Source organism: Sinohyriopsis cumingii, chromosome 5 (assembly GCF_028554795.1).
Source record: "Sinohyriopsis cumingii isolate HCF-2022 chromosome 5, ASM2855479v2, whole genome shotgun sequence".
Lineage (NCBI taxonomy): Eukaryota > Metazoa > Mollusca > Bivalvia > Unionida > Unionidae > Sinohyriopsis > Sinohyriopsis cumingii.
In genome coordinates this window covers 141,876,550-141,948,638 of record NC_142965.1, presented here as the reverse complement: position 1 = coordinate 141,948,638, position 72,089 = coordinate 141,876,550, and the positions used below count along the sequence as shown (strand labels likewise).

At 35.6% G+C, this 72,089-nt stretch overlaps 2 protein-coding genes across 2 annotated transcripts; both read left to right on the top strand.

Annotated features, from left to right (window-relative positions):
• The first annotated feature begins 20,059 nt into the window (after positions 1-20,059).
• On the top strand, positions 20,060-36,777 carry LOC149800373 (von Willebrand factor D and EGF domain-containing protein-like). The gene is made up of 13 exons (XM_089960020.1): positions 20,060-20,158; positions 22,324-22,382; positions 23,373-23,579; positions 23,850-24,011; positions 25,887-26,058; positions 26,404-26,518; positions 29,882-29,968; positions 30,561-30,947; positions 31,522-31,604; positions 31,959-32,022; positions 33,128-33,301; positions 35,343-35,554; positions 36,502-36,777. The coding sequence occupies exons 2-13, from the start codon at positions 22,331-22,333 to the stop codon at positions 36,644-36,646; spliced, it is 1,860 nt and encodes a 619-aa protein (XP_089816146.1). The 5' UTR covers positions 20,060-20,158; positions 22,324-22,330; the 3' UTR covers positions 36,647-36,777.
• LOC149800372 (von Willebrand factor D and EGF domain-containing protein-like) lies at positions 36,642-49,511 on the top strand. Its single transcript, XM_089960021.1, has 8 exons — positions 36,642-36,838; positions 39,678-39,827; positions 40,375-40,546; positions 43,098-43,288; positions 43,820-44,092; positions 44,878-44,986; positions 46,887-47,028; positions 47,861-49,511. Exons 1-8 carry the CDS (start codon positions 36,794-36,796, stop codon positions 47,922-47,924), a joined length of 1,146 nt encoding a protein of 381 aa, XP_089816147.1. The 5' UTR covers positions 36,642-36,793; the 3' UTR covers positions 47,925-49,511.
• Positions 49,512-72,089: the final 22,578 nt, after the last annotated feature.

Genomic DNA, 72,089 nt, shown 5'->3' with positions numbered 1-72,089 from the left:
AATGCAGAAAAAAACATACTTTCAGCAACATCTCAAATAATCAGCAATCGTTTACTTCCTGCGCATCCTTTGCACAGTTACCAATGAGCAGAGGAAATATCAACAACTTTACTTTTTTGTTCGACTTGAATCCTGTGTAATATATGTATACAATGAAGGCATGAGGCCGGTGACTGTACTAGTTTTTTACATTATTAGTACAATTGACACTCCTATATAGAGATAATTTTATTTTTTGAAATTCTTGCAGATAATGACTAGTTACGAATTACTGCGATACAAGTTGTTCAAGGGAAATAACCTGAATAACTTCATATATTCACATTTCCTTTATTAACAGCGTTATGTCCCTTGTATTTATGGGTCAGTGCATTTGTAAGAAAATATGATCGAGTTTTTCGGATGTAAATACTGCACGACCTTGGGAGTATATCCATCCGACAAAACGATTTCATGTCTACCCATACAAATGCAGTAACCTTTTTATCATATACTTATTTCCTTATTCTACCTAATGCTTAATTGTATTAATAAAATACACTAGAAGGAACGATGTAACTGAATGTGTGCCGTATTGCAAACTACATACACAAGCGCAGATTCTTCATTACACCAAAACAACATTATTACTGCGCACATAACAGCGCCCAGGTAAATTTGAATTTAGTCGCTCTTTCGAAAGAAAATGGCGTGCCAAGTTAAAATTGAAATTTGAAGTCATAGTGTGAATGAATGCGGAAGCAAAAACCTTTCTATTTGATCTGGGATGAATTGGTTTTTTTTATTTTTTATTTTATTTTACGAAATTTCGTGATTATGGACTGGATTTATACGTGACAATTCCACATGAAATACATCGGATTGAAGAAGTGAGGGAGAAGCTTGTTTACATCTGTAAATGTGTTTCTGTTTCTGTCACTGAATTTATAAAATCCTAATGTTGGAAAAATATGAAGTTTTTCAGTTGCAATTATCAAAAAGACGCTATGGAATTTAATGCTTATTTCAATTTGAGTGCAGCAAGGAAGATATGATTGCACTTATTTTCGAAATTACAGTACAATTTCGAAATGTGTAATGAAGATTGAGAACCAATGACATGGCCCGTGTAATTCGGATTCGCCGAAATAAGAAAGTATATTTGGAGGAAATTCAGGATGTAAAACTGTAGGTATATTTTTTGCCATTCTTATTACCAACTAAAGAATACAGTTTATCCCTTGTCAGTTGTATGCTATTTGTAAGGACCCTTTCTGACGTCAACGGTACAGCTAACCTGAATCCGAAACATTGTATCAAAACAGCTAACGCAGAATGTACCAAAGCGGCTGAAATGTGGCAGTCCACGAAACATCAAGTTTACTTCATTCAGAAACTAATTTAAACAACCAAAACGTAAAGCGCCTACTACGCGAGCGTACATGATTTATTTACAAATCAAAAGTGCTTGCGTCTGTGTAAATTGTTTGTTTACAATAGAAAGTATTTCCTTTATGCTCACAAATGCAATACAAATGTGTGCAATGTCGTGAAATATTGAACGATTCTGACAATGTGAAGTTAAAAGGGAAGAAAATGAGCATATAATAATGTTAAATATTATAGTGTTTCTTGAAGTACTTCAATATATTTAATGAAAGAACAAGTTCGCCAGCCAGACATATATACCTGGAGTTTCAGACATTAATAGTGTGTCATTAAAGAGAAACAGATAGACAAATACATTTATGAATGGAATTACTGGGTATCAATATTCTCATTAATTAAATGACCACTCCAAGAAGAAAAAAACTGATTCATATAGCTGCTTGTAGGTAAGTGCATCTTCGGGACACTATCATTTATTGGAAAATCTCTAAAATTTATTGTGACAAGAAATCGAAGGGAATTAGAAAATAATAAATACCATGAGTGGTGCGGGAGACGCTTGAGAAAATTATTTAATGACCTATATACGAAAATCGTAATTGAACCGCTTTTTGATAACATGCAACACCTCTCCGTTGGCCAAAACGGTTAGAGCGTCCGCCGCGGTTGCTAGAGGTCGCGAACCCCGAGTCAAACTAAATACTTATAAGAATGGTACTATCAGCAACCACACTTGATGCTAAGCATTAAGAGGTCATTATTAAGACTGGTCACCCAGGTGACAGGATAAAGTGACTGGGTGATACATGATGCTATATGTCTACGGTAGGATGTCCCATTGCTAGGCATCGCAATAAACTGCCACATTAGGTACATTGTTGTTGTTGTTATTGCTGTTGCCATTATTCAGCACAAGATAGTTTATGCATGTCGGCCACTATGGGATTCATCTGGAATAATCTATATGTTTGGACCTGTAATAAAACATCTAGGATCATAAGGGATTTAATTGACAATTTTAAATTTTTCACTCTTCATTCTAGGGAAATACGTTCTTTGTTAAATTGTACAGAACTTGTGACTTATACTATTATATTACTTATTTTAAGACCATAGAAGCGTAACATTATAATCCGTAGAAAATGAAATGATACTAATATGAGTTAAATTTCGTTTAAAAATGTATACGAATATCTTTTTCGATGGGAAAGTGTGGCCGTATGTTTGTGCATTACATGATAGCTATACGTCATTGTTGTACCTTTACATTCAGTACCTGGTGATTGGAAAGGCGTATAGTGCAGAGATATTTGAGACATATATGAAGAAACACAGGATATCGGTTAGTTAGATACGAAGTTGGTTATGAAGAGGATTTAAAGCTAATGTCAAGGTTTCAGAAGATAATTTAGTGAATCCTAGATTGAGAGTATATATATATATATATATATATATATATATATATATATATATATATATATATATATATATATATATATCGAGACAGAACATCAATGCATATTGTATTGATGTATCGGAGTTATTTGCATTTAATAAGCTCGGCTATATATTTGAATACTGACTGCAGATAATTCATACGGCAGACAGTCTGAGTGGTCGAGCGCACAGGTGCTCGACGCGAGCTCGATGTTGAGAAGAAAAAAAAATCTAAAGGAAAAAATCATACAAAGTGATTTTTTTTATTTTTGGACAAGTGCGTGCACATGTCAAAACCGGTGAAAAGAGCTACATGTACCATGTTTTAACTCTATGGTGCATCCCTTCTTGAATCACAGAACAGTTGTAGATGCAGAAGTAAGTTTTTACTTACCATTAACTTGATTCAACTTTAGGAATCCTGTTCCATGCAAGAATTAGACATTGTCGTCTTTACTGCACATGCACTGTATACATGAGACTCTTTTCAAAATAGAAAAACTATGCGGCACACACGTCAACGCTGAAATATCATTGGCTCAGAAGGTTATACTTATTTTCACATGAGCTCAGACTTGTCTCACAGTAAAACTAGCGCGTTTCGGAGCCCGTAACTTCAGTTTGGTACATCAAAGAAAAGTCAATAATGGCTTGATGAATATAAAAAATATCTCAGGAGTAAAACAAGCCCTATAGTATGGTCGTGTGCCTTTAAACACAGAAATAGCAGAAGGAAATCGAGGTCATGGGTGGAACGAAGTATTTGGAAATTCCATAGCTTCTCTCTTACATATTATGATTGAGCGGGTTCTATGTCAAAACGGATCATGGAGGTAATCTAAGGTATATTTGTCACTCTGATGATTTTTTTCCTTTAGATTATTGTTTTTTTTTTTTCTTCTTCTCAACATCAAGCTCGCGTCGAGCACCTGTGGTCGAGTGGTGTAGAATGAAAAGAAAAATGATATGTTTGGTTCTTAAACAAACCTAATTTTTATGATGCTAATGTATTGTAGCGATATAGAGTCTGCTAAATGAAACTCAACGGCCACGAAAGGGGAGAATCACAATCTCAAGATCTTCCTAACCCGTATGTCCATTATGTCCACTCATCAGCTTCGTGATCATCATCATTATTATTATTATTTGTATTAGTATTATACTCTATACCATGATTATTATATAAATCACCAGCATTATATCATTCATCGTTAGTCTTCATATCATCATTACCACCAGTATCTGTATAAAATTATAATTATTATGATAAGTTTTTTTTTTTATAACTCTTCATAATTTTAACATACATTGCCAATTCCAACTGTTGTTTTTAAACTCCAGGGCATGTGTAAACTGCACTCATTTTTTTCCTCAACAGTAAAACTAAACTTTTCTTAGCTCTGAAAAATTCTTGAAACTCTCTGGGAAATCACTGTTTTCTAAGATATGTATAACAAACATTTGTATTCCTTAGATACGTTGGTGAAACACGGACGCTAATATTAACTTTGAATGTTTAAGCAAGATTATGTTTTACTGATCTTCACATAGCAGGAATGCCGAAAACTAAATTGCACGTGTGCCATGCATCTGACCATCATAGGCATTGTTACTAGACATTAGCAAAATTATGTGGGCATGCTTAATATAAAGTGAAATCATTAGTATTGATATCATTATCAACGGCCAAGTTGAAACATACGTATCTTGTCTTATATTGTGAATTTATTTATATAAAGTCATCAAATTAATTGCTACAAGACCATGACGTAACAGTTTATTTGCTAATATTACGTTTAGGCTCTTACAAAATGCAACAAGAAATGAGTGAAGACAACAAGGTTTGTAAAATGTAACAAATAATTTATTTCCTTAGAGAAACATGGCAAACATGAGAAAAAGAAATTATGGTTTTACGAATCAAATCCAAAAACAATCCAAGAATAATCCAAGAATTAAAAAATTAAGTTTTAGTAATTAAAAGTCCTAATGAAAATGAGTTCTAATCCCGAAAAAATACAAAATGGAAGGTGATGACGTATGTTGTGGTCAGCGTCGTACTTATGTGTCAATAGTCCTTTGTTGAATCACCGAATATAATATTCCAGTGTATACATTATATGTAAATTCGATAACTGTCCTTTTCCAATAATTAATTTACAGGGAAAAGCATTTCCAGAGGAAACAAAAATCTCTTGGACTCCAAAACAACATAATTAGCCCAAAAAAACTAGTCACAACATAAAACACTTGGACGTTTCCAGTGTTAATGTTCAGAATTACTATTATTGCTCAAGACATCAATATTAAGTCTAAGAAAAACGCAACAAAATTGCCCGGATGTGATCAATGCAGTGGAAAAGCATATTTTTGATACATGTTATTTGTCACGCAGTCCATGTATGGCCTCTGTTTTACTTTATGAATTCTTACTCTGAGAAAGAAAAAAAGAAGGAAACAAGTACTTCAACTCTCGCTGATTTCTAAATCAAGGTCAGGAACTAGGTTAACATTAGATACAAAGTTATATTATTAATTGTTTACGAGAAACATTCAGGTCAAACTGAACTAAATTGCTGGACAACGTCGAATCAAGTAATAAAATTTACGTTACAATAGCATGTCTGGAATTTAAAACAAATAAACCTAATAAACAAACATTTAAATTGTCAGATATAAATTAAATCAAATATACATAATACTATTTAGTTCATACATTTTGCAGTACTTAAAATAATTCAGACATGCGTTCAAATCAGTGCGAATCACACAAGCACACCTGTTCTATGAGTTACGCACAGATTATAAAAGGCTTGCTTTGCTCAGTTGAAACTATAATGGGCGATCGCCAAAGAAAAGTAAACTGCGATAGCATTTCGGCCTTCAGTTAGAAGATTATCTGAGTATATGGAATTTATTATTAGTATTATTATTAAGTAGATCAGTCTAAGTCATCATATTTCCCGTGTTTGCCTAAGCTGGATTGTTAGTTATTATGGACACGGTTTAGAGTGGACACTATACATTAAAATTATTCAATATAGATAAATTACGTTCTACAATTGTGTCCATGACACAATTCTTGACACTTCGTAAAGAAAATAAAAACTGCGATACCTTTTTTCATGATCAGACTTGGTCTCATCTGCGCGGTCAGTATATTAGCTCCCGAATGACGTCATCATCAGCTGTATTTGTGGTATGTTTGCAGATTTACCGTTAATGTTATATGGTGTTTGAAGTTGGCATACGTTCGTCGAATCTCAAGATATTATTATCAAATATACATACCAAAACAACGCAAATTATGCTTGTAATGCATTTATTTGTAATTAATAAGTTGATTTTGCCTCTGCGTGCCTCTGAAAATGTACAATTTTGATGGTAGCATATAGGAAAAAACTGCCAGGTTGCCCATCATCCAGGTAAAAGGGACGCAGTATTGTTTGTTTGTGACCTTATCGGGAAGCAATTTGTCTACGACGACGCTTATTGCATAAACATCATCATCACCATTATCTTCACCATTTTCGTCGTCTTCATCATCAGTCGTTTTCATATAAGTTTAATTAACTTATTCTTCTTTATTGCCCTGTACACATTGTTTGGTACTTTTACATAGTTCTTTTCATGATTAACGTAGATTAACCTAGTTATTGATGGTATATTTTAATTTGGGTGTTAACCAAGTCGATGGACTTTTGTACATTTTTCTTGTGTCTGTCGATACTACCCATTCTCGTCACCATTCCAATTGGTGGAGACAATTATACGATCACTTGGTGTATGATCTGCTGGTCCATTATAGTTTTTTTATTTATTTTTTTTTTTGGAACTGTTCACGTGATTATTTATATTCAGGCAGCAGATACATTTTAAAATTAATAGAGGCCAATTAAAGTGTCCCATATATGTTATTGTTTTCTGTCGGAATCAATTTCCATCACATACATATATCCTACATTAAGATCTTTTTTTTTTCTTTCTTGAAATCAATAAGAAATGAATATAATACGGACATGTCTAATTCTGTACATTTATAGAATGGATTTTGCCAAAAGATCACATTACTCTGTGCCCTTTGTATGTCCATAAATTCATCACTGTAAAATGTTAATGTGGTTATAAAATACAATATAAATTAAATTAAATTAAAAGTTTTACAAGATTTTTACTAGTGGTATACCAAAACATCGTTCAGTGCATACAGTTTTATATCGCCAAAAGCATTTCTCGGCTTAACTAATATACTACATTAATTTAAGACTATTGGTTGTCTACTGCATTTGATTACCAGATTGAACCCGTACTCCATTTAAATACGATGCAAAGTTTGTTTGTGTAAATCTATATTTTATAAATAAAGATGTGAATTTTTCATACTGTTCAATATTACATCCTAAACATTCTTCCAAAAAGACATCAAACTTTCTTGTGGAGGAAAGTTGTTTGTATATTTACTCTTTATTCATATTCGCAAAGAATACATTCCTGATTTACTTGTCTAATCTGCTTATATCCTGATTTAACTTCTAATCAGCATACTTTCTGATGTAACTGTCTATTCAGCTTAATTCTTCTACTGTAACTGCGACGCTCAGAAGCATCAATGTTGTATACAAAAAGCGCAAGATGCATAATCATGATCTAAGTAATGAACAACTTGAAACAACAGCACAACTTGAAACAACAGCACAAAAGATATAAAGTGTGTGTTTTCATTCAAATCCATGCACACTAGTTCCCAAACTCCGTTAATACAAATGGAGATAAAGTTGCTCAATCTAAAAATACCAAAACAACGGGGGGGGGGGGGGAGGAGGAATGGAGGAGGATAGAGAAAAGCACAAAACCAAACCAAAACAAACACATGTATATGCATGTTATTTTTGTCTAGTGTACAAAATCTTTGAAACCTTCTCAAAACGTTCTTCTAAATAAATAGGATCGAGATAGAAAACGAATTCAACGTATCGGACATGGATAACCCTATCACCTAACATGAAAACATGGGTAACATAAAGAGCAATGCTTAACAAAATCACTACATAAAGGAGATAAGCTGACCGGCTGAATAGAACAAGTCGCAAATTGTAAAAGAAAACAAACAATTGGGGATCAAGAGGTAAAAGAAACCCACAAATCAGCGTTCCTGGAACGAGAGGAGTATACATCTAGGTTCATTAAGAAAGAAAAAAAAAAGAACTCAGTCATAACACAATATACAATTCATTTTTTGATATGTTTTACTCATCTCCATACATATATATTGATTTTGTATATAAAAAAGGGTGCACAGTTTTTGCGAACTGTAAAAAGCACCTTAATTTGGGGAAGAGAACAATTATTAGATTTTTAATGTCTGTGTCATGACAGGAAGTGATTCTTAATTAAGCCTTCGCTTATTTAACAGTCAGACATAATGGAAGGAAAAGGTTAACTTCGATCTTTGTATCGAAAACGTCAGAGTTGAGATTGTTGAAAATAAGTTATTTGGATATATAGACGTCAGGCTGACCACACGTTTGGCGCCTGTTTATAGAAGGCAGTATATATTTTTAATCATGATTGGTCACGCTAAATATGGTGCGTGTTTCCCACACGAAATTTCTTGAATTTAATATTCCCCATCACAAGACTTAGTCTCCGTTTTCCTGCAAGAGGAAGAAATATAGGACACTCTGAGTTTGAATTTGGAAGAAGGCCTTTGCGTCAAACTCATGTAATTTGGTGACACCAATATAATTATTTGCATGAAATTATTTGTTTAAATCCGTAGATTAATATTCTTCATATGAGTATAATTGTTTTTGAGTTCATCTATCTGAATTCGTACAATGATCTTGTTTATATATGTTTGACGAATTATTTGAATCTGTCGTCTTGGTTGTTATAGGATTCAGGTATCTTAAGAATTTCATGCATTACTTTAGTTGATATGAGTTGCGAGAATCTGTGTGAATCGTCCGATCATAGATGGCTTAACATATGATAAAGACTTGAGTACATATTGACTGAAATGAACGTTCTTAACCATGAAGTGAGATTCCATGTATACTAAAGACTTGAATGTGTGTATTCCCTGAAAATAACGTAGTTAAACCATTAAATGAATTTCATTCATTCATTAGTTTAATTGAGACGAGAACGAAACTGGTATGTCTCGTGTGATGTTAATGTGAGTCAGTCATTAAATATCCGTTAGGAAGTACATTAATCTTACGAAACTAGGTGTATTGTGGTCTGCCATGTTTGGCTTGACCACATAGCCTTTGTTATCTGGGTGAATTCCGATAGGACGATATCTAACATAACGAGAGGGAAATAATGACCTATTCTCAACAGTCAGAATATTTAGTTGCTTTTCTTTATTTTGAAAGGGGAAATAGCTCCACTGACTTATCCACGTACCTACTTATCCAAGTATCTACGTACCTACGTACTTACCTATTCATCTACCCACACAAAGTTCAGGGCCGACAGTGGGCGAGACAATATAGAGTTTGGAGAAGAAAAAAGCAAAAGGACCAAGAAGAACAGCTACAGTGAAGTTGGAGTGAACAGGAAATAAGCGGGCTATCAAGTAGTAAAAGGCAATAACTTCAATTGTTCACTCTATTCTATGATGAACCAATTGTATCATTTAAAACATATTGGCTATTTATATAAGTATATTTGTGTTTGAAATTTGGTGAATGACTTATTTCAAAAGAAAAGTGTATCTTCCTAGTGTAACGTATTATTACAGTTGTTATTGTAATTGATTAAATTTTCGCATTTCATATATGGGGGCTGCCTCGTGTCATTAAGTTTTATAAATCTGCTCAGATCTCTATTTATTCCTTCTATAATATTCACACTTTATGCTAATATTTACTCTGTCAAGTCTACAACACCGAGGGCAATCACCCTCTAGACAACGATAACCAAATAAAGCGGACACCTTGAAGAAAGTTACAATCTGTCAATCAACCCCACTACAATATAACTAAAACACAAGCGAATACCGGGACAGGGAAAACAAACATATCAATACTACTACGTATTATATTTCACGATTAGACCAAAACCAGGTGACACATCATCTAGTCCTAATCAGTGTAAATATGCTTGGATGGGACTAAGGGGGTGCCAGTATAAAAGGTATCAGTCGTAACAGCTTGACGCCACTAAAGAACATCAAGTTTTCGCCCTTAGACCTTGTTATAATTTATCAACGAAAAAGACAGCGACAAAGTCGAGAAAGATATAATTTAAATGCTTTTAGGTGCAACGTACCAGTAATGTACTATCTACAACACAGGAATTTAAGATCACTTTTGAAGCTGTGCCAACAACACCCATTACTCATTGATGGCTTCGATACCATATGCAATTATTCTCGAAACAATACCTCATTAACAAAACATTTAAATTAACTTTATTTGGCATAATGTTTCATCTGACGTATTCAGGGAGAATTAAGTTAAGGCTAGCATTTTCTCAACAGAAACCCAGTCACTGCTGAGTTCCCACTCCAAACCCGACTTCACATAGAATGATGCAGGAGCTAAATATTCAATAGGAAACAAACGATTTGGGACCACCAAACTTGGAACTGTCTATCTTCTCGTTTTTTACACCTCTCACTGATGGCAATTGTTTGAGAGAGGGTAATATATATATATATATATATATATATATATATATATATATATATATATATATATATATATATATATGTATTTATGTATGTTGTGAGATAGAGACAGACATACTCTGATTTCTTTGTAGGATGTATATTTCGTAGACGATATAGGTTTCATTAAATGCTCTGCAGAAACTCAGAGTAATAAAATATCACATTAACTTGGGGTGTATAATTAAATACAGCATGCAGACAGCCAAACATTTTACTCCATTAAGATCCTTCTGATACAAACTGACTTCTTGACCTGGCTCAACTGCTGCGTGTCAGCTAGCGTATAATAAAACATTCCAACAACTTGCTGACCAAAGAAGTTAGGTTGTTGTTTACTTGCCTAACATGTTTGCTCCACACTCTACACAGAAGGCAAAATAAGAGCGTGATGGAACACATGTGATAATTATTGCACTATAAACAAATGCAGCTTAAATCATATATAAATTTAATATAATGAAATATCGATTCCTTTTTCTTCATTTATTCACATACATACATACATACATGCATACATGCATACATACATACATAGTTAATGCTTCAAATAATTTTAAAGGTCATTATTTCCAAAGTGGTATAACATATAGTAAGGCCCATTGAAATAGCGGAAGCCTGAGCATTCTTATTGAAAAGATGATTTTTTAAAATTCATTTCACTTGTCTAGACCTTTTGGAAATCCTGAAAGATAAATCTTTACATCAAACCAGAAATTTGGAGGCATGTACTAAAATGCATGATGCACTTCATTGCCAGGAAACCTCATTTCATAACTATATTTGTACGAAAGGAATAAGCAAAGCGGAATGTGAACAGTGTTGTAAACCTGATATGGACTAAGTTGTTTGACTCACCAAGTGCCATCACAACATTTATCCGAGGCCGAAAGAGAACAATATACTAGAACTGAAATAAAACATGACAAATTAGACCCACTGAAGGTTTAGTGATTATGCTGGAGATTCAAACGTCGTTAACAATGGTTATCACGGGTTCAGCGTTATAAAGCATTTATATTTCACCCCCAGTGAAGATCCATCTCTAGATGCACTGTTGGCCACGGCGTAAAGCGAGATAAATACCTATAAACAGAGGCACACCACACAGGCCTATTTAACTCCACAACTTAAAATTAGGTCAAACATAGGGTTAGCTCTGTAATCGACACAAGAATCCGCTCTTCTACTATTTCATAAAACCCCATATCTCCTCTTTTAATTTTCACCTAGTGATTGTTACAAAACTACGGTGGCTACATTTGCTATAGTATTTCAACGTGACTTTTCATATTTGAAATGTTTGATCCTAACCATTCAGCAGGATAACTAGATTTCGTAATTTTCTGTCCTGGATGTAAAGCAAAGGAATGGGGTGCTGAAGGCAAAAGGTAGCATTATGCGAAGAAAAGTGAATCATTCAATGAAACCTTCACTCCATCTAAACTGACACAGATAACATGATCATACTTGAACTGTTTGAATTCAAATTTGATTTCCACCTGGTACAGAACATCACATTCGAAAAGATTAACGAGGACCTGTATAATACACACAAATTTTTATTCGTGATTTATTATTTGTCGGAAACAGGGCTAGTATGAGATGGCAAATAAATGCATGTCAACAGTGCAGCTTTGGTAGCTAAATCGTTATGAAGATTACCAAATATGATTGCAGATTCATTGTTGCCACCGTACCCTAGTCGCAAAAGAGAAGAATAACAGCTAGGGTCAAAAGATTACAACGACATTTTCTTCACGAGAAGAAAATAAATTGCGTATAATATATAACGTAAAAATACAATAATTAAAAGAAGTATCCAAACACCGCTGTCCAATCTTACTCCTAATTGTTTGATCGCAATCCCCAAAATATCAAACATCCGCCTAAGACCAATATGAACAGGTATGTAGATTTGCATATTTATCAACCAAGGTCGCGTTATTTCGACGATATAAGTATATGTGTGCATGTGTGCACGTATGTATCTGTCTGTGCTGTTACCACCCTCTGGTCTTAAACTAAGTAACAATAAGAGCGAAATTCGACAGCTTTAGTAAATTCAGTAAATAATTTAATTCCCCAGAACACAAAGCGAAAATTTAAAAAGAACTTACAGAAATGTGAATCACTTCCCAAATAGTCCTAAACGTTATATCACAAGTCCATATGTATAGGGTATTCCTGTTGTGTTCTGAATGAATCAATACTTTTTAAGTACTAACTTACAATGAACTGGCGATGTGTTAATAAGCTTTATGGACCACAATGATATAAACCATGTTTTTAAATGAATTCACAATAATCCGAAAACGGTGATTAAGTTCCAAATTATTTATTAGCACCTTCTAATTCCAATGATTAATTGAAACAAATCCTCTCAGACCACTCCTGAACACATATCAAATTTTTTCCATTAAAGAATGGTGTTGAAACAGGAATAACAAATTTAAATACAATAAACCTTAACATAAAACCCTGAGACGTAACCTGTTGAATAGAATGAGGGTCGTCTTAATGGAATTTTCCATCCAAGTAATCAAAGTTTCTTTCTAGAAATTTCTAAGGTCAGAATCAATGCTGTATTGAGAACTTAAAGCTACTAAACATTTTACTCTAGATGATATTAAGCATCTACTCTCAATAATGCAGTAAGATCCATCACAATCATTATATGTATAATAATAATAATAATAATAATAATAATAACAATAATAACAATAATAATAATAATAATAAAATAATAATAATAATAATAATAATAATAATAATAATAATAATAATAAAACTAATAATAACAACATGGCCAGGACACAGCACAAATTGCTAATAAAATATATTCATAACCCCTCTCCTAGTAATGAAACAAGAATGATTTATCTTATAAATCTTTCTTTTGCATATTAGTCAATTATCATACTACACCAGTTAAAATTACACAAAGATATATTTTAGGAATCTCACATGGTACACTCAAGAAGCAATGTAGTACTTCTTATACAAGTAAACTTGTACCTGCAATTATTCTATCATTTCATTTGATGTGCCAAATGTCAATGTTGTATTCCTGCAATATCAAACCTTTCCTTCACAGTCTCTAATTTTTGCTTTTCATTTAGTTAATGAAAGTAAGGGTGTTCACTGAATACAATAATATAAGAAGGAAGCAAAATACAACTTAGATCTTTGTATAAAACAATATTAATGCCAAATATTTCTTCCTCATTGTTGAATAAATTCTCTATTCTTTTAACCTTTTTTGAAAATATCACTCTGAATAATTCACACTATGTTTGCCTTCTTGAATCAATACTCACAATCCAAAATCACTCGATCAATACACATTTGAAATGATTGACTTTAATTGACTTTAGTTGGAGGTGAAAGAACTGATGCATTTAAGAACGACCGTTAACTGACTGTTCACAAACCTCCTAACATTTTTTTGAATCACGAAAACCTGGTTTTCTTACAAATTGGTTTGAGGTTACAAAATTCATGAAAAGCTGGACCAAACATTCCGGTAATATATGGCTATTCCTATCGCATCGGCTGTTGTTTACAATGGGAATTCAGCGACAGTCTAGACCTTAACTTCCATAGGTTTAAATTGGCCGTATCCAAATATTCCGTAGATTGGTTACAGCACCGTAGTTTCACCTCGATTATATGTCGTCTAAATCCGAATTCTGGGGAAAGGTAAAGCTAAACATTAAAGTGTTCCCTCAACGTACTTATATGGCAACGTTATTTCTGTTTTCGGATCGCAGGAGTGTTAATGAAATAATATTAGTTACTTACTTTCTCTTCAACTGTATAAGGACCATAATACTTACCTGATGTATAGGCAGGAGAGACAGAACTCTATCACCAGACTGAACATTCTGTGTCATTTGCATTTATGTCGTACCTTAATTTCACTTTGGACTGATTAGAGTGAAGATTTCCTATTTCTAAAATCAGACACATAGTAAAGAAGATCAATCTCTGTGTTTTCGAGTGAAAGAAAATTCTCTTTAAATAGCTCAAACAGTTCACGGATGGTATGTTCTAACCTTAGTTCAAACGGACTAAATCCTAGCGGTTCTTGGGCTGATTCCCGAACAACAGGCTGTAATAAATGAATACCTTCATCCAAATGTTATTTTTGTATCATAACATTATAACCTATTTATATTTTACAAAGTTTGGTGACATCTTTTCCAAGCCCCTAGACATTAAAGCAAAAGACTTAAACTTTTGGTTATTGAGATGAAACGTAACTTCCAGATATGAAATTTGATGCTTGGTCGGATTGGTTAGCTTGGGGAAGACCAAACATTAGAAAATATGATTTTACCGTTCTTTTAGTTTTTGTATTTTCCAAATGAATTGCCTCTGGAAATCTTTCGGACGCACACTTAATGGTCAACATCTTTACTTATCTGGCTTAGTCTTAAGAAATGGATCTACATAGTTTACCTTTAATCTGCTAAATTTTTCGTTTCCTGCAGAAATAAGTTGCAGATAAACTGGACGGACGATTGAACAGATTGATAAATCAACGAACGATTGTATTCAATTACCATATACAGATTCATTTACGAACATGTTTAGGAAGGTATACATATTAGGATTTGCAACAATATAACAAATGTATATATAATGTATTTAGAAGAATCACTTTCAGTTCGCAGCCAATGCCAATACAAATGATTAAATATCTTGTGATTAGTCATATTCATCCCTAAGTGACCAGTCGAGGATGTTTCATGGGTTATAATAAGAATTTCCTGCCATATTACCTACGACAAATAGGTTGTTACCTCATTGACCAGTCGTCACCAGCGGGTACCTAAGGTGGTCTCCATATTCTCAATAGGACGTCATTTTAAAAATAAAAATACAAAACAGGCATTTGTGTAGCTCCGTTTTGCTAATCGCCCTCTTAAACAAATAGGGTATCTCAGTATCAAATTTATGTTCAAGAACGAGTGATTGTCATTCGTGACCGTGATTATAGAAAAGGATAAGTAGCAAAAGAAACGATCATTGTGATAGATATCTCTTGGCAGATCAACACCAGAAGCATATGTGCCTTTCTCAAAAGCCTAAGCAAACAATGTGTCAGCAAAAGGTAATATTTTGATCAACATCAATTGCAATAGCTCTTTTTGTCATAGTTCTAGTAACTGCACAAAGCCGGGAATAAATCAGGGATTTCATTTTCAATAGGATCAACCTTTTGATCCGAGAAAGTTAAGTCAGTTTAAACTGTATTAAGTTCATCATGATCTCCAGCGACTAGCCCATACTAACAAATACCATCGATGGGTAACGATTCCATAGTACCAGCTGTAATGGGTTCTGACACTAAATCTGGCGACAACTTTACTCATTGGAGGAAGACTAAGAAAGTTTCGCCCTGTTCTGCAAATAAGAACACTTTACTAGAGGAAGACTTGTTGGATAAAAGTAAAGATCTTGATAAGAAAAAGACTGAGTAGCTCCTGTGTCCCTTAATATTATAATCCATATAGGATTGGAAGAATCGCCAACAATTGATACAAAACCTTTCGACATGAGTAGTTCATAAATCTCCTTAATAAAATCGTTACTTTGGTTTATTTGACCCAACACATATGTTGATTGAATTACATGATTTTGAACCTGCCTTTTTAGAATTATGAACATTTGGAATAGACCCGTCTTTATTCTGTCGCTTATCTCAAATCAGAAATAGCATGCTCTTTATCATGATATAAGTGCACGTAGGAAGAGAGAAGTACGACTGACCAGTTGCATCAAACGTTTGATTCCTGATTCGACACTACTCTTATTAGACTGGGAAGGTATTACTGTACAACTGCTCAGAGGAAAACTTTAGACAAAAAATAATTTGTTTGAGTCGAAGAATAATAATTTCAGTATACATTTTCTAAAGATTTGACCGTTCGGTCTTGACGTTACAACGTGCGAAATTCTTGAACTCTTCAACTAATATGAATTATATTCATCTGGGACATTTATAATATTTAGCAATTTTCTCAAAATCAGAAACATATTGATTTACTTCATATTCCTAATACAAGGTAGTAATCTAAACTTTTTGGTAACATCAAAATGTGATATTGTGTGTAAAGAACACCAAATCTAATTATTTTATTTCAGTCGCATTTTACCTTTTTCATTTCTTTTTTGCTCTGATTCTGCATTTGTCTCTCATCTCTTTATATCTGTTTACCCATTTACTCTTGCCGATTTTGAATTTCCATAATTTGCTATGGAACCTGAAACGTTCTGGTCTTCCTAATTTTAATTTTACAGAGAGATAGGTACTTAAAAATCGAACCGAAATCACTTTTATCCAAATTAAAATTGTCCACCAAATATTGGACCGAATTCCATTGTATGTATCGATTAGTTAAAGAAACCTTCGTTTCAGAAAGATTATGTTTACTGGCCAGCTTTATCAATTCGACTTTTTAAGGACAGTAATATTTTCTCGGTTCGATCTAAAATGAACATCACAACTTAAGATGGCATTGCAAAAATTTTTTTTTCACTAATATTTCTCAAATATGTGAAATTAAAATACCACACACTAAAATAATGCCATTAAAGTGAAATTAAAATTAATCAATAAATTGAAGTTTCTGAAATATTTGAAAAGAAATCATATTCAGGACCAACCTCAAATTTTAGTTACAAATATATGGTCTTAAATTAGGTAACAGATACAAACGAAACGTAACATGTTTAAGAAAATTCAACGAAAAATTTATGTCGATAGAATACAGTAAGGACACTTCAGAAAACATCCGTTTCTTGTGACTTAGATGCCAAATAGTCCTCAAAGATCTGTCACAAGTCCAAAAAGTATTGTCTATTCCAAATGAATTCCAGTTTTGATAAAGCTGATGTAGTAATGGTCCGGAATGTAGCGATGTACTCAACGTCTTGATGTATCACAGTGGTGTAAATCAAAATGTCTAAAAATAAACTCAATAAACCCCAAAAAGTAATAAAGATCGAAATGATTAACTTGCACTCTGTAATGCCAATGACTAATATACATAAATCCCTCAAACGAAAACTGAAAACAGTTATAACTGATCCATCTAATGTCTGGTGTTAAAAGAAGAAATTAATAATTCTGATATAATCAACCTCACTATAAAATAGTAAGACGCAATTTGGGAACCAGAATGAGCTCATGTGAATTCAAGCGTGCGAATGAAGATTGTATATTGAACCCAAACCTAGGTAACATTTTACCTGACCTGGCATATTACATACATACAAGTATAAACATACATATATGTATGTATATATATATATATATATATATATATATATATATATATATATATATACCTTCCGAAATATGTTCGTAAATGAATTTATTTGAACATTTGAATATAATCGTGTGTTACACCATTTTTTATTTATCAGTGTGTCCAATGGTCCGTCCGTTCGTTCCTCACGAAGTTTACTCGCAACCGGATTTCAGTAAATACTGATTGAGGAGGGCGGTTAAATTGGCTATTTTAAACCCTATCTGCATTGACACTTTACCACCACCATTACCTCCTGCAACACACGAATATGGGAACAAAACAAGAAAGAAATGAGCTTTCCTGGCTGCATAAGATTTGTTTTCGTGCTTGTATTTGCATAAGAAGGTTTATAGGTAACCATGTGGGAACAAAAAAGTACGACGTGGCATATTATGATTCCCTTGACGCTGAAGATTTAAAGTAAATACAGATTCTGACAGTAGGGAGTCTTGCTATATGTTTGAATTCCTTGGTTGTTAAAGATCGACATGAGAAACAAATCAAGTGCATATAATCTATGTTCTATGTTGCTGGCAAATGTGATAAGAATATTTATGAAGATATACTTGCACATAGCAGTGGGACAGGTGCAATGCAACGTGCAATGACTATTGACTAAAGAAGAATTGGAAACAAAGACATCAATAAAGTTCCAATTAAACAAGATCTCATCAAAGTAATCGAAAGACAGTTACAAAGATAAATATGTCTCTAAAAGAAAGCACATCCTTCGTAGTAGTGCAAATTTAGACGTTCGCAACCTTTCATCGACGCAACATACTACGAAGTCATTTTTGTATGATACCTACGTATATAAGCCGATCATTTAAAACAATAAACATTTAAGATTTCTGGAGTCACACTGCACACCTAATTTAAAACATTATACTTACATGTTCTTACACATTGTGAAAACCTCAACAATTTACTTAGAATTGGAAAGCGGTCTGAGAAAAACGCTGGCCACAGTAGGGGAATGTTAGCGAATTTAATGCAATCTTTTGCTTGGATTACAACCTTATACATTTAACACCTGTTACGTTTATTTGAATTTACAACTGGACTAAACCAAATAACACACTGGCACGCACATCTACAATTGATCGTCTTCAATGGATTAGTAGAGTATTTGCACCTTTGTTTCAGTTGTCTTTTCTCTTTTGTGCAGATTTTTAGCAAAGAATGTCGAGATCAACATGTTTTATACAATTTGAAGAGAATAATATCAATAAATGTTTTTTCAAACATAATTCTCTATGTTTTAGGTTTTAGGCTCTAGGAAATTTATTTGAAATTACAAAGGTTATCCATGTAGATAATGAGGCTACGGTGTCATGTTCTTTTTGTACAGTAGTACATGATGTTGTTGTAAATAAAGACTAATAAATGTAGTATGAATATAGTTAAGCACAGTAAAGGCAGAATACATTTTGAATATTTCGCCAATCAGATGGTACTTGGAAAGTCATCCGAGGATAATGCTAACCGCGATTGAAAAATGTTACTTCAGGGAATGTCTCTTGTTACCTACATTGAAAGTGTATACCATCAGTAATCGTGAAAGCGACACACAAAAATGTATACTTGTCATCTGCACCTATGAAACTTCGTTTTTAATTTTCCCTTTTGCTGGCATTTTACACGTATCACGAAGAAAAGACTGATTACTTCATGCAGTTGGATTGCCTACTTTATTTTCCGCATAACGACACAAATTACCATATTCAAGCAATATGCAATGTTCCTAACAGATGTGTGTTAAATATCATTGCAAGCTAAATATTGTCATGTTCATATCAAATGCGCAAAATCATATCCATGAACATAACGTTTCCTCCAAAATACTGATATTGAGCAGATGGCAACAATACAAATTGCATTTGACTCAATTCAACAATGCAATTTTTAATAATATTTCAAAGATTTTGTAAGATGTTCAAACGTGTGTTTGGTTGGCTATATAGCTAATAAGTGAAAATAGCACAAGTCTTGATAAAGTCGAACGCTGAGAAATATGAATTATAGCAAAGACAAAAATATTTTAATACTATATTCGTAAAGTGTAAATCTGTGAGTGAAGAAGTAACATATATTTTATGCATATGATACGGTGCACTGTGCAGGAATGTATGAATACATATAAGGGCTATTTTAGTCCTGGAGTGTTGCCAGCTGTTTCCGAGAAGACATATCAACCATGTGCTAGGAGGGCGTGTCTTATTTTCATTGGTGTGGCAAGTTAGAGACGTCAACCAAGAAATTATATTACCTATTTTAGCCTTGATTTGAGCTCTGTATTCGCCTCCACTGGCAATGTTCCGACTCTGTGCCTGCCGAACGCACTTCGTCAAAGGTAAGTATTTTCTGTCTTCATGGTGAGCAAGAATCAATGCGTATATAATATGCATACTTACCTGCCTTATGTGTCGCTGCTGTTATGTGGGGTTTATTATGCTTCTCCTTATTCAATTCAATTTCATCTCCGGATGACGCTGAGATCCCAAATTTCAGTTTTGGTTGACATTGTAGCCACCATTGTAGAACTTAATAAGAAACAGTTAAGTAAAAGCATATACTACAATAGAATCTGAAAAAGATTTGAGATTGGTTGTTTTCCATGGTCATGGGCTATAAAACGCTCTTCTTGAAAACGATTTATCATTCCAGCGATGAATATTATCCAAGTGATCGATTGCACCATGCCAGGTTCCATATCCTTACTATAACAACTATTGCTGCAGTTATTAACATAACAACAAGTACGATTTGTGAAGGAATTATATTCTTTCTTGTTTATTTACTTTGCTTCCATCAAGAGGAGCTAGTAGTATTAGCTGACGGTCTGATACACCCCAGCTTTGGTTTAAATTCCATACACATATATTACTATACATGAGACTCGAAATCGAGAGCAAACCTTAACTGATTAATTGTCATACACAGTTCTTAAGCAGTTTTCAAGACAACAAAAAATAGAAAACTTTAATTCATTAACGAACGTTAGGTATTTAAGAAACATAAATCATCTTCACGCCAGAAATTAATCGAAATTGGGGGTTGTTTAATTTCTATATATTTCATTACATGATGTGCATAGATGAATATTTAATGTATGAACATCCAAATAGCAGACACAGAAACTTCGGAAGAACTTGAGAAAATATATTGATACTCTTCCTTTATTCAGTTGTCAACCTGTACTGTGTATTAACATGTTAAACATTTATCGAAATGCTTGTGTGTGTGAGATCTGGATTTTTTACGTAAAAGTAAACATTGTTCAGTCATATCGTTACGATGTCTGCAGTGTGACAGTTTATAATGACGTTTATCATTGGGGCAGCATGCAACAGAGATGTAGCATCGTGTCCCACCCAGTAACATTATCCTGACACCCGGTCGACCAGTCTATGCATTAAACTTGTAATCTTGATTGTCAATCGAAGCAGCTGTTAGTACCATTCCAATAAGTCTTTTGTATGACTCGGCCTTGTTCGAACATGCTATCTTCCGCATCCGAGGCGGACTCTCTAACCAATATGGCCACCGAATCGTAGCCTCTGGAAATGTACTTATTGTCATCATCTATCTTTCATAAGTGTTATGCAGTATCATTTAGAATAGCGACCAATTAGGAAACTGCCACCTGGTGTCAATGATTGTCAAAATACAAACTATATTCTGCATAATAAATATCTTGCCCGGGTTTGACATCCAACAGTAAGGTTTCCTGTCTAATAGTGTAAACTTAATCATCCCACTTTAGTTACATATTTTAGTTTACAATTTATACAACTAGTATCATGCACATAGCAAAACATGTATTATCAGGTTATTTCGGAGGGCTGCAAGTTTCATTTGAGCTGGAATATTTTATTTTGTTTTATCTCATTATATTTTTTTAAAGTATGTAATGGGTATAAAGTGTTTTTGTTTTTCTCTAATTCAGCTTTTGACAGGTGGAATTTGTTTAATTAAAAAGCTTCAGACCTCTGCCACAGAACATTGAATAGTTGGTCCCTAATATAATTGCAGTTAGCCATCGTACCTAGCGCGTAATGTTCAGAAATATCGCGGTATATGGTGAACAATTTTTCATGGTGCTCAGCTCTAGTATATATAATGATAATACTTGACAGATTGTTTCAAGTATTATCAACGAGACATATTTATATCACATTACATATCAATATCATTTTCCAAAATATTTTATAAGACCATCAAAATTGTCTTTTCTAATCGAAACGTCTTTACATAAAATTTTTTCACTGGGAGATAGATTTTGTACCATGTTTCATACCTTTATGTTTATATAGCAGCTTGTTTACTACGTAAGCATTTTATTTCACAAAGTAGTTATGGTATCGTCGTTTACGTAATTTTGATAGTTTTAATTTTGAAAGTGGCTTAGAAGTCAGATATATCCATTGAATTAGATAAATGTGGTAGGATATGTTTACGCATCGAGTTTTCCTCCTTGAAAGAAAGTAGAAAAGTAACCTAGTGATTTAATTTTAGAATCAAGATGATAATATTGCTGGCGACGGTTGCATCAACTCTAGTGCGCATGATTTACGGTAAGTCTAAACTATTATAGCAAACACTGTTGGTAAAGAATAATGTCGATTCTATTTATACAAATCATTTACCCGTGACCGAAGAACGTTTCATTTTGTTCGAACGTTTTGTATATATCTACATGTAGTGCCACTTTTCCTAAAACTTATAAGACCGCAAAATGTTCCCGACTATGTCAATTTGTAATTGTATAACAAAAAGATCGCTTCGTTGTGTTAAAAATGAAAAAACCCACACTATTCTTTCAATTCTTTAGTCGCAAAAGAACAACAATGTAATTCTGTGATTGAGCATATTTTATTAGAGATCACAATAATAGAGCACTGGTAATTTATTGCATGCACAAGATTATACATTATGTATATCTGAGCTTGTTGTTCATATAAATCATGGGGCCCCGAGTGGCCGAGTGGTCTAAAGCGCTCGCCGTTACGGACCACTGCCATCTCACCTCTGTCTGCGTGGGTTCGAGTCCAAGGCTCGGCTAGCGTGGGTACGTGGGAAAGCCTGCCAGTAGCTTCTCGTGGGTCGGTGGTTCTTCCCTGGGTTTTTCAGGGTTCTTCCTCCACCATTAATACTGGCCGCCATGTATAGCCTATCGTGTGCTGAAAAATGGCGTTAAACACTACAACAACAACAACAACAACATATAAATCATTGTAGCAAGTATCAGGTAATATTATTCTTTCAAATCTTCTCAGTACACACGAACGTAGTTCTCAATATACTTACTTGCATTTCAAACATCGTTTGAAATCGCTCAAGGATCAATTGAAATAGTTACCTTCGAAGTCAAAGTTTTTGAACCCTTCAGTTTCATTAGATTCAAAGAATAACATCTATACAATGAGAAATTTCAAAAGGAAATAATATGCCTACGTGGATAAAAAGGACAAAGACAGTTCAGAATACTTTGTTAGTCGTAGTTGGTTGGCAGACTGATAACGTATTACATGACCTATTTTAACACGCGATTGTTATCTTTGAAGGTCAGGACTGCAGTGTAAATTACGAAACCCTCCCGCAGCTTGGACGAAGGGCTCGTAACTATGCTGTGGTCGAAAATGAACCGATCCTGTTTGATGAGAACCTGGACCATAGCAAGTGGTATAGTGTTGGTAAAAACAACATACCAACAAATTATTCAAGTTTATTCATAGGAAATTGCGGCACGTATTACCCAATTTGGATGAACGGTAAGGTTTCGACGAACATAATGATCTTCATTGACATTAGTTTAGTAAACATTGTGCTTGAAGTTTAGATTTTTTGTCACGCTATTTAACCAATGTCTTTTATCATTTGCCTTTTCAAGGAGACATTCAAGCTTTTCGTGAATCAATAAACGCGAATATACTTTAGAAGGAACTGCATTATAAATGAAGGAAATCTGTATGTAACGCTGCATTTAATAGTGTCTCTATTTTTTGGGTCGTTCTCTAAAAACAATATAAATTTAATTATAGGGTCCATTCCAAACGAAGATGGCGGAGTTGTGACTCGTACTGCCTGCATTGTTTCATTTTCTTCTTCTTGTTCCGTAAAGAAAACAATACAAGTACGCAACTGTGCAACGCACATGATTTACAAATTAGAGCCAACAACCCGTACGAGTGCTTACTGCTTCGGTAAGTGTTATTTGTCACATGTATGTCTTCAAAGTATATTCAATTTCACACACAACTGTTCTCAAAGTTGATTGAAATTGATAAAAAAGGGTTGCAATTTCATTGACAATATAACCAAACAATGACAATTTCACTTGAAAATCTGCCTGCCATCTTTTATCATGGACATCATGAGCGCCAACCAAGGCTGTTAGTACCATTTTTGGAATGGTATGACTCGACCATGGATCGAACCCACAATCGCCCGCATCTGAAGTAGACGCTGTAAATACTAGTCCACCGAAGTTGTTTCTGAGACCACCAAAAGTGTATAGAAAATAATATAATTTACATTTGTAATGAGTTTACCTCTTAATATACACTAGTCTGTCTTGTGTTCAACATGAATATTTCCTTAGGCATTGGTTGCTGAGGTATTTAAATGATGAATGTAAATAAAATTGGAGGAATATAACTGTGCAATTTATAAAATATTAAACATGGCGACGCTACATTCTTACCAGTATCATATAGTTGCATCAAATGTTAATATAATTATACAAATAGTTAACGTTTGAATATGACAACTATACAATATGCACGCCAGGGAAGAAGAATATTTATCTCAATTTGCAAGAAAAAAGCATTTGATGAATGAGCGCTGTGGTTTTATTTATTCGTCTTGTACATAGTATACTTGATGTAAATCCTGGGTAGTAAAACAATGCTCTAAAAGAGCATGCGTATTAACACCCGTACAAAATTTCAAGCAGAGTATAAATACGCGACCATGAAGGTACACACGTAGCCTAGTTTTCGAGATCAATTCTGAAATTGAACCTCTTGGTAAATCAGTGATGATAAGGTTCGCTTAAATATCTGTCTGATATGTGCATTTGTATGCTCATTCCTAGAGACGAAAACCTCAAAGGGTTCGATTTTCAGCCAAGAAACCATATCCATATGGTTAATGGTGACGACATGGTTCAATGTCATCAGTATGTAGGAGTGTGTCTTTTCGTATCAAGTAAATGTGCATATTGGGGTTACAAGATGATTTAATTGTATAAGCTAAGTTTCCAGATGTTTAGCATTTGAGGTGGAGAAAGTTGCCAGTGTCAGTTGAATGTACATATTAGTACTTTTAAGCCCCGTAACGGGTTAAAGATTTTTTATATCAAAAGCTTACAAATTTTGGGCTACGTCATTGTTTGCATACAATTGCATAACATGCATTTTGTTACAGGTCAAAAGACATAGCATGGTGTAATTTACAAACAAATGCACTCATAGTGATGATATAGAAAACATGTTTACCTAGAAATAAAGGGCGAGCCCTGTTATTTTACCTACATGACGATCCACCTTTGTATTAGGTAGAAGGTTACATAAACATTTTACAGCCGCAGACATTACTTTATTTTAAAGGCAGGATCATAATACATAAGCCATAACGCTGTCTCTACTATATATGTTAGCATGGTCATCATCTTAACGATAGTGTTTGACCCGAATAAGATGTTTAATGTATTTTAATAAATTATCTCAATCGGCTGTTTAAAACAATTTCGAATGGATCCAGCTATTATACTGCTGAGAAATATCCTGGTTTGTATTATTCCACATTATTGGACCATACAACTGATACATGCAAAAATATTAAATGAACGTAAAATGATGTTCAGATATTTACGTACGAAATCATCATTAACAAAATGAAGGACATATTGTAATTTGTTTTCATATAAATTCTATAATGTAGAAATTATAAGAATTATTTTAGAAACCAATTTTTCTTATATTTATATTGCTGTATCCTTATATAAAAGGCTATAATTCTTTTTAAAACTATAAACAAATAATCGTGAGGGCTAATCAAATTCTTTTTTTTTCCAGATATAACACCTGCCCCAAGCTTCAAGTCTGCGTTTGCTGGAGTAAAGCATGAACTTGTCTTCATTAACGAGACCACTGCGTTTGGTCGCTTACCAATTCAGAAGCCGAAACTAGTGTTTTCTTGTGATTTCAACAAGAGCAGTGATGAATCTATGTTGTACACCATTACATGGTAAATATATATCAGCGTTCATAAATGCATCGAAATGCGGATTGGTAAATATATACATATACGTGAAGACATCTTTAGATGTACGTGTATTCACTCAAATCATCAGCTAGTTAGGACACTTGTAGATTTGGTATTCAAAATTATATTTCCTGTAATTTCATAGCGAGAACTGTTAAACCTTTAACGCGGCTACATAATCAACCACACCTGCATGTATTCATACATAGATACAAACATACGTGTGTGCCTGCGTGCAAATGTGTATATATTTGTAGATACGTAAAGAAATAATCAGTAAATATATATATAGAGGTACACCTGTCATTGTTATTTGCTCATTGACAGGTATGTCAACGATGCAGTTCTGGAAACAAAAGGTCCAGTAAACTATTCCAGCATCAGGAACACAGATCTAAAAGAAGGCGAACTAGTCAATAAGGGCTTTAAACTGGGTACAACAGTAAGTGAAATGCGACTGAGGAAATTAGAAAATGGAATTCCACTTTGACTCGGACTAACTAAATATACAGAAAAAAGGACAGGAATGACGATTCGGAAAATCATAATTATAGCGCATTCGTACAGGACAATATGAACAAGTTTTTCTGAGTAATAATGCACGACCTTGGGGGTACAAATGCAGTAGCTTTTTACCATATGCTCATTTCATTTTCCTACCTAAGGTTTGCTGGCATAGAGGAACACACTACAAAAAAACAAAGTATTATGTATTTCAAAAATAAATACACTACTGTAGATTCATCAATACACAGTAACAATATTAATGCGCACATATCACTGCCCAAGACTGTTGAACTTCGTCGTGCGCTCTAGTTTAAATTTTTACATTCGGTCTATAATGGACGGATTTCGTTTTTCTGTTTATACAACTCTATTCTGCTTTTCTGCTTTTCAACGACTGCATTATTTGGGTCAGTGCATCCTTGCAAGGAAATGTGATTTCATTTGGAAGTGTAATCGAAATTACAGTACATGCGAATATAACGTTCATTATTTTGCGTGTTTGAAAGTTTCCTTTGCGACACGGCTAACTTGACCATATCGTTAACTTTAACATTTCTACTTTCAAATTAACAAAACAGCTTGTTTAATTGATTCGCAAACAAATCTAATCAACCAAAAGCTAAAGCGTCTGCGATATGAATGTATAGCGTTTGTGTACAAAGTAGTTCCTAATACAAAATACGTAGTGAATATAAATTCCACTCATTGCTACTATAAGACTTTATTTTTAATAAAACTGAGATAAACTAAGTCCTTCCGTCTGCAATTCAGCTAACACATCCACTAAACTGATATTTACTACTAAATCTTTTTATTGGTAACATTCATACACCCTGTATTGGTAATATTCAGACACCTTGACTTGGTAATGTTGAGATACCTTGTATTGTTGATATTCAGTTACCCCGTATTGGTAATATTTAGACACCCTGTACTGATAACATTCAGACACCCTGTATTAGTAATATATTGACACACTGTATTGGCAATATCCAGACACCATATATTTGTAACATTCGGACACTCTGAATTGGTAACATTCAGACACCCTGTATTATTAATACTGAGATACCCTTAGTCCATCAGTCGGAACTTCAGCTAAAACATCTGCTAAACCGATATTTACTACTCTTTCTTGTGGCTTTGTTCTGTTGGAAAATGTGTCCATCTTGGTATTAGCTTGTATTGTTAATCGCATGAAATATGGCTTACGTTAGTTATAGAAAAGCATAAAGAAATTACCATGAATGTCATGCACATCGTGGACATTTTACGATCTAATGTTTAATATTATAGGGTATGTGATAAGATTTTCCCTTTATTTACAGGATTCGAGATAACTTTTTGATTAATTTTGCATATATCTCCAATGTTTATGTTAAACTTATATAGCAAACATCACTTTGTGTCTCTTAGCGATCGAATATGCATTGTTGTACAATTGATATCCAGTTGTACTGTCCAAAATGATTATATTCTTCCTTCCCATCAGAACTAAACTTTGTATCAAGCAAACCCAGTGTCATGGTTATTTTAAAATCTAGGAACACTTTGCAATGACGGTTTATTCGTTCAACCACGACCTGGCGTTTACTTAGGAGATTTACGCAAAATGAATCTGCAAAGTAAGAGTATCCGAAATTCTGGTAATGTTTCGTATTGAATGAAAAGTTATGTACCGGAAACATTACAGAAAATCAGAACCGGCCCGATTTGTAAATGGTTTTTATCAACCACATATTATGAGTACTTAGTCTTTTTCTATGCAAGACACCAGTGATAACACTTCGGACAGTGAGAACGTCTTGTATGTTTATCCACCATGTAATGGTATTTAATAGGCATATTTAAATTATTACTTATGCACAAAAACTAGTGTCAGTTTTAGGATGTGTAGATGATACGTTTTCTGGAGCTAAAATAGAAAAACAAATTACTTTGAACACAATTTATAATAATCAGTAGCACATACTTTATTAAGTATTCCGCTCGATGGAGATGTCTTGGAATTGCAAGGGAATAAGGATGAACACGGGTGTGTACTGGTCCTTGATGGTAAACATTAATATTATTGTTTTGCCGCACTTTGTCTTGTGTTCCTAATGAGTGGCTGTTGGTTTACATTGGTATACATGTATGTAGACTGCAGTGCATTATAATTGGCTTTTGTTCATTCACTTGTCTATGACAATTAACAAACAGGTACAGAATGCTCTAATTTCACTCCGGTAAATATTTTCTCCCAAATATATGTACCTGTAGTGTTCATCAGGATCAAATATAATTATCTATGTCTTGGAATTGCAAGGGAATAAGGATGAACACGAGTGCGTACTGGTCCTTGATGGTAAACATTCAATGCTCATAAAATATCCAGTTTGAACAAATATCTTAGACTGGTTTAAAACACATTTATGGAGTTCATGCATATTATTGTTTTGTCGCACTGTGTCTTGTGTTCCTAATGAGTGGCTGTTGGTTTACATTTGGATACGTGTATGTAGACTGCAATGCATTATAATTGGCTTTAGTTCATTCATTTGGTCTACGACTATTAACAAACAGGTACGGAATGCCCTAATTTCACTCCGGTAAATATTTTCTTCCAAATGTATGTGTCTATAGTGTTCATCAGGATCAAATATAATTATCTAATATATTATCTTCGCCTATATAATAAAAAACAACTTGGTAACTCTTATATCTTAATGCCATATAAATACTTCAGACCTGTGAAAATCGTCGAACACTTCACAATACAGACACTATTTTAATGCCCTATTGTCTTGGTGGGTTTTGCGTATTTCAGTATAATCTGAAGGATATTATTATATTATAAATTAAATTTACATGCATGGAGTTTGCATTATTAACAATATCTACTTTGTTTCTTTATATGTGATGTCGTGTGACAAAATTCATTTTTTTTTCCATATCCACAAATGTCAGGTCAAGAAAAAAAGTCCGTCAAGAATCGCTTTAAACTTTTCACAAAGTGATATAATTGCATTTATTTCAAACGTTCAAGGAACGTTGTAATCTTCCCATTGCAGTCAACCTGTAAGGATATTATTTTGACACAATGCATCTCCTAAATCTCTAGTTAATCCAGATGTGGCAAATTTATATCTTGTACGTGTAAACATGCACCTGTGAAATGTATATCCATATAGTCAATACACTATGTTTGAATAAGGTGAAATGTTAAAACGAATAAAAGCAGGTCCACAGTTCAAAATTTTATATTTTTGATTTGCTAAATCATTTACTTTATGCAAATGTCATTGCATAATTTCAGATCAGATGCAGTGTTCGTGCCAGTATTACAAAAGATGGCAATCTCGGAAACATGACAGCAAGCTTGGGATTTTGGATCGGAATAAAGGTAAATCGTACGTTTAAATAAATGAAACTAAAAGAAAATCTGTTCATATTTAGTCATTTGCCTTCACTACTTTAAGTAATTTGTTATCCGGCTGCCAATTTGTGTGTTTGTATGGCCTTTTTGTTCTTGTCTAAACACACACACTATCTAGTATTATATATTGTTAGAGGTTGCGCTTATCAGCATCAATATTGTAATTAAGCACTTACGTCACCTTCACCTGTATTCATTTGTTTAATATTTGTTCAGCTTTCGGCATAGATGGATACATTTGTTTGCCACAAATGTTCATTACTCTTAATTCTTTCTTTCTGTGTGTTGGTATTGCTTTTTTTCAAGGCACACACACTTATATATATATATATATATATATATATATATATATATATATATATATATATATCTTTCTTGAATACCAGAGTTGGAAACATTTATGTCTCTAAACCTATCAACTATTATATACTTTTAGAGATTGTGCTTATAAACATCAATACTGTCATTAAGCATTTACGTCACTTGCACCTATATTCATTTATTTAATATTTGTTCAGCTTTGGGAAGAACATTTTTCATGACACTAAATTCTTTCTAGATTCTTACCCCGACTGTAGTAATGAAGCAAGGTGGAACTGGAGTTGTTCGTCTGCAAAGTACTGTGCCTTTTGGGTGCGTCCACTATCGGAGAGATCCGGATTGTTTTTTAGACGTTCAAATGTATGACGATGATGATTCATACGATTGCTTGGGTAGCAGTGTATCTGTGATACACAGTGAGCAATGTGGCACACAGATACATGGATCAACGTTTTATGAATCCATAGCTGGTATACTTTTTCACGAAGAATCAAATATAACAATCACTACAAAGGACACACAGGACTTTATGCAAGATCGAAACCTGTTCCATCTGAGACTGAAAACGTCAAGTGGCAGCCCTGTCAATGACATAATGCAGGATAATTACCTTGGAGATATTATTGCAAGTATTCCAAAGTCCTGGTTAAGGGTGGTGTGGAGCTGTTTTAGTAATTTTGCAAGGACATTTTTAAAGATTTCAAATATATTAATTTAATACCGTTTTATAGCATTATTTAGTAGTACATGATTTTCTTATTTGAATTCACAGACATTTTGCAAGATATGAAAATCATCTTCTTATCGAAGCAGTGTGAAGCTTTAATTTTCCCCGTAGAATGTCTTTCCCAATAAGTATATACTGCGAACAATTTACAGTACTTTAGAATACCGTAAAAAAATCTTGGTAAGCCACAATTACTGAAAATGTTTCTGATAAAGTAGAGAATTACGAAACATCTATATATTTATTAAAGTGTACAAAATTTTACTAATTTCTCTGCATTAGCAACATTATTATGTCGTACGGGTTAGAATACGTCATTTCCAAAGTACTGGGTATAATATTTAGAAAACCATATTTTTCTTTGCATTTGCTTCTGTATGGATGTAAAAGATGATATATTGGAAATAAATTATTTAGACGCTGTTCCTCAATGTACAAATTTTCCTGGAAATAACAATTCCTTTCTCCACAGGTGCAAGTCCAAGAGGAAAATACTTGGATTGGCAAAACTTGCTATGCACGCACATATTCCCATATGATGACATTTGATCAAAAGTAAGTGATATTAGAATAATTAAAACTTCTATTGAGCAGCTTAGTGCATGGGAATGCCATCTATTATATGCAATGAAGCAACCGATAAACATATTCACATACCCACAGTTTTACAATTATAATTGACCTCAGCTTATAAGAGAATTTGCTTTGTTAAAAGTTGAAGAGAGGTAGACTACTACTTATTAAAAAATAATATATTTCTCCACCAAAAAGGTAATATGGTGCTATAATGACAAACATGCTACCAGCATGAACATGTTTAACAATATTACCGCTTGGAGTTCATCTTGTGCAGTACATGACGTGGTATTTAAATGAAGTCGTTTATATATTTTAATTTTATTGAATTAGGCCCTACGAGAATCAAAATCTTGGAGAATTTGTCATGTATCGGCATACAGAATACAAGCAAGAGGTAAGACGATTATTAGAATATGAAACCTATATTCCATTTATACATTTATTTCACAAAGGGTATATCAGAGTGTACTAATTATACAATGGTTGCGTCTTTGTGTCTGTATGTGTATGTGTTATAGGTGGAACCGAAGCCCGTTTGAGGTAGATTAATAATTTTGCGACATCTGTCTGGACATCGTTCGCACTGTGTTCGCCGTTCGTTGAAATAGCTTGTATGACACTGACAGAGTTATCAAACAAATATCAGCCTTTAAGAAAACTGACATTTTTGGGATGATATCTTCTGTTGTAACAAATTTCATTGGTTGCCATAATAAAATAGTAAATAGCACTTCTGAGTCAGATTGAACATACAAAGCGTTTCAACGTTGTAAACGATGTCGCACAGGCAATATAAATTCATCCAGGTACGAAAGGTTGCAAGTTAAATACCATTTCAAGAATTGAAGTTTCTGTTTGCTATAGACCAAGCACTATATGCTTCGTCGTTTCGTTTTTCTTTTTCTTTTTTTGCTTGTTTAGTTTTTGTGTTTCTGTTTGTTTGTTTTCTTTTGCAAGCGTAACATATGTAGCAATACATACTGAAGCGATTCGTGTAATTATCTTAATACGTCAATCTGTACATGTTTTTTTTATATACGGATGTATGCACAACACGTGAAAGAAAAGAGAGGAATATAATGAACACCAATATTTCACCTATAAATACTAATATATTGTACACTTACATATGTAATCAATATATTAACATTAGGACTTGTTATTGTGTTCCAGTCATGTTTCAACGTATTTAGTATTCATACCTCACTTAATTAGGAACCCGTGCCTGGAGGTATGTAATAGCAAGTATTGCTAAAGCAATGTGGAAATAAGGATAAATAAAATAAAACGGCTATATACTTTGTAGAAAAAACAATTCTTTTTCTGTCTCGCTACTTTGGCAATTTATGTGTCATGATTCGACTCAAAGTACCTTTGCATTTATTTCATTTTACATGACTTTTGAAGAAGACTCCTTGCTCATATATACTTTGCACTGTCTGTGAGCATTGAAATGTTACATATTGTGGATGCCCCTTCATTATACATTTTATTTTCAGGTTCAAATGAAAACGTTTGATTGCAATGGTCCAAAATGTGCTTGTGCTGTGTCCATTAGGGCAGGAGGTGAACTGTTTATAATTAACGTCTGCACAATGCCAAGTCTTATAAACCATGCTCACTGTGGGGAAAAACTGATGAATATAAGAAAAATACATGAGTATAAGTATGAGGTAAAGACACGCTATATTAATCTATTATGTAAAATGTACTGTCTATTCGATTGAGCACCAGTCCATTAATAAGAATCCATATACCTTCTTATTTTCTTGCATCTATTAAATCATTGTGATACTTTTATCAACTACAAGTACATGTGCTTCCTAACGGAAAGAAATTTTGTCTATCGTGTACGAATTCTTTGTATGTATGTATGTATGTATGTATGTATATATATATATATATATATATATATATATATATATATATATATATATATATGTATATATATAGGTCGTCATGTGAGTGTGTATGCTACACATGAGTGCATATTTCACAGATCGAGTAACATAACTTTTTGGTGATGTGTGCTTATTCGTGAAGGAATATGGACTCGTGTGTATAGGCAAAGCGGACCTGGGTTTGAATCTCCGTAGAGCACGAATTAAAAGTTATCTAACCTCTATAATAGTATTATTTGTATTAAAATATTAATTATGCCTACTATTATCAAGCATTCTGCTATACAATCCAGATATAGCACTCTCCGTTATGTCTGGTGTGTTTTTACATTATCTCTAATTAATTCTATATACCTCGATTTCTTTAATAGGAATCCGGAATGACTGTGTAGATACATTACGTATAATTGCTAGGTTGCCATGCGAGTGTGTCTGCTACACATGAATGCATATAACACCGATTGAGTAACATTATTGTTTGTTGATGTGTGCTTATTCTTGAGGAAATATAGGCTCGTGTGTGCAAGCAATGCGATGGGTGCCGTTTACCCGCAGTCCTGGTTCGAATTTCCCTTGATTACTAATCAAAAATTCTCTAACCTCTATGATAGTATTATTTGTATGAAAACATTAATTCTGCCTACTATTATCAGGCATTCTTCTATAGAATCTAGGCATAGCACTTTCCGTTCTGTCTGGTGTGTATTTATAAGTTTCTCTCTCTCTCTCTCTCTCTCTCTCTCTCTCTCTCTCTATATATATATATATATATATATATATATATATATATATAATAAAGACACTTTTCATTATTTTCTATTTATGTTAAAATCAATTTTGAGGATACAGACATTTTCTTTTTCATTCTCAGCCGTAGGGATACTATTTTTAACTCGCGCTATAAAAATCGAAACCAAAACTTACCTAAGTATAAAAACTTAAACAAGTGCGCGCAAGTCTCTGGAGCTGAGGAAAGGACGACGCGTAACATATACGTTAAATTAAACGATCGAGTGAAGATTATAACAGAAGACAGATATGTTTCGGTCGAGGTCGTGCAGCCCTCAACGTGGTGAATAAATGTCAGTACTTATCGAACGTCAAAATACTCGTATCATGCAGCTGAACAATCTGATGCAACAGAAATAATATTTCATTACCTGCAGAATAATAAAATTCGAAACATTTGCAGATACTTTGCCAAAACATCTTATCCTCCACTGTATACACAACACAGCTACAAAATGCAAAAGACTTTATGATATTACTAATTCGGCGATGTATTTTTGAGTGAACAATACTATCCACATGTAAGCACATTACAAGAACGAAAACAGACCATGTATATTACTCAGCGAATTAAAAAAATTCTATATTACCACTATACGATTTTTAAATCGGGAATTAATATTTCATTAATTATATCACCACGAAATACGCGTGTTCGAAAACCAGGTAAAAAAATAATAAAATCAATATTGCCCTAACGTAAACACTGCGTCTCTTCAACACAGAAATGTTTTCTTCGCATTGAGAGATGTCGTAGTTATTGGCTTTCAATGACAGAATACATGTCTCCCTTAATATGAATACAATAAAGTATGCACTCCTTCCAAAGAATACAAAGTATAAAATAGGTCAATACAGTATCGTATGCATTCCTTACAAAGAATACAAAGCATAAAATAGGTCAATACAGTATGACTTACATTCCTTACAACGAATACAAAGTATGCAATTTGTCAATCAGTATAAGGATGAGCGATTTTATTTATCATGCAAAAATGTATTGTAACGTTGGTTTATATTGCAGATACACATGCCACTTGGTACAATGGTAGTGGTCGATATAAAAAACTGGCCCCCACCTTTATTCAGCCTGAATATAGACATCACTCCGTCCGTAAAAGATGTTGGGAAAACATTGGGTCTATGCGGAACACTAAATAATAACCCAGCTGATGACTTTACCACGCCTTCTAAAACAATCATACAAGATAAGAATGACTTTTCCAATTCTTGGAAGTAAGTTAATTGTTAAAATTGTTAATAAATATAGCATATCATGACCTGTGGTTTTCACGTTTGCAATTATAAGGGCGCATCAGTTACATGGGCGGTGATAAGGGAGGAGCAAACCAACCACTCATGTTATTATGGAGAACAGAAGACAACAAATTATTTACCTTATTAATACTTGAAGGACACTGTCGTTAATGGTGTATAAGAAATGTTTTTATCAGGCTTGGCATTAAGCATATAAGCGGTTGTTGTGGGAATCTTGTGTTCTAGAGAACAGGCGCTAGCAAAAGCGGACAGATTCGATGTACTAGAACTGATTTATAAGATATAATTTCCTGCAACACACACACACACACACACACACACACACACACACACATATATATATATATATATATATATATATATATATATATATATATATAATTGCTGTTATTACACATATGCTTTACACGTGGTTCTAGACAGGATTTGAAGTGGATGGAACTTGACGAACACGTTAAGAAAGTCATGACCTATTATGTTGTACGACGGACAGCAATCCTACTACACAGGGTAAGAGGATACAAATGAGTTAACACGTTGGAAAGTATAGGTCAATGGTCTAGATACGATACGTTTGATTTTGTACTCGCACAATTTACACTTGTCAGTTTCCAAGTATCTTATGATTAGTGTTGTAAGTCATTTATTGGCGAAAGATAAGGTTTATCTTTGAAAACAGTTCTTTTCCAGCATGTTCTGTCCTTATTTATTACCTTGTTATTCCAAATATGTTCTATACTTGAGGTATTTTACCGCTGCATAAGAATTTTCTACAGTTACCGATTTTTTTAATGTCGTTATTATTATTATTATTAGTATTATTATTAGTATTTTTATTATTATTATTATTATTATTATTATTTGTAGTACTAGAAGCAATAATAGTAATTGTATCAATATTACAGAATTGATAGATCAAAGTCGTTCTTGGACCCATCAAATCAAAAACCAGACAACTGGGATAAGCAGTTTTTCCTCTGTGTTTGTCCAGCTCCTGATAGAACAGGTACAACTCCAGGCACTGTGTCAGGAAATAGAGATCCACTATGATCCCCAAGTGTATATCAAGCATGTACCAAAAGGACAGTATTTCCAGTAATCAGAGGCACTGAGTACATTGACCAACACTGTAATATCATATCAAAGCGTTCCGTTGTCTCTAAGGAAAAAGAAATTCAAAGAATACTTAGTAGTAACATGATCGTTGACGGAAAAACGTTTCATATGCATTCATTCACAAAGGTAATAGTCAAGGTCTTAAATGTCGTATTATGTATTGTATCAATAACCAGATATATGCAATGCGAGAAAATATGTGTCATAGCTGAATCATTCAAAAGAGTATGTGTGATAGAGATATCATTCTTATGATTTTTGTTTGATAGCGGATCAGATTATTTTGTATCACCTTTATTCGTGTCTTATCTTACATGACCCAAACAGGGAGTTAGTTGCTTACTTAGCTGCTCTTTAGGGAGATTTTTACGACGTTAAGTACTAAAAAATGAAGCTTCAACAACTCTTATGATACCTAGGTAAATATGTGTATTATGCAGTCAAACTATGATAATTTCCGCCTTTCCCCATTAATCTCTCTCTCCCTCTTTCTCTCTCTATCTGAGGATTTATGTGCTCACAGGTTTGTATCGCCATTATTCAACAGTGCCTATTATACGAATCCTTTTATTATATTGAATGTAGGTTTATTTCTGCATACGTGAAATATATTAACTTCTGTTATTTTCCGTTAAATATATGACTAGCTATAACGTACTAATGAAATTGGGACTAAGTACAATTCCATGGGCAAATCGATTTAACCTAACCAGGTGGTTTATATTATTTACTAGAATTCGATCGTAACGTGACATTTGTTTCCATATTTCTCCCTTGAATGAGTATGACAATGCATGGTTGAACCGAAATTAAAAGTCTAGACGAGCTTTGAAACGCATCCAGGCAATACTATTGTTGAAATATAAATAGTTCCAATGGACTATTTAAATGGAAACTATGGTAGCCCTCAGACAAGTTTGGTAGCCTAAATTTTGTAATGACATAACCATTTAATTTAGCAAACCTTTAAAACCAAGAAGACAAATAAAATTGCAAGGTGGTGAAAGGCTTAGAATATCAAATAGACAATCACTCCATGTACATAAGTTTATTAAAATATCTTTTTATATGCACTTGCACTTAAATATCTGAAATATTTAAACTTAACAAAACAATCAAGTGAAAATGTGTTTGTCCTATGGCTTCAAGAAAGTATACGTGCTTCAAAATCTGTGTTTGTTGTTTGCAAAATACATAAAATTGATATGCCTTCTAGCTTTATTTGTAAATCAAATGAACAGAACGATAAGCATCAATCAAAATAATTTTAATGCACAGCTTACAGCTTAGTCTTTTACAGATCTATTCTTATCATACATATATACATTCATTTTCCTTTAAACAAAAAACATTATTCAACTTTGAAGAAAAGCATTTAAAAGGATGGTTTGATTGCTAAATGTTCGTTCATTTTTAAATGATGCACCCAAAAATCAGAAACCATTAAGCAAAATGTGATTAACCACTGTAGTTTCGTTAAAGAAAAGTAACCTTATTTTAATCACCTTCGGCATTCCTCGGCTACCATCTCTCTTAAATAAACTGAAATAGATAGATTTTTAAACACTGAACCACTTGATTGCGTTTAGACATGCTACAGAAATTTACAAGGAATTACAGTAAATAAAGTACGACAAAAACAAAAAGACTTTAATTCTTGCAACATTTTCTTGCACAATTTGGCCTGCAGTTCCGGAGTTGATTGACGTGGGGAATGTGCACCGTTTCTAAATCAGTAATATTTCTACCCTGCCCTATTTTACATTTCAGGATTGATGTCTCAAATTGTAAGATTAGTGTATACAGCTACTACCAAAAATAAAGGAAAAAGACTGGTAGTCCTGGGGGGCTTTAAAACCTTACACTTACATAGTTCTTAAACGCAATTTCGTAGTCCCTGCCACGCGGCCTACCAATTTGTCCAAACGAGATAACAGTATGACGTCATGTAATCCGTGAAGTTAACCATCAGCGCAGTAGCAACATGGCAGAAGGAGTCATAGCCGGAAAGACACTTTGAATTAATAGTAAATAAAGCACTTGCAAAAAGCGTCTATACCAAAGCTCACGTAGGAACACTTTACCAGTGTAACGCATTTGCTAAATATTCCATCGGTAAATGGATGAAGCGTCCAAACGGTGAATTAAAACGTGTAAGAGACAAACCAGACGAAAGATTTCCAATCTGAAAAAATCTGATTGTGAAATTAAGTAACTGAAAAATGACGAATTAATATCAATAATAAAGGAAATTGTTTTACATTTTCCTTCGGCTGTGCTCTGAATCTTACCATCATCCATTTCATTGATGATGATTAAACAGCAACGCTTTGCCCATGAACACTAGAGTAAAACAGACTGGCATCGACACATTAAATATACCTATTAAATATGATAATACGTAAATTATGTTCGAGGAACTCGAGAGCTACAGAAGAGATGAAAAGCAGTTAGTTAGACATCTCCGTTTAGTCATCGGTAAACTAATTTACTACATAAATCGTTCGATTTGTTTCAAGCTAACTGTTTTCATTGTCGGTGGAAGGGATACTACATCAGCCATTAGTTAGCCTCATTTGCCACGATTCATAAAGCGAGTGAATTGCTCTTTTCAAACTTGTTGTATTTATTACAAAGAAACGTGTGAAAGAACTGGCGTATGTGAGCTCTTAGGCTGTAGATATGCTCTCACACTATTGCAAGTGTTTGTGTTATGTGTGCCACAATAGAAGTGAATTTTAACACAGGATGTTGGAGATTTTGATAACGGTTTAAAATTTTCATTATGAACTTTAACCCGGGTTTTGATAGAAATTATTCTCGAACTGATTGTCTCCCTTCATAGTGTAGGTAATATTTCTGTACATCAAGTGAAGTCGATTTTCGGACACATTATTTATATACGAACGTTCCAAAGAAACGCTTCTTCTGATTATATGATTTTTCTTTGCATTGCTTTTCCAAGAGGTCGTCAAATAATTACACAATGGATGAAGCAAAATCCATTTGCGAGACGATATTTAACAGACGTTGCTTGGCAACCAGCGTTGAGAGTATTGCCAAAAGCACCGTGAGCAAAGACAGCGCTTTACATGACAGTACTTTCGACCTAAGTGTAAGCATAACTTTTTCCACTTGTGCCAAGTTATTATCAGTACAATGCAGGGGATACTTCGATGCAATGCATATTAAATATTAATAATAGTACAGCTAATTATGTTTACTATAAAATAGAGAAATTATAAAATTAATCGAAAACCCAACAAAGTCCATCACTGTTCAATATATATCAATAAATTCAATCGGATTAAATCCATCACTGTTCAAAATAGATTCATAGTTTCCATTGGGTTATTTTAAGCTTTATTTCAAACGGTAGATACAACGTTGAACAGTTAATAATTTGCAATAGTTTCAAGACATCATTGCTCTACGAGTACGGACTTTAGACCGTAACAGTGATTACATAAAACCTTTAAGAGTGTATGAAGAAAGATATGTCGATGTTTCGAACCATAAAATAATTATGTTTGTTATCGGCTAACAGATCATCAGAACTTTCTCCAAAGCATTTCATGTACTGTAAGACAACGCATTAAGAAATCGGCTACCATACAGAATTAATTAAATAATAATTTCTCAGTGACCTGACTATATTTCAGACAACGGGTGATTTGAAATTGGTAGATGTGCATTGTTCGAGTTACATTGCTCAAACGGAGAGGAACATAAGGGGAGATAGCGTTTTAAGCATGAATCATTTACAAGAGATCGAGTCTTTCTACGCACATACATGCATCAACAATTGCAGTGGACACGGAGACTGCATAAACGGTACATCTGACAGAGTTAAACATTTCATTTTGGCGTTCGTTATAAATATCATTTCTAAATGGAACGTATTATGAACAAATCGGCGAAAGGGTCAGGATGGAATATGTTGCAGTAACATACCACCCATAATTGACGAAAGGCTGAAAATTCATAGTGAATCTATTTCATCTATGCCCAACTACATTATTGACCAGTGAACTCTCTTTTAAGGATTATATATGAGTAATATAGACGGAAACAACAACAGGTTATATCACACCGTTATTATCGAGTAATATGGACATTTTCCTTCTGAATAGTACCAAGTAGCGCGAGTCAAATATTTTATAATCACTAATGGACGGCATGTTTGATGTAACTCCCACCTTTCTGCCACGCAAGATGACTATTTGACTTTATCGCACAGTTGGATCCATTACAAAATAGCACGTGAAACGGTTTGAGTCTGTTTAGGGAGGGAGCAATACAAGTTCATAAACAAGAAGTAAATAAACTGCATAGACAAATGTGTCAAATGATATTTGTAATTACTGCAAACATAAATATGAACCTTCATGAGCTTATGAGAATCGTTCAGACCATACAATAGTAACACTGAAGTTATACAATTGTCAAGTTTAGTCATGTTGATATGAACTCGAATATAAGTAATGCAACATATTCAAATGCATTATGGATAATAAATGCTTCAGAAACTAGCACCATTCTTCATTCTTCTGAATTCGATCTCCCCAGTACGAGTACCGCCATTTGATTGTATAGAAATATCAACTATACGACTACTATTTCATGCCTGGTTCATTAATTGGAACTCAGCGAAATTCAGAAGCTACTGACGAGAAATCATTTGACATACTAACCGATCTCTACGTGCATACACAATGATCTAGTTAATATATTGTAAATCTGATCCGAAAGAACAAAGCAATCTGCAGTGTGATATTGTCACATGTACGCCTCCTTTACCTCATGATATTGAACATCATACAGCGGTACATGTTGTACTCTCTTAAGAAGACTGTTATCGATAGATGTTGCTAAAGAAAACAAAAAAAAAAAAGAAACAAGGTCGCTCATAGACACACACATAGTTATATAGTTTTATAAAGTTATATATATATATATATATATATATATATATATATATATATATATATATATATATATATATATATATAATGTGTGTATGAGACAGACCCTATTAGACATGACTTTGTCGGTAGCCATATGAACTTAGTGTTGATTGTATATGATCTTATCAAAATTAAATATATATTGTGAATCAGTATAGTTTGTTGAAATCGCATGTTTCATAACTTGCCATACTGGAAACTTACAAGTTATCTTCTATCCGATTAAAATGGGAAAACATACAGCAGTTAACGACCTTATTGGTTAATTATCCCTGATCTTGGTAAGTGCCAGCCATAAAAGGGCCATAAAAGGGACGTACTGGCGTCATCTACTAAAATCTCTTCATTGATAGGTTTAAACTAATTGCATTTCCCGGATTATTTTTCTCCTGCTTGAAATATGCTATTTTTCCATAGATAGATGATTAAAAATCTGTTTAGCAAAAGGTAATAAAATAAGAACTATTTATTACAAAATGATTGACCTTTAAAGGAATGCATCATGTTTATATGTACTTGATCATATCTAATGAAACGACCTAGGTATATATTTCTAGCAGACAAAAGTTCAATTAAACTGCATCAAGCAATATTAAAAAAAATCAATACTGAAACCCATTATCATCATCATCATCATCATCATCATCAACATCATCAATCCTTTAACCCAAGAGGTCATTGGGGCATTCACTTTACAACCAAGTATCTCCATCTTTCCATGTTCTCTAATGCCGTTTTGAAATCTCCAAATCCCATGCCTGTCCAATCCTTAATGTTGCCTTCCCAGCGTCCCAGCTCCCACCATACCGAGACTAATGTTCCCAAATTTATTTATTAGCTGGCTGCCTTTACTTATTAAGAAGGTTCATGATTAGAGATTGTAGCATCCTATCCATGTATAGTTGCATTAAGGATCGATTCTGGACATAATACATATAGCATTGGAGTTTTTTACATTTTCATCGAAGAAAAAAAAAGAAAAAAATTGTTTTTTTTTAATTCTGACTTTCCTCATGAATAAAATATTCAAAATACAGAGTGAACAATGTGTCATTTATTTACAATTTATGTTATTTTCCTAAAGGTGTGAATATCGTGGGAAAATATTAATCTGTCGGTTTTAGTATTCGTTTGTATCTTCTCCATCGTCAATAACAATTAAGGTTTTAAAGTTACGTTCACAAATCGCGTGAAAGTTCAAACGATTACAAAGAAGAGCTAATATGGAATATATTTTCTTTCTACTTTAATAGTTAATTGCATATGTCTAGAAATAAATTTAAGAATATATACATATATCCTACAATTCATCAAACCTTCTAACTTTGATGGGATGTATTTGTTCAGTTACAATTCCTTTCATTACTTTGATACAATGCATTACTTACAGTTCTATGTAGAGCTATTACATTCTTCAGGAACCTGCACCTGTAACGACCATTACATCGAACAAGACTGCTCTATTTCCACAAAGGACCCACCTGTGGTACTAGATACCTACGGTGGAGGACTGTGTTCGAGAAGCAGCGACATATGCTGTGGACGATTGCCTATATATGGGTACCGTTTTGTTTCGGGAAAAACAATACAAAAACTGGAAACTTTTCGGGTATATATGTATTATGCATATAGTGGAAGTAACCTATTGATTAAATGATGAGTTCTGAAATCTTAAATACAAAGATACAAAGATATGTTACCGATTGATGAACTGATTTATTCATTGTAATACATTATTGATATAGGATTAGACATATTACAGAAGGTGAGATGCACACGTGAATAATAGTTATACTCGCTAATCAGAACATAAATGAATGTATCTGCACCTATTTTCCAAATTAATTATAGAGAACCTTGTGCTCAAACTTAGAATCTATATATTTTGTTGCATAATTTCTCACGAGTTTCACTGATGATCATAATGGCAACAATTATTTTACCAGGAAGAAATTATTTTAAACTAAAATAAAGATTCGATGTTTAAAACACTACTTATACAAATCGTGCATGGATTCGATACTAGTTCTGCATAGTAAAACACACATACTAATGGTATAACGTAAGATGGATGAATGAATATTGACTGTGAACGAGATGATGACATAAATATAATTTGTCTTGTGTTTCTGTGACCAAGGTGATGGATAATGGAACGATGGAGATTGTCGAAACTACCGTAAACGACCTTCAGATTTTAAATGCCTTTCAAGCAGACATGGTCGTTCCATGCCATACTAATACAAAAAGATCCGCCAGTTCTGGTACTGGTCCTGTTGTTTTGGTATATGGAGTCAGGGTGTCCTTGACCAATGACGGAAGTGTGTACGGTTCGTCAAGGTATTTCTACACTTACGATTCTCTGTGCCAGGGCTATCAACAAAGTAGATATGGATACACATTCTACATTAAGGTAAAGCAATAAACAGTGTTCACTTTTCACATAACTCTTCTATTCAAACCAAATCACAAACAAAGTTGGAAATGCTGAGTCTTCCAAAATATAGTGGACTGTATTTTATAGATCATGCGTGAAAGAGTGTATGCATTAGGCGACAAATGATGAAATCATGAGAACATGTTTGCAGCGCTTTTATTAGCTAAGAATTACATTTCAATAAAGATACGTACGTTAAGGCTTCTACTTCAATGACTGAAGGTTGCTATATAATTATGTTGATATCTTATTTCGTGCTGCTTCATCGACATATATTTATTAAACGTTTCATGTCATCATCACGAATCCACCTATTCATAAAAAGCACTATCTTGGTTTTTGATGAATTACTATTAACGTCTTTCAGGTTCTTGCAGGGGCAATTGCCTGTCAGTTCTGAGCATATACAGGAAATTGCCAACAGAGAAAGCCCCATGAGAAAACCAAAAATAAAATTAAAATAGCTAAACAATGCGAAAAAAATAATCTCATAGAAAAGTTTCACCATTCATTAAATAGTTAAACTTGTTCTTTATTCTAAGAATGTCAACAAGTTTAGATGTCCAAGTATATATATATATATATATATATATATATATATATATATATATATATATATATATATATATATATATATATATATATATATATATATATATGTGTGTGTGTGTGTGTGTGTGTGTGTGTGTGTGTGTGTGTGTGTGTGTGAGTATAAGTATACATACATACATACATACATTTCTGCTTCTTTTCATGTCAAGAGTGGGAAATGTTACATAAATGGCATATGCTATTCTGAGGGCGAGAAGGCTCCGTCAGATGGTTGCAAACAATGCAGGCCTGGGATTGATCCCTTCTCCTTCACTGGTGGTACGTATGATTGTTATATTACTGTATATGCGGAGAAAGAAAACAGAAAGTCAGTTTAGTCCAACGCTTACACCTTGTTTCTTTGTGATCTCTAATACTTATAAGCAAGGCTTATAAAGATTGATGTGTTATGTATGTTGGTAAATGCTCCTGGCATACCCTGCAGTGATGACATATGTATAATTCAAACAGTGTTTATATAGACATTGACCCTCTAAACATGAAGATATATATTAGACACCCAAAAGTATCGTGATGTTTGCTGCAAACAGTTTGTATGGAAGACTGCCATTATGCAGAATATTGTAAATTTATTTGAAAATTCTCTAATCTGTTGCGATCGTATTCCAATGTATTTATTATCGTTGAAACATTTGTGATCATATCTTTATTAGTAAAATTCAATGCTTTGGTACACTTTTCTTTGCGGGACTAAGAAAGTTCAATTCCAAAATGTTAAGCACAACTTTAAGAATATTGGTTTTACATCTGAACAGTGTTGTTCACATGTCAAAATTGTCTTTATAAATATTTTTCCTATTTCTGTAAACTTTGTCTTAAAAATGTCTTCCATTTTCCTGTGAACTACTTTGTTCAAACTGGACACAGTGCTGCGGCACTTACATCATTACTCATGGGTATTTATACTATCTAAAGAGAAACGTTCCGATATTGTCATTGGATAAATGGCAATGAGTCTCCATAATGTGACCAATAAATACATTTTAAATATGAATATGTATGCACAATACCGTTTATATAAATTCGCCTACAAGACTAATGGTTGTGCTAAGAGCGCGTTTATGTCATCTGAGTATACATTTGCAATCTCCATGTGCAGATGACACATAATTTTATTGGTTTCTTGAAGATTCAAGCTTTTTAGATCAATGGCAAACGACGGTTTGTGCAAGCACGTTACTCGAATCAGTTGATATTCGAGTATAGTATATATGAGTTATTGTCGTTTAGCTTTCAGCATACAAAACCTTGTGGATCAATAAGAATATTTTTTATCACAAATGGAAAGTCTACATATTATTGTATCAATATATTAACACTACATGTAGACATACACCATTAACACACACTTTGCCTAGTGGATGGAGCGTTCTCCTCGGATGCGGGAGGTTGCAGGTTCGATCCCCGGTTGAGTCATACCAAAGACTTATACAAATGGTGCTAACAGCTGCCTCGCTAGGCGCTCAGCATTAGGAGGTTAGTGCTAGGACTGGTCGGCCTGGTGTCAAGATAATGTGAATGGGTGGGACATCATGCTACATGTCTACGGCATGATGCACCAATGCCAGACATCACTGTAAACTGCCACACTGCAGACATTGTAGCGATAAAGCTACTTTACAAATCAAAATCACACACACACACACACACACACACACACACACACACACACACACACATAACACGCACTTTGATCAGAGGCTATTGATACATCTGACATATAAAAAAATGCATTCAGATAGACTTTTAAATGTCGTCAACTCTTTGTACAATCTACAAGAAATGTTGTTACCATTTACATGTATTGCTTCCTCCATTTATGCCACTTATACCCCAAAAGCAGAAAGGAACAGTTTACAGTTGTTCTTTCTATCAGCAATGTGTGGATCTGTCTGTCCTCCATTCCTTTCCTCGTAAATTCCCAACACTCTCAACAACAAATCGACATGATAAATTAATATAAATAATTCATGGCCACTACTTCTTCCTTCTGCTGCTGCTACTACTGCTACTACTGACACTGTTCGTGCCGCTCCTAATTTATTCAGAACATAATTTGAAGAGAAAAAGAAAATATATCATGAAAATATTTAACGTTAAACCAACATCATAGGTTGACATTTCACCAGGCTTAAACATGAAAATATATCTTTGACAGAATGTTCCAGCCCGGAAAAGAAGCCAGCAATATCGTTAGAAGAAACGGTGATAATAGCGCCTGTAGTGACAGTCCTAGCGGTGATAGTCTGTGTAATCAGCATACTAATAGGTGTCAAGTTGTGCTACAAGAAAAAGAAAAGGTATTACTCAAATATAAAGTTTCATACATTCGTCTATTAGATTACATACTGTTACCTATAATATTCAATCCACATAATCTTTATTCTCACGAAGGTACAGTGTTAAAATAGTCCTTTTCAAACGGAATGCTAATTAAGCGTTTTGCCATTATCTAATAAAATGGAAGTACTATGTTCAAAACTTGATTGATAAGTATGTGTGCATTGTCATTGTTTTAATTTCAAACAATCCCTTATTCCAGTGATTCTCCATTTTTCTCAATTAAGTTTCTGCGACTCATCCAAGGCATTGCATAAACGGTATATGCATATTTAACGCGTTTATGAGAATACTATTTCTTGTCGAAAATGGGAAGCACGCTGTTTATAAAGTCTGTGACGTAGTGTCCTGCGTACTTTTACTATTTATTTTAAGGTAGATTTCAAATATTGTCTCTTGATTTACTAATTGTCTTACTTGCACAGTTATTATAGCATCACAGTTCTTGTTTCCTAGGGCTTTGTATTCAGTTGGATGCGTTGTGGCCAAGGAGAGTTTAATTATTGACCAATTGTGATGTATTTAAATGCATGGTTTTTAGGTGCATATTTTAAGCTTTATCTCTATATACCTTTGGTAAAATTTTATTTAATGACGGATTATTTCAATGAAAAAGAATTGTTAAAATTTTAGTTTATGTCCACTCTGCTTCTATCATGAATTTCATGATCAATTTTGATTTCCCAAAGAATCTCTAATTATCTCTATTATGATGTTCTCGAACGTTTAGACCAGGTCATTTATATCAATGTATACGATAAGCAAAAACCCATGTTATATTGTGTTCTACAGGGTAAGCGGTCTATCCAACTCGGTTAGCGATATCAGGACCCCGGAAAAAAATCAAGTTTGGTAACGAAACATCCTTTACCAGAGATGGAAGCACCGGAAGACCATGTCAAATTTTGAGCCAAGAAAATGACAACAGTTTTAGAACGGAGAGACACAATGTTCAAGCATTGACACCGGCATCCATTTCAACGGATTTGACCTAAAATTTGCATACGTTAGCAGAGATAAAAGAACCGAGAATTTTGGTTATGTTTTATTACATGAACTATGTAAAAGGATTTAATTTGTTTTCTATAATACTACATTTAATTATGACCATGATTTGTACCCATTATAAAATGGATATTATGATGATCCTACTCTCATGCAAGTCCAGACTGTACACTAATTTGCATATTGATTTCATAAACTTTTTATCTGCACTATACCAATTGAATAGGGTAGAACATAACATAACGAACAGTAATATGTTTCGTTATATACTTCAATAACCCGTTTATGTATTTAAAAATGTCATTCTTATCGAGGGAAAGGCTGCTCCATCAGAAGATGAAATAAATTGAACCTTTGTTTACATTTTTCACTTCAGCTACGATTACATAATCTGCTTCATAAGCAGAAATGCCGAACAAATGTACCGATTAGTTTCAAACGCAATTTCATCTCTTTAAACTATTTGGTCCCACAATTCCGTTTAGTCTTAGCAATTTCATTTATTTGCAATATTCAAGTTCTAGATTACGGTAATAAGATACTTATATCCCAGATTCATCAAATATATGAAAGGTAACCTGCTGAATTTTGAATTAACTGTGCTATGATTTGCTCTTGCTGCATATAAATAAATCTGAGCAACGTAAGATAAGATTTAGAGTCAACTTAAAGTCATACGACCAAGAACGTATATTTGTTAATCGAAATATTTTGTCATTACGACAGGTACGTGTGTTAACTAAACTATTAGCTAATTCAAATAATACTAAAAGACGCCAAAATGTTACAAAAATAGGTCGCATGGAATGAGTATTTCCGATGTTAACATTGGGTGGGAAGTAGATTCTCGCCAAGTATTGGTTCTCTTCAAACAGAACTAAGACGTGCTACGTCACTTACGTCCTCACATTTTCACATGACGGCCAATGTAAATTTAATACAGCAAGTTTAGGTGAGAAAATCTTTTCTTTGAAATAAATATTGAAACTTTACCTGAATCTACATACATTTAATTGACTTGAATAATGCAGAATACTTAGAAGTCAAAAGACCAATGCAACAGATGGGTTTTTACCATTGAGGTGATGGACAGTTCTATTGGCAACCATGCGGTAAATGTTTTATATTGAGAAAACCATTATTAGCGTAATCTCCAGCACCTCATCTACTAATTTACTTTCCTTGTTTATAAAGATACATCATGATTAACGTTTTCAAGATTATCACATATTTGAGTGAAGGATTCACAAACAGTCATCATTTTTTCCCCAGTTTTAAAGATTGACAAATTTATTTTTGATATTCTAAACGCACAAATTGATAATAATTGACAAATAAAATATCAACAGATACTACTAATGAATGTTGCATCATTAAGATATGTGTTGATGTTTATACATTCTAGATGTAAATAACTGAATAAATATAGCAATAGGCATTATTTGTTCCATTTGTTAATACCTCTGTAATCCCTCTGCCATACTTATAAGCATGCATAAAATGTGCACCTCTCGGAATCGTGCAATAAAGTATATCGAGTTGCAAAATCACTTATTTTCTTCAATATATGGTACACATATATTTGGCATAGTTGAAATGTTACCAAACAGAGTTTCTGTTTTATTGAAAGTTATAAAGTCTTTAATGTAGCTAAAAGGTAAATGTACCGTTGAATCACTAGTCACATGGGGAATTTATGAACAAAGTGGTCTGCAACGAAAGTCCAAAAGAAGACCTACCAGTCTGTCAGATAATAGTACTTCCTACTGTTGCAACCAAATATTACAAACAAACAAGTTACTATTCAAAACAGCACAAAATAGATAATGCATGTTAACTTTTAAACTCAACTGATAGTGTAGATTGATAGTGTAATGTCATTAATAAGTAAAGCATATTGGAAAACGAAAAGTTAAGATCGACACTCCCTCGTCTGTGAATAAAGGCATGTCCTCGCACAAAGGGTACACATGCTAATTTTTGTCAGTAAGAAATTAAATACATTGACCACTCCGGTGGCCTGGTGGTTAGAACGTCCGCGTCGGATGAGGGAGGTCGCGAGTCCGAACCTAGGCCGAGTCATACCAAAGACTCATAAAATGATATTAATATCTGCCTCGCTCGGCAATCAGCATTACGAGGTTAGTGTTAGGACTGGTCGGCCTGGTGTCAGGATAATGAACGTTTTGGAGGCGGGGCATTCAACCTGCATAAACAACACTAACAAAACATTTGTGATATTTGGAAATGCATTTCCTGGGTAGACATCGATAAATACATGCAAATTTATAATCTGGGTAGACATTGAATGCAAATATACAATCTGGGTAGACATTGATAAATACATGCAAATTTATAATCTGGGTAGACGTTGATAAATACATGTAAATTTATAATCTGAGTAGACTTTGATAACTGCATGCATATCCATGGTAACAGGGGTTTTGGATGGAGATCAAAGACATTATATATCTGAATAACTGGATAGAAACACAGATAAGCAAAGTTGGATACCCTTGTTCTAATATTCTCATTAATTCGTATCTTCAAGAAATAGTGCTAGAATGAAATAAATACCACGTGTATTGGTAAACCACGAACTATGTACATGTAAGTTAAGTGATGTGTCTGTGTCAGTAAAAGCACCCATCGAAACTTTCCGTGAGGGTTGTTTCATTGACTTAACACTTTTAGCTGAATCAAGAATCACATGTCAGTGAATTGTTTGGTCGGAGCGCGCAACTAGGCATTTTGCCCCCTTTTATTACAAACATTTAGAGATAACCTTTTTCGTAAACATTTACAGATTTAGTGATAAGATATACTGAAATATTACCAGTTCAATAAATGTGTTTTTGGACATATTGACACAATTTGAACTGATTCTAAAGCAAGTTCTACAGTAGAGGTCAGTTAATGTCCCAAAATGAAAACGATGGAAACAGTTTAAATAGAATTATTAAAACAAAGTTCAGAGACCTAATTAAGTGAAATGCAGATGAGTGCAGATTTAACTTTGGTAAAAGACAAGATTTGTACGACGCTTTCATTGAACTGGAATCTTATGAAAATTCTAATTGTAAAAATGATTCAAGTTGGGTCGGTAAAGGTATAGATTGAGAAATAAACTTATGAAGAGACATACACAGGAAGGAGATGAAAAAGTATGTGTGTGGGGTGGGAGTGGGTGTAGATGTATGTGTATGTGAAAGTTCGAGTTTTAACGTAGCTTTAAAATAACTTTCAGTGATATAGCTCAATCTCTGCAGTGTGGCAGTTTATAGTGATATCTAGCACTTGGGCAGCATTCCACAGACATGTGGCATCATGTCCCACCAAGTCACATTATCCTGACAGCAGATTGATCATTCGAAACACAAATTTCTTAATGCTGAAAGCCAAGCTAAGCAGCTGCTAGGACCATTTCGGTCTTTGGTATGACTCGGCTAGGGTTGTAACCCACATCCTCCCGCATCCGAGACGGACGCTCTAACCACTTAGGTCACCGGAGGGGTTAATGGAAATAGAGTTCAGAGGAATATACCATTTTAAATCCTATAAACACATTGGAAACATTGGAATTCAATATCAATAAAGATCGACACTTTACGTTCCACGTTAGAGAATAAGAGAAAACACGAGGTTTATGTTTTACAGGATGGGATATTTAACATTGCTCGTAGCTAGAGATCAACCTGTCAGAAAAGGATGCCTGAGTGGGTTAAAATTAACAAGTAAGCACAGGCGTACATAAAGTAGAGAAGACATGTTTATTCCTTGCTGTATAATCTGAGTGCATAGTAACAGTTTCAATCAGTATGCTGTAACAATGGACGGATCCCCAAAAATGAGTATCAATACGGTGTCTCGGAGTATTATAGAAAACTTGTATTCCAAGATATATCTAATGAGAGTAGTCATTTATTGCAAAAACGTGTACTGTCCCTTTTCATCCGGTTAAACAATTGTATTATACGGCGTTCGGCAGTTACCGTTTTTTGTGCACTATTATTCCAGTTAACAAACGTTTTCCTCGCTAATTCTTGGTTGCATCTGGTTTGTAATTTTTCTACAAGAGCAACATATCCTCAAAGTTTAGCAAAACGCTTATTAAAACAATCTGGATATCGTGGTTACAAATCATGTAGAATAAGGAAGGATTTCATAGTCGATACATTGATACAAGATGGTGCTGTATCGAACGGATACGACTCATCTTTTCTAAAGCGTCATTAGATTTGTATAAACGTTTACTTCCTGGTCCAGTTTCTCGAACAACTTTCTCAATAATAAAAAGATGTTAAGTTCTCTGTGACAGTAATACGTTTTTCGTTCAACTTTATTTAAATGTCTGAGGAAAGATATGTAACCATATGAATAAATAAACAGCAACTATAGATTCGATGAAACAGATTTACAACCCAACGAGATGTTTGTTTCAAATATGAATGATTCTTACACATATGATGATATGTACAAGATGGTAGGGTTCATTAGAAATTAAATATACGACGTTAATCATGGACGATAATGATATGTGACATTTTACGCCTTCACAATATAAGTGATAAACAAGCACAAAATTACAACACACCATGGCTAAATCGAAACCACAGTGTACATATATTTGATATGAAATTGCGAACGCTTATATGTCTCCAATTGTTGTGTATGAAATGCGAGACGATATCACCATCATCCCACATATTCATACTAAATAATTATAAATAGTCCTATTCAATCATCTCTCGTAGTCATTTTTAATCACCTCACATTGTCATGTTAAATTCTCATATGTAGCCATGTTAAAACCTCACACGTAGGCATATTAAAATCATATCATACTAAACCGGACTAAGATCACAAGATAAAACACAATGGAGAGTATGTTGAGCCCATACCTAATTGTTTTAGTTTCCTTCACCTTAATACTTTCTATGACTCCATATGAGTCAATGAATACGGCTCATAAACATTACATGGGCACATGATAAATAAATTAAATGACTAGAGTAGTTTTTCCATTAATTTAAATACACAAGGTTGAGTTTAGAATTGGACTTGCCAATGCCAACATATCTGCACAACATTATAAAAATATTCCCTTTGCTCCAGAGAAACTGATAGCAGTCATTAATTAGTTCCATCCATTGCAAAATAAATTAATAAGTGATTTGAATGGTGATGGCTAAGAAATTGTGTGCAATGAACACCACAGATAAATACATCACACAATGCACCAAATTGAAGTTTTGCTAAAACGTTCCTTTAATATATTAAAAAATGAACAATTAAAAATACAAAGATGTATCTAGTTTTAACAGCAACCTTGGGTATATATATATATATATATATATATATATATATATATATATATATATATATATATATATATATATATATATATATATATATATATATATATATATATATATATATATTGCACTCACAAGCTGTGAAAATAATTGAACGTTTTAGAACGTGAATGGAATATTTTCTAGATATTCCAAACCAAAATAATTTTTTCATTTGTCAAACATACATTTTTTGCAAGGAGGACAATTACTGGCGATGGCTATGTGTTGATCAGTCGATACAACAAAATGGTTAAACGATGACTTGATGTTAGTCTGTCTAGAAAACAAATTGGTCGAATTAATCGAATATATATATATGGAGATATACCAGTGCTGGATTTATCAAAGTGGTTTATCAACATCTATGGTGATATTACAATGGTAGGTATATCTAAGTTGTTGATGACCATCTATGATGATATTCCAGTGCTAGAATTATCGAAGTGGGGATGAATGTCTATTGTCGATATTACAGTGCAAGCGTTATCTAAATCGTTGATGAACGAATTTACTAAACCATGATCAAAAGAAAGAAAACTAATTATTGTGAAATGATGTAAGATAGGTCTGCTTTGTACGTTGCAGGTTCACTGTGCATTCATAATGATTTAAATAAAGAGGGTATTGTGCCCTCTTAATTTTCAATTAATTTTGTTTGTAGCGCTGATAGGTTGTCTTCACTAGCTTATTAATTTATTTATTTATTTATATTTGTCTAGTGCAACATAGTAGTCATTGCAACAATCGTGAGAATCAGCTTGTACTTCTATATCTAATTCTACAATTACTCCAGATTTACAATAATCCCTCCAAGACGGTTATTCCTCGTATGCCGATTTTAAGCTTCTACCGGGCATCGGAGGGCACATGGCGAATTCATAGGAATTGTTGACAAGGTCACAAAATATATGACCTTGACCTTGATATAACCAATATGTGGGAATACTAGTTGTTTCATTTAGCATATTTGTTAGGCATCAAGCTTATTCCTCCTCCAGTGCCAGTTCCAATCCTTACTGACATTTCATAAAAGATTAGCAATTTTAATTCTGCCTTATTTATTTTCAAACTTGAAAACGTGAATCCTGAACTAGTTCTTCTGCACTAAAATGGTATACTGGTTATATTTTATAATTAGTCAAAACCACAAATCTAAAGTCAAAATTATCAAATAATATTAAAATATAATTCTTCACGTAGTAGCTATCAAGATAGCCAAGATAATTTAGGTTGAAATGTTTCATAACATTTTTAACACATTCCTAAGCCTCTGCTCTAACCCCTGATCTGGTAATTTTTAACATTATTTCGTGGTTGGAGGCAGGAAAGTAAAACTTTCAGACGAATGCATATGCTCATAGGGATAAATATATTTCGCAAACATCTGAGACCCATGTTTCGATCGTAGAACAAATTCACTCAGCCCTTCACATAAGCGAATCTTTTATTTTTTCCGTGAGTGAATTAATATTTTTAGAAACTTCCTTTAGCTCTTGACACATGAACCTATGACCATCTAGAGTCGTTTTATTTCTTTGGGGCCTATTGTCTCAGATCGATCACATATGAAATTGTGTATATTATGTATCATTGTTTGGTTGTTTATGAGATTTCTTGATTTTAATTATTTCTTTTTGAGTTTTGATAATGAGATAAGGGTCAAGGCAAATCTTGGTTAAAAACGCGCATTGTGTTTGGAATATTTGGAACTGAAATAGTGCTGTTGGTGTGGATATGCTGGACGTATATAGGGGAGTAGAAGGCTTTCAGTTAGATCAGTTAGAATAATTAAAACAAATTCCAAAGGTGCTATCAACACACTGCTCCATTACAATTGTTCAGCGGTATCCTGAGAATTGTCAGAAGCGACCATGAACACTGTTTACACTTGAATTGTGAGAAACGCACATAAAAAGCTTTTACCTGTTGAATGTTTATTTTTCAATATGTGTTTGATTTTTATTTATACATGTTTCATTTATGTACCAATTGTGAAAATGAGAATTTATATTTCAAGAATCCCACCTCCATTTATTGCAGTCTATTGGATGTAAAAAGGCTTGATGCGCCTTTATGACTGTTGAAAGATGCAAGCCTTCCATCTCAATGTATGTATATCTGCTGAGCCACCAACTAAGATTCCCCCCCCCCCCTTCATTTTGTATCTACTGTCAGAAATATTATATGGAACACTTTGTTCACTGTGTTGTTAGAAGGTAAAGTAACTATGCAGACTGTTATTCCTAAATATAACGATTAGTAAACCTTTAAGAAATGTATACAGTAATATGCAAGATATCTGCAAAACATTACATTATTTGTCTTGCTTGAAAGTTGAATTGTGGATTAATTGAAAAACATTCCAGGGAAAATTAGATGTAGGCAAAACTTTAGTTTTATCTTAGTTGATTATATGTTATTATAAATTACACCAGTTAATTTTTTTTGGTCAAACGTTCTAATATAATTCGTTTCAATTACTGCTTGTTGTTATAATATACCAAATGATTGTTACTATTTTCTTATCTAGAGAAGTTATACAGGTATATAATTAGTCCTATTTACCTTGATTTCTTTCAAAGAAATCCGGAATGACAGTGTAGATAGATGAGAATTAATTGCTAGGTCGTCATCCGAGTGTGCTTGCTAGACGCGAGTGCATGTAATACCTATTAAGTAGAGTCGTTTTGGGGTGATATCTGCTTAGTCGTGATGGAATATGGGCTTGTTTGTGCAGGCAAGGCGATGGGTGCCGTTTACCCGCTGTCCTGGGTTCAATTATCGATAGAGTACGAATTAAACATTCTCTAACCTGCACAATATTATTATTTGAGAGTCAGAGACAGATAGACATACAGACATAATTATCAATATAAAACAAACAGAGCGTACATTCTATCCCTCTATCCTACTGAATGATGCATACTGATATGTAATGAAGTTTTGAAAATAGAGAAAACATATTGTCATCCAAGTTGAATAATTTCTCATTTATACACTATTGAGATTCGAAAGCAGGTCCGCGGGATACGGCACCAATCGTTTTGCCTGAGTGTACCAACCATAGTATTAGGCATCCACTATGTTTTGTAAATTAGAAAATAACCATTAGCGTTTCCTCCTTCAAGACGAGACAGCAAGATGAACTCGAATACAAGATTCAGAATAAATGTAAGCTGTAGGACAGGCCAATGTACCAGAATAGCTTGTTCAGTTCTTTATAGTCCAGAGTAGTCTAACTGGAAATGTGTTAATTTCAATGCAATCCAGAGTAGTCTAACTGGAAATGTGTTAATTTCAATGCAATCCAGAGTAGTCTAACTAGAAATGTGTTAATTTCAATGCAGTCCAGAGTAGTCTAACTAGAAATGTGTTAATTTCAATGCAATCCAGAGTCGTCTAACTGGAAATGTGTTAATTTCAATACTATCCAGAGTAGTCTAACTAGAAATGTGTTAATTTCAATGCAATCCAGAGTCGTCTAACTGGAAATGTGTTAATTTCAATGTAGTCCAGAGTATATTATATAGTGACAGTCTGCTGCATTAACCTTCTTTCACATAAACATTTCTTTGATTTTAAAACATAAATTTAAACTATTATTGCAAAGTGGGAGAAGTTAAAAAAACTTCGGGCTCAGTTGAGAAAAAAAAAATTATATTCTGACAGTAAACTAGCAGTTATCGAAATTTGACATTATCAGAATCAACTCATTGGTTGTTTTGAACTAGCAAACCCTATCAAACAGTCTTGCGGGAACTTTTTTAAATTGTATACACATTCCTTTGGAACAGTGGAAGGAAAAATTGAAATCAAGCGTGTTGATCAAAGATTGTGATGAAGAAAGTCTGTAAATGTTAAGCTAAATGAACTTTAATGATTTTATAAAATTAACCTGACAGAAAACAATAACTAACGGCATCTTCGCCATATATTGGGAATATTTTCATCTGGTAACCAAGAATTATATTGGCATTCGTTTCTAATTATTTAACTTCGTCCTATCCTGTTCAACTTGAAACGCTTCCTTCGAACTCACCAGAATATCACACTAAAAGTACAAGAGTGCGAATTCAAGGTATTCAGTTTATAGCAGGAGTCTTAGTTTGAAAACAATGCACAAATGCATGCATACATACATATAGACAGACAGACAAGACGTATTAATATGCAGTTCAGAATCTATGCTTGCAAACATTCCCAAATTGAAACTTAAACATGATCTTATTTCTGAGATCTCGTATTAATTTGAATATATATTTCCAGCCCAACTGAAACTACTTCACACAACGATATGTCATATTCTGCCTAAAGATAATAAAGCAAATATATATATATATATATATATATATATATATATATATATATATATATATATATATATATATATATATATATATATATCCCTACTTTGTTTGTATAGGTCATTCTATTTCTAAATTTACATATTGTTTAATGTTTACCTCAACTCGCACATAAAATGTAATTCAGTGTGACAGTCTCCATCGTGGTATAGGAAGTCGTGTGTGCCAAACAGCAGAAGACAATCCTCGCGCGCAAAATGCATGCTGTCAGGGTTGCCCAGGGTACCCGTTTGCGTAAACAAACTTCTGTTCTATTTTATACCATCCCCATTTTCCTTCCACTACTTCATCTGTTGCTCCAATCCATACGCCAACGACTATATTATAGAGATGGACTGCAAACGGTAATATTTGATAGACCATCATAGAGGTATCGTACCATATACGAAAAGCAGATGTAATTTTCTACACGCAAGTACAGCTAATTACACAGCCACTAGCCACTTTCCATAAAGTTGCTCGATAAGGGGGTAGTACTTAAGAGCTTGGTTTAGAAGTAAAATATCTGAAGTCGGTTCGGTGGCAGGAGTTACTGTGTTAGTAGTGAATAGGGATACTTTACGGACAATGGAAATTCCAGTCAAAACACCCCTGGGACACTTTACGGACAATGGAAATTTAACATGGCGAAAAATCGTGGGACACTTTACGGACAAGGGGAATTAACATGGGGAATAAATCGTGGGACACTCTACGGACAAGGGGAATTGAACATGGGATTTTTTTTTAAAAAAAAGGGGTAGGCAATTCAAAGACTATCTCTTTTCGAGAAATATGGCTGGCCCTGAAAAGGGCCTTTGGGTTTTTTCTTCTTAACTTCTTCCACCATCCTCTTATTTTGTCCATCATTCCTTTCTTCTTTTTCTTTTCTGTTTCCGGCAACCAGTCCGGGTGGCCAATGGCCCGGAACTTCTCTTGGATTTTGATCCAGTTTGTGTTCAGTTTTTCGAATTCATCCCTTTTTTTTCTATTTTCTTCTTCTTTTCTTTCCTTTAACCACTTTTCTTTGATCTTCTTGGCCTCTTCGGTCAGCACATTCCTCATTAGTTCTTCAGCTTTCTTAAGTTTTTCTAACCCCCACTTCGCGAAACACCAATCTGTCCATTCTACAATGTCTTCTAGAAAGCACCTTGCACTCGTCACATGATCTATCGCTTCTTTTAACTTACCCACTTTGACATACGGTGGGTTAATTAAACCTCTGATTCTCTTCTCCTCATCCTGTATCATTTCTTTTACAATATTTACGGATAAGTGGAGGCTGGTTACTTGTCTTGAGACGAAGTCTTTTGTCACTGCATACCTCCATTCCTGTTCAACCCTTTCTACTACACTCAATCCATCTATCATCCAATACCAACTTCCCATAAGATCGTTGTATAAAGCTGAAGCTGCTGGCATCTTCTTGTTTGCTTATTCCGTAGAATGGGTTCCAATGGCCAACACTGTTAGTTTTATACTCAAAGCGCGAACGTGAAGGAAAACATCCCCTAAAAACATAAAATTGATCTTACCTAGATCATGACCCAACAACGCGCGGACGTGAAGGAAAACATCCCCCTACTTTCTCATTTCATGTAATAAAACCCTAACTTTATTCTTCACATACGCTAAGAAACCCATAATCTACTATTCACACAAACATACCTTAGCTCTTACAAACACAAACACACAAACACACAAACTCATACCCTCACACTATCTTAAAAAAGAGTTAGTGTTTATATACACACTACTCTACCTACACACATTGGCAAATCTATCGTTATTTCTTTTCTAGACTATTGGGTAGCCCTGAAAAGGGCTGTTTTTTTAAACTCCAGATGCACCTATCTAATGGTTGCACCTTCCTGGTCTGGCGCCGCACACGCATCTTCTTCCCCAGTCTTCTTTCACCTTTCTTCTGGGGAGCGCAGAGGGAGGATGATTCGCTTCAGCACCCCAATCCTCTGTTTCAGGAATATTAAACGACATCATCTCTTCTCTTTTCTTTTCCTCCTCTTCCCTCTGTCTTTTCTCCTCTTCTTCCTTCTTTATTCTTGCTTCTTCTACTATAGCCTCCGCTGATAGTTCGTTTACTATCCGCCTGGCATATTCCAGGTGCATCTGGAGTTCTAACAGTTTCACTATTCTGCTAGTCATTTTTCTGGCTGTGTTGATCAATCAACAAGGGTAGCTGGACTGCCGAACGAGTTTCAATTTATACTGAAAGCGCGGACGTGAAGGAAAACATCCCCCTAATAACATAAAATTCATCTTACCTAGATCATGAACCAAACAACAACAACGCGCGGACCTAAAAGAAACACTCACTCACTTTTTATGCTACCCATCACTATTGTAAAATTTTTATAAATCACTTCAATAGACTATCCACATACGCAAAGCAATCCAATCTAACCCCAAATATACACCTCAAACAGCCCCAAAAAAAAAAAACAAACATCATTTTAATCTACTATCCACACCAACCTACTTTATCACTTACAAACACAATCACACAAACACATACACTTCCACTATTAAGAAAGAGTTAGTGTTTATTTTCACACTACTCTACCTTCACACATTGGCAAATCGATCGTTATTTCTTTTCTAGAGTATTGGGTAGCCCTGAAAAGGGCTGTTTTTTTGTTTTTGCTATGGCATTCTTTTTTAGTTTCTAAGAATGCGATGTCCTCTGAGGATAGACTTTCTGGCGATAGGTCTGCTTCTTCGGAAAGAGAAGAAGAACTCTTTGGTGTCGATACGGCAATCGACAAAGCCTCTGTCAGCTTCAGGTTGCTGTTGCTGTTGCTGTTGTTGCTGCTGTTGCTGCTGTTTCTGAAGTCTGTACTTCTCTGTCCATTCTTCTTTCTCCCTGTTCATTTCTTCTCTGAAGAGCTCTTCTATCAGGTCTTCAGTGATTTTTAACATTCTCACATTCTCTATTTCTTCTGGCTTCGGTATCAGACTGTGTCTGACCCTATGCAAATTCACGTAGGCTTCGTTGAGCTTAGCTAGTTTGGAGCACATCTTCGTAGGAGGATGAGTCGACAATGGATGGTTAGACTGGGAACAACCCGGTTCTTAAAGTGAAAGCGCGGACGTGAAGGAAAACATCCCCCACATGGTTTTCGAGCCGCAACGTTCATGAGAGGGATAGTAAGAAATGAAAGAGCATCAATCCAACATTCTTATAGCTAAACAAACCACAAAGGCATTTTTTTCAAAACACAACATTTTTTATTCAAAAATCACTTAACACTAAACAACAACATTTTTAACAATAATCCAACACTATAACATCAAACAATTTTTTTCAAATCTCAAACATTTTTTTCTTCAAATACTATCTACTTCAAACAAGGTTGACAACGTTGTGAATGAAATTGTGATTTCCACTGTTGGAAATCATTAGGCCATTGATGGACACTACGTTTCCTAGCTTGAGACAAAAGATAAGCATAATGGTCACAAAACCATCGATCTACTTTCACATCGTTTCTAGCAGAAGAACGAGGATCGAAATGAGTCACTAAATGTTCTAAGGAATAGCCCAGGCTGCGATGATGCAGAAAATACACACAGTACTGTCCACACACCAAGGAATCTGTGCCTTGTAATTTCACGTTATTGAATCGGGTGGTTTGAGCATTTCTTCTCATAAAGTCAATGATATCGTCTTCCAAAGGGGGCAATCCGTACGAATCGAAATATTCCACACATCCTTCTTGAGGAAAGTAGACGGCTACCCAGTGGGTTCCTGGGAGATGACTCTCGTCCGTGTTGATCACGTAAGCTTGATGGTCTTTAGGTTTGCGATGAGGGAGTTCATCTTTAGCACAGACGACAGGATTCCAAGAAGCTGTATACGAACTGTGGTTCAAAAGGTAATAAAGTTCCCAGGTATCCATTGTTTTCTGTGTTGTTTTTTTTTCTTCTTCTTCACAGGTAATAATAAGTCGTCAATTCGATCCTGACTTTTTGCTTGAAAATGTCTGACGAATAAACGGTTATTGGTTCTGTTTCCTCACTCTGATTCAGGAGAGCTTCGATACGATGGATCTCTTGAGTGGTTAATGGTGGACAAGAATGTTCACGCAAGTCTTTATACCACTGATGCAACACGTCTTTGTTCGAGATGAGACTCCAAGCTTCGTCCAGATACTCGTCCAATTTTTCTTCTTGACTTAACATCAGGCATTTATCGTGTTGAATTTGACTGGGATGATCGTTTTGACATCCATAGCAATTTTTCTTGATCAATTCCGTCATTTTGTCGACCAAGTGTTTGGCAAAACAGGAGACTAAATGGGCTTCTTGTTCTGGCCATCTCGACTTCATCATGACAATTTCTTCGTCTTTGTCTTGGGATTCTCCTTCCACGGTCTCCTCACATTCCATGTCCAAAGTTTCTTCACTAGGTAAAGAGGGATAACAGTCTTCCATGGCTTCTAGTAATCTAGAATGACTTCTCTCAAACTGTTGATTTCTATGGTATTATCGAATTCTGCATACAGGATGACGTTCACTGTCTTGTTCAGTGGCTTTGCAAACTGAAGTTCCACACGAATCTGGCCAGATTTTATAGGGTGGAAATGTCCCTCGTCGCTGCCTTGGTCTGGAGTGAAATCGAAAGCCCACAAAGTATAGCCTTTGTCATATTCGTCGTACTCAATGCCGTGACTGGTGTTGGTTCCTAACTGACCCGTGGCTTCGTACAGGGACAAGTACGATCTCAAGTAATTCTTCTCGTTGTCACCAAACTTAGGTTCAAAGGGTCGGGTACACAAGGTCTTGCCATCGCGACTGACTTCGATCTTGGACACGCCGAAGTGTTGAAAGTTGAAAGGATTTTTATGGATGGCTCCGTTGAAGGCTTCATTATCGACCATACCAAGGATTAAACGCTTGGGTAGCTGTCCTTGAAACAGATGATCTTGGGTTATGGATTGAAGGTTAGCGGGAATGGTGAACGTTTTCACTTCCACGCGTCGGATGGGATACTTGGCGGTCGTTCTGCTCAACGTTTGACTGATGTCGTTTGCCACTTTAGGTAACACTTCTACGCGTCGTACGTAGAGTTTGGCCTCTTGGATTATGCTTTTAGGAGCCTTAGCAAGATCAGCAGCCTGCAAATGGAAAGTGGTACTGCTGCGGTTCAGTCTCAAGCGGACATTGACTCCGTTCAGCAAATATTTCTCTTGCAACCACATGTCCAAATGCAAACGATCCATCAGTTCTAAACTGTTCTTATTTAGGATTTTGTTTTCTCTTGCCTCAAAGCCTTCATTGCTTTTATCTATTGCGTCGAACTTGTCCGGTGTGTCATCTACCCATAGCACACAGGCATTGAGATGACTTGTCTTGGCATCTGTTCCGTACGTCAAGAGATTTTCCAGGTAGGCACGGTAAGGGTAAGTATCCATGCTGCTGCTGATCAGTTTGTTATTCAAGTACAAATCCACTGAGCTGAACAAGGAATGCATGAAATTGTTGACGGGAGCTATATCGTCATCGTCTTCTACTCCTTTATCATCTTTTTTTAGAACTTGGACTTTCAAGTACAAGTAACTGCTATTCAGATCGATGTAATCTTCGGGCTGTCCTTTGATTTCAAACTCGATGGGAGCGGAATCGGTCAGTGTGGAGATGGGATTAAATTCCACCCATTGGGATTCTTGCATCGTCATCATGGTGGGGGGCATGGCAAACAGATCCAGTTCCGTCTTGGAACAAGCGCAAGACTCTCGGTGCATCATTTTGTTTTGTGTTTCAATAATCGAAAACGTCTAAGTCTCGAACGGTTCTTCTTTTCTTGGCCTTTCTCGCTTGAAGTCTGGTGAAAGGGTGTTTTCTTCTTCGTCGTCTCTTTCTGCCTTGTCCTTGCTGAATGCTTGACTCGGTAGCGTGCAGGGCATTTATAGGTGTGTCTCGTCGGCCCAAAATGTCTTTGCCCGTTTGCAGCAAGACATTTTTGCCAGCCCTCATGAAGGCTTCTTTAGGGTTTTGTTTGTCGATGATGACATTTTGGAGAAATTCTTTGCCTTGTGTCAGTGCCGCATCTTTCAAGGCGTGCAATCCGCGTGTCACCATCGGTTTCAACACTGGGGCCACCGAACGAAAGGCCGATTTTAACATGTCTCCTAAACCGTGTCCTCGCTGTCGAGCAACCCCTCGGTACACTGGATACATGACTTGCTTACGAGTCGTGAGAGAACCGTTTTCGAAAATGGAGTTTCACCGTGACTTTTCCTTTGGTGAATGGAATATTTTGTCCCAAATCTCCTTTTATAGTAATGTTGACCGTGTCCAAATACGACTTGCTGACCGGCAAATAGTGAGGATGGACAAATTCGCGGTGAACGTGGTAAGTGTTTCCACCTTCCTCGTCAGCGTTCGTGGCAGAATCCACTTTGAAAGGAATGACACGCAGTAACGGCACGGAGGTGTGTCCCACCACGTTGTATTCCACCACATCGGAGTACACAAAGATCAAATTCAGTCCTTGGTTCAGTTCTACCGGGGTACGAAAATACTGGCCAAAAGTCACGTTGTCGTAAATGACTGGTAATTCGGGTGGTGTTTTTCGTTCTAAGTTCTTCCTCAGTTCCATGTCCCCGCCCAACATGTCAAACAATTCAGGACAAAATATAATGGAGACGATTTTACTTCGCTCAAATTTCATCAAGAAGCGACGAGCTACTTTGTGGTACTCCATGGTGACACTTTTGTTCCTGAAATTGTCCTTCTTAAAAACTTCCCCAAACACACCATTAAACTTGGAGGCTATGGCGCTGACCAAATGATGACCACTGAAATAATAGCCTGGGAGAATGGACAAGTTGTAGGTCCACGTTTTAGTTTTGTCATCATAGGTTTTATTGGTATATGTGCCAATCTTATCCAACTCCTCTTGCAATTGTTTGTCATGAACTTCTACCTTAAAAGTATTTTGATTGTTAATGACATTGAGGACTTGGGTCGGGTGAATCATTTCCACTAAAGCCACTTCCCAATGGGCTTCGTGATCTAAGGGGATGGCTTGAGGTAATTTGGCCGTGTAACAGCACAACGTGTTGTTGGGAAACACCTCCATGGAACTGTCACTGGGTAAGGTTAAGTAAAATTGATTTTGGTGACTCATAATTCCAGAGTTCTGTGGCTGTCCGAGGGAATATTAGTGGATGTCAGAGGCGTGTCTCCGCCCAAAATGGGGTTCTGGTTGTGGTTGTTGTTGGAGTGGTGACTGGCACTGACACTGGACACAACGTTCCCGTTCGAGGAGAATTTCAGGGAGGGATTGGGAAGCAGGTAACCGATGCAACTGCTCAATAAAATGGTCCACAATTGTTTGTCTCCTTGTTGCAAACTCAAATTGGCAATGGCTGCCCCGATGACACAATACACCACGAAGATTTGGCAGAAAAAGACGATTTGCGTTTTAGGCACACGTTCTCCACACCACACCCACAAGGGTTGTTTTTGTAAATCTTGCACAGAAGAACTAGGTGAAGGAGGAGTGGTCGACGTAGCTGCGTCTGCTGTGTGAAAGGGCATGATGGTCACTTCTTTTTATAGTCGATGACTTGCGAAGCGTCGATCCAAGAATCGAAACTGGGTGGATATCCTTTCCAACGTACTTTGACTTCTTTGACACGTCGTTTGCCCACTTTACGGGTTCTGCGTTCGAGAATGCTTTCGATGTCGTACACGTCGTCTTCTTTTTTGGTGACACGTTGTAACTCGGGCAAATAAAACGTTCCTTTGAGTACTTCTCCGTTCATGTCTTCCAATTTATAGACGGCAGGATGACGGCCATGTACTCGTCCAGTGACGCGAAACAGTTCGGTCGTCCAGTTAGGTAAGTAACCTTTGTCGAAAGTGCGTTTGGTTTTGCCAATGCGCACCCAATCTCCTACGGTCAACTCTCCACTTTTCTTGGGGACAGCCCTCGTCGGGGACGTACCGAACAGGCGCTCGAACACCAGCACTTCGTTGTCGGGAGTCACGTCTTGCGGGGCACGTCCGATGCTTCGATGGTAAGATTGGTTGTACGCTTGCACCAGGTGAGGTAAGATGTCGATGTACTTCAGAGTGTGGTGATGCGTAAAATATTTCCACATGCGTTCTTTCAAAGTGCGTTGAAAACGTTCCACGATGCTGGCTTTGGTTTCGGGATTCTCGGTGGTAAAAAAATGAATGTCACGTTTCTTTAATTCTTTTTGGAAAGCTTGGTTCAGAAATTCGGTGCCTTTGTCCGTTTGCCATCGAAGAGGGCGACGACCACTTTGTTTCAACACCCGTTGCAGGGCTCGCACTAACTCGCTGCTGGATTTGGAAGTCAAGGGTACGACCCAGGCAAATTTGGAAAAGACGTCGATGACACAAAACAAATATTTGTAACCACGATTGTAGCTGGCCAAATGAGAGACATCGGCTAAATCGGCTTGCCATTGATGATCGATGCCTTCCACTCGGGTGCGACTTCTGGCAAACTTGCGTCGAATGGGTTTGTGCAAAGTGTAGGTAGCTTGTTCTTGTAACCATCGTTGCACTTCAGGTAAACGGAGACTTTTCAGTCGCGTTTTGGCAGCACGATACAATTTTTGAACTCCTGCGTAACCTGCAGGATGCGATGGATCGTAGTAAATGCTAGCTAAGACTTTTTCCATTTTTTGTGTTTGTGTGTTAATAAGGCACCCACTCTTGGAAGAGGCTACTCTTTTTCTCTTGGGGTATTTTCTTGGATTGCAAGGCTTTGCGTGTGCGACCGGCAATAGGTGTCGAAGAGGAGGATGTCTGAGCAGGGGATATCGGTTCTTGTTTCACTTCTGTCTTCACTTCTGTCTTCACTTTCTTTTTCTCTTGTGATGAAGAAGGGGTGGCCATCATCTTTTTAATCCATCCAATTCTGGAGGTAGGTGGTGTTGTTAACTTGCGTACTTTTTCGGGTGGAGTTTGAAACCCTTCTTCTTCTTCTTCTTTTCCTTTTTCTGTCTTGGTCACGGGTAGTGGTGGAATTGGTACTGGTACTGGTGATGGTGCTGGACTTTTCATCAAGGTCTTAAAATCTTTCAAAGTGGGTAAAGCTGTTTCGTCTAAAGCTTTCTGGTGAAAGAGTTGCAGTCGTTGCAAGAGTTGACCGTACTTTTGCGATTTTTCTGTTTCGGACAAATCTTGGCGATCCATCAAGGATTGCAATTCGTGTTGTAACTGGGACATCTCGCTCAAATTGGGATTGGGAGGTAAATGCGGGGTGCGTTGTTCTTGCCACCGATGGTATTCCATCCATCGTTTGTAAGGCACTAAAGCTAGTTTTCGTCCTTCCATGGGGTTGTCAGGGGTCGATTCTGAGATCTTGGGACTTTCGAAGGCCTTTTTATCTTGCTCCCATCAGTCCTCCCAACATGGTTCCCAAGACTCCTTTCAGTATGGGGCCTAGCAAGAGAGGCAAAATGCCTCCACGTTGAACCAACATCTTCTTTTTTTGACGAATGGGAATTTTCTTTTGAACCATTTGGCGAAGAACGTGACGATGTTTGCCTAAGCATTGTTTCTGGTGTTTGGACAAAGGGATCGTGCCTTTCAAAACGTTCAAACAACATTCGCACACGGTATCGATGACCTCTTTGGAGGCCGTTTGAATGAGTTTTTTTCGTAGGGGCGAAGAAGCTTTGGACAGGACAGATAACAGGTCCCCATGTTTAGCTAAACGTGGTGGCAGTCCTTTCCTTTTCTTTCCTTGGGGTTTTCTGGAGGGTGACATTTTTGCTTGTGGGTTCCGGGACATTCACCGAACAGACACTAACGTCGATGACTTAACGCACACCCTTTTATCTTTTTTTTGGGACTATCGCTTTGTCATAAAGGTGACAATGTTTTTCCCAAAATCGCCAAGGAATCCTCCCCTTTGTTGACGCCTCTTTTTCTTGGAACGACTGTGTCTTTTCTTAGGGTAATGTCGATGCTTGGCTAAGCGCTTTGTCGGATGACGCGTCTGCCTTTGTCTCTTTCTTTTGTGGCTTCTTGGAGGTGACATCTTTTTTACAAGTTCACTGATACCCCGACTTGGTCACAGGCTCTTTTTATACTGGAACGCGTCGCCACTGATTGTCTTTACGTTTTATCAGTTTGAGGACAGGCATGACACGTCGTGCAGGGGTACGCAACGGACTAAATCGAGCCAGTTCTTGCTTGGACAAATCCAGTAAACTTTGTAACATGCCCGATCTTTCTTGGACTTTGATTTTGGGAGAAGGTACTTTGTGAGCAGCAGCCACTGCCACTAAATTGGAGGGTCCTGCCACTGGGGAAGTTCTTTTGGGGGTCATCAACGGAGATGTTCTTGGTGTGATCAACGTCTCCAAGTACTCTTCAGTTCTGGGTGTCATCAACGGAGAAGTGGATGAACGTGAGGATGCCGGAGACGCAGTCACTGCCGTGGTGGCAGGTCGTGGTTTGCGAGTGTAAGGTTGCGTCCTGGCCGAAGTGCCTCTCTTGCGACTAGTTTTCTTCTGTGGACTTTTCTTTTTCTGGGGACTTTTTCTCTGTTTCTTTTTCTGGGGGCTTCTTTTCTTTTTTCGGGGTGGTGTCTGGTCAGAGGAGGGTCCTGCCACTGGAGAAGTTATTCTTCTTGGGGACCTGGTCTTTTTCTTTTTCTTCTTGGGGCTTCGTTGGACTTTTGTCTTGGGGATAACTTTGGGGGCATTAGGATCCCATCTTAAGAGTGAGCGAATGATGACCCCTCCTAGAGTACCGCTCCCTCCAGGTTTCAAAATGATTTGTTTTTTGGTTTGAGTGTCGATGCGGGGATCGGCCAGTTGGACCAAAGCGACTTTGTTTCGATCGAAAAAGCGTTGGGTTTGATGAGGAATCTGAATGATTCCTTGGAGTAATTGACGTGCCGTCACCGTGAACCATCGTAAGACTTCTTTGAGACTAGCTTCTAAGACACGGGCTCGTGTTTGTGGATCTTTTTCTCGACTGATGCCATACAAGGCACGAATCAATTTGACGGGAAGATGCGACTGAAGGGACGTCATGTTCACACTGTGTGAGACAGACGAAAAAGGGTCTGAGGTTTTTATAGATTTTTTGATGGGGAGTGAAATGAAGTCGAGGACGGAGACGTGTACAGGACAGGCCCTCCGTCTTGGCACCAGTGGTGAAACAAGTGGGTACGAAATCGCAAATCCTCGGGGGTCGTAGGTTTCAAATCGACGAGTAAATAGGCGTGTGGCGTTTGAGTGGCATCGTCGTACGCCTGAGTCAGCCAAGGCGTTCCTAACTGTTTGGCTAAGACTTGCACTTGCGATTTATCTCGAGGGCTTTTAAACAAGACCACGTAATGCGCATTGAGACTGATGGTGCGATGGGCTTTACTTTGTTGAAACAAATTTTGGGTGATGTAAATGACACTGGCATTACGGTGATGCCCTTTGCGCGTGAACCACAATTTAATTTCTTCTTCGTCTTCTCCTAACATGTCGTCGAAAATGACCAAATGGGTTAGACGGGAGTCAGAGACGATGCCGTCGTCTTCTTTAGGAATGCCTTCCACAAACACGATGGAATCGCCTTGACTTTCTCGCAAAAGGCTGTACGCCGATTGCCACTCTTTGTAACACCACACGATCCGTTGAGGGGGCCGATCGATCAAATGATGTTTATGTTCGATCAAACGTTTGACGAATTCGGTTTTGCCTGAACCGCTAGGTCCAGCAATGAGCATGTTAAAGGGATGGCGAAGATACAAAGCCTCCCAACTGGCACGATCTAAGTGTTCGTCGATGACTTTGACAGTAGAGGAAGAGGGAGCAGAGACAGCAGAGGTAGCCATGGTATGAGAAATGTCACTTGTGACACGAAAAAACAAACAAGACAAGAGTTTATATACTTTTTCAGAACACGTTTATTGAATGTTTCAAATATGAACACGAAAGACAAAAATACATACAACCCAAATAGTGATGTACAGGAATATAAAACACAGCAAAGCGATCAAAGTGGAATATAAACAAGTGTCTGTACAACATGTTTTGGGTAACCAAGATGTCCTAGGGACAGTGTGTAATGTTCTTACAGTCTCTACATGAGGTATTGTCACACAAGTGTCCTCTCGGAATGACCTTTCAGGAATGTCCATGACAGTCCTGTCCTGAAGCGAGTGGTTGTTCTCGGTGACGGGTTCTTCTGGCACCGTCACTAACACAGGTTGAAAAGTAACTTTTTTCCTTGAACAACTCTTGTGCATACTGGGCCACTTCTTGGGTCCAAGCCTCAAAACCCCCCTTTTTCCAATCACGAACATCTGTCCAATGAGGGTGTAAGTCACAAGCTACACACACATCGTCATACACGTCTTGGGTCGCTAAAAGTTGACGAATCTTTTTTTCCTGTTGAGGTCGAGAAGTATCCAGATGAAAACGCAAGGCTTTGAACAAAAGGAGTTTTTCGTGACCATTTAAGGCCATGGAGGTGGTAAGTACTGATCGTAAAGAGTCCACAAAGAATCGGCTGGTAAACGAAATCCCAGAAAACAAGTCACTAAGACACACACCACTTGTCGTCCAAAATTGAATGGATACAGTTCTTGTAATAATTGATGGTAATGATCCACGGTTTGAATATGGTCATTGAGTTCCTTCCACGGAATCTGTTGGATGACATGTGACATAAACCGTGGCATGACAGCCTGTTTTTATATTCTCTTTTTTTCGGATGCAATAGACGTACTTTCTAGCCAGAGATCTTCGTTCTCCAGTAGGGAATCTAAATCTTGCATACTGTAACCGAAACGTCAGAGTTCGTTTAGGTGTTTCCTCTTCCTCTAAGTAGATTCCACGTAAAATATGTTGGTAATCCTTTAACTTGTCTTCCTCAATGTATTGCTGTAGGTGAATCTCGAAGTAACCATAATCATGAACATGTCGATCATTAGCGACCTCAAAGTTTTGAACAAGGTCTGACCATTGAAAGAATTTCTGACGAATCAGTTCTCTTATACCATTCAGGTACCAGTGGTTAAAGATCTGGTGACGTATCGGATGCAATTGTTCTTTACGTTTGACTTGTATTTTCACCAGCTCTCGGTAAATGCGTTCTCTCAACTCCACAGGCAAAGCACGAATGTTCTCTTGTAAAGTATCCATGAATAGGTCATACTAAATCCTCTTTGGTCTGACACAAGAAATGTACTCTTTGCACAAACATGGTTTCACTTCAGTGTCGAATTTAAATCGTTGAGTCACTAATCTACACATTACAATTCGTTCAGAAGTTTCCTCTTTCACCAAGTTGACATTGTGTTCAAGATGTTGGTAATTCGTTAACTCTTCCTCTGGAATTCGATGCAGTACGTTTACAATGTAGTAGATAAAATCGTCAATACCAAACCATTCCTTTTTATAACCAGGAGGTCGTTGATCAATGTCTGTCCAATGGAACACTTTCAATTGAATCAGTCCTTGTATAGCCTTCAGGTACCAGTGGTTCAAACACCGGTGACGTATCGGATGCAATTGTTCTTTACGTTTCACTTGTATTTTGACCAGTTCTCGATAAATGCGTTCTCTCAACTCCACAGGCAAAGCACGAATGTTCTCTTGTAAAGTATCCATGAACAGATGATTATGGTAAAAAAGTTACTTCAATGTCTCGGTCCCACTAAAGGTAAGTAATGACAATTCGGTGACCATCGAGCATGTTCTACGTAGGCCGAATCTTGCGGTTCCCAGTGGTGAAGTGACACACTGCAACTGAAGCACTTGACTTTATCTCCTTCGCCCAAGTAGAAAAATCCGGCTCTGGCTAATTCTTCGGGGGTCGGTCCTCCCAGATACTTAGGCCATTTTCCTTTGAACGATTGAAGACGATTTTCAAAGTCGCAGTATTCCGACAAACGCACAGGAAACGAATATTCGTTTTTCACAGGTTCGTTTCGATGAGGGTTGAGTGACATGGGCAGGAGTTTGCTCAGGGCTGGATGACATCCGTAGGGAGGTAAACGTGAAGGTCGACATTCCCCTTTAAAACGAAACCCAGTAAAATGTCCAAGAGGACGAGCAGCATCGCTTTCGCATCCCTCAGGTTTGACACGCACAGCATCACTTTCCATGACAGGGGTAGTGAGAACAAAGTTCCCATGATGCTTTACGGCATCGCTCAGGTCACAACGTACAGCATCGGTCCCATCGCAAGGCTCACAATCGCACTCGTCTGCAAACTCCGTTACGCAATTACAATGGTAACCACATGGACAATCGCAGTTTCCTTCCGGACATTTTCCGTCGCAATGCATGGGTCTTATCC

Excerpts from the sequence above, each read along its gene's own strand:
- LOC149800373 (XM_089960020.1), top strand. The coding sequence starts at position 22,331 with ATGATAATATTGCTGGCGACGGTTGCATCAACTCTAGTGCGCATGATT. Across the intron at positions 22,383-23,372 it reads TCTAGTGCGCATGATTTACG|GTCAGGACTGCAGTGTAAAT; the intron begins GTAAGTCTAAAC and ends TTATCTTTGAAG. Across the intron at positions 26,519-29,881 it reads GCTTTAAACTGGGTACAACA|ATCAGATGCAGTGTTCGTGC; the intron begins GTAAGTGAAATG and ends GCATAATTTCAG.
- LOC149800372 (XM_089960021.1), top strand. The coding sequence starts at position 36,794 with ATGATCGTTGACGGAAAAACGTTTCATATGCATTCATTCACAAAG. Across the intron at positions 44,093-44,877 it reads GATACACATTCTACATTAAG|AGTGGGAAATGTTACATAAA; the intron begins GTAAAGCAATAA and ends TTTCATGTCAAG. Across the intron at positions 44,987-46,886 it reads TCCCTTCTCCTTCACTGGTG|AATGTTCCAGCCCGGAAAAG; the intron begins GTACGTATGATT and ends TATCTTTGACAG.